The sequence below is a fragment of the Perognathus longimembris genome, chromosome 1, assembly GCF_023159225.1.
Source record: "Perognathus longimembris pacificus isolate PPM17 chromosome 1, ASM2315922v1, whole genome shotgun sequence".
Lineage (NCBI taxonomy): Eukaryota > Metazoa > Chordata > Mammalia > Rodentia > Heteromyidae > Perognathus > Perognathus longimembris.
In genome coordinates this window covers 54,091,725-54,160,365 of record NC_063161.1, presented here as the reverse complement: position 1 = coordinate 54,160,365, position 68,641 = coordinate 54,091,725, and the positions used below count along the sequence as shown (strand labels likewise).

Below are 68,641 nucleotides of genomic sequence, written 5' to 3'. Positions count from 1 at the left end.
TCTTTTGGCAGATGAGTGTACCCAAGACCTTAGCGGATAGATCTCCAGTCCTAAGCTCATACTTGCACTAGAGACCTCCAGATTCCGTCATGGGTTCCATCATAGGTTCCTCATGTGCCCTCACAACTTCCCATCGAACTTCTTTTCCACTGTGCCATCCCCTCCTCCTTACTTGGTTCTTCCTTCCAACTTAAACAAACAAACAAGCAAAAACCCAGCACATGTCCAATAGATTCCTTTCTCACCTTCTTTCCCCAGAGCTGCACCGTCCTGTAAGTGGAACAAATGAGACGCTAGAGATAGAATTCTGGTCCCCGCAACCCCCCCCCCCATCATCTGACACCATCAGACCTCAACAGCCTCATCGCTAAGAGCCCCTAATGAGCATCAGCAAATTAACAACTTCCCCTTGATTGCTCCTTCTCTGTTAATTGGATAGGGAGGGCCCCCCCACAAGGCCACTCAGAAAGGAGAAGGAGGGAGGGAAGGAGAGAGGTGAGAACTACAGGAGCAGCCCCCAGGCTTGAGTTCAACCCCCAGGCTTCTGCTCCATTCCTGAATATTACCACCCCTTTCTGGCCCTTCCTCATCCGGAGCCCCTGTATTTCCTTTTCTCTTTTCTTACTCCTATCCAATCTCCCCTAACGTTCTGGCCTTTCTCCTCCCTTGTCTCCGTTCCTTCTTTAGATATTTGGCAATGAGGAACTTCAAACATGCCCACTACCACCAAGGCAAGCTGCATGATAGAAGGATGAGGGGTCTAGATGTCAAGATGTGTGTTTGTTTATATGTGTGCGTGCGTGTGTGCTTGGTGTGCAGGTGGGGAGGAGGGAGAAGAACAGATGAAGACGTGTCTGGTCGGCTGGCAAGGGCTCGGTATGTGGCGTGGGTCAGGTCTCTGGGCTGGGAGGGCGTTTGTTGGTGTGTCTGTGTATGAATGACATGGTGTGACTCCAGTCTGTATGTGTCTGCATCTCCATACAGGCAAGTGCTTGAAATCAGTCAAGTGTGACTTGGAGCTTGTGTGTGCTCGTGTGTGTGTGTGTGTGTGCAAGTGTGCCACCAGAGGAAGCAGGAGCAAGAGGCAGGAGCATCGATCCGAAGGAGACAGCGCGGGGAGGGGGACGCTGGGGGCAGACACCCTCCTTCCTGCGCGCACCCCCGCGCGCGCGCACACACACCACACACAGTCACACACACACAGAGGCACACACACACACACACACACACACACACACACACACGCCACTGGGCCACGCAGGCAGAGGGGAGACGGCTCCGGAATCCGAGCGAAGCAGCGCTGCCGAGAGCGGCTGGGAAGAGGGGGCGAGCAACGGGGAGGGGAGCCCTGGATTCCGCTCCCAGGGCCGGGGACCCCGCGCGCACACCGGGCCCGGAGACACCCTCGCCGACACTCGTAGGCGCGCACGCGCACCCTCTCCTCCCTCCTCCCCTCCCGCTGCCACCCGGCCGGACGATGGATCCCTGCAGCTCCCGGGGCTGAAGGCACCGCGCACCGCGCTCCGCGCACCGAGCCCCGGGCGGACGAGCCGAGCCGAGCGAGCCGCGAGCGCGCGCGGGCGGGCGGGCGGCGGACCGAGCCGAGCCGAGCGGGGCCGGGCCGGGCCGGCCGCTCCCTGCAGGGCTCTGCGCGGCTTGTGCCGCGGCGGCCGCGGGCTCCGGCTTCGGGCCATGAGCCCCTCCGCGGCTCGGCGCTGAGCCCACGGACGGCCCCGCGCCCCACGACCTGCCGCCGGCTGCCAGCTGCCCGAAGCCCCCCTCAGGTGGGTCGCCCGATCGCATCGCCTTTTGCCCGCGGGGTTCCTCCGCGCCCCCCACCCCGGAGCCGGGGACTCTCCGCTCCTTCGCTCTCCCCAGCTGCTGGGGAGGCTCGGTGGCCAGGAAGGGGGGCGGGGGCCGGGAAGGAACCGGACTGCGACGAGAAGCAAGACCGGAGGGGGTGGGGGGCCTTGGGGCGGGGACAAGTGGCCGTCATAGGGAACCGCGCCCCCCATACATCCACCTCAGGCAACCCTCCACCCCACCCCCAAACGCACACAGCCTGCGCCTATACCCAGGTAAGAACTCAGACACCGCAAGTGGGGACTCAGGTGAGTCCCCTCCCCAGCTGTACCCACCCCCCTGAGGATTTTCTGGCCCAGGTTTAACTCCTGGGGTGACAGTCTAGGCCAGGAGGAAGCAGAAGAAGCGCTTCTGGCCCCAGGCTCAGCCTATCTGGGGGAGTTTGGGCTCCACGAATGGGGCAGACGTTTCTGTCCCAAAGTGACCCCACATCTGGAAGGAACTCCTGTGCCTGCCTGTGGGAACATGGGGAATTCCCTCTCTGCCTCCAGCAACTACAGCCGGGGTCTCCCCTGGCCTAATAGAGCATTCTCTTGGCCTGAGCTGACCTCCCCCCACCCCAGTCTCTATACTAGGAGGAGCCCCATCCAGGATGCACACCTTTGCTCTGCCACCTCTGCGCTTGCACACCAGACAAATCTAACACATGGAGAGCAGAGAGCTCTGGAGACAGGGACTCTAGAAGGATGTAATTGGAGGGGCCCACGTGTACTCTTATCCCAAGATGCTGAAAGACTCTTATCTCCCCCTTCCTCCCCGCCAGGATCCCCTCGGCAAGGATGGAACTGAAGGCCGAGGAGGAGGAGGTGGGTGGCGTCCAGCCCGTGAGCATCCAGGCCTTCGCCAGCAGCTCCACACTGCACGGCCTGGCCCACATCTTCTCCTATGAGAGGCTGTCTCTGAAGCGGGCCCTGTGGGCCCTGTGCTTCCTGGGCTCACTGGCCGTGCTGCTGTGTGTGTGCACCGAGCGTGTGCAATACTACTTCCACTACCATCATGTCACCAAGCTCGACGAGGTGGCTGCCTCCCAGCTCACCTTCCCCGCCGTCACGCTGTGCAACCTCAATGAGTTCCGCTTTAGCCAAGTCTCCAAGAATGACCTGTACCATGCTGGCGAGCTGCTGGCCCTGCTAAACAACAGGTGGGCTCCTCACCTCCCCACTCTGTGTCCAGCTTATTGGGGTGCCAATCAGAATGCTTACTTTCTTTACCCCCACGGAGAGCCAGCTAACTGTGCCCTCTTGCTGGCATCTCCCCACCCCACCCCCCAAACCCTTCCACTTACCATAAAGGAGTTGGGGTACTGCTAAAGCATCCCAACTCTGTTCCAATCTCTGTTCCAATATAGTCCAAAACAGCTCTACCCCCACCCACCCAGCCTGAGCTGTGAGACATCAGCACCCAGTCTTAGTTAACCTTGCCCTCCCTCCTGCCACTGTGCCCTGGTGCCCTTGCATAAAAATGGGAAAGACCACTTTCAACTGGCAGAGACCGTATTATAAATGCTATAGCTCCTGCTTTATCCATGCTGCATCTTACTTTGTTTTGTTTGTTTGTTTTGTGCCTTTGTGCTGGTCCTAGGTCTTGAACTCAGGGTTTGGGAGCTGTCTCTTTGCTCTTTTGCCTGAGGCTAGCTAGCATCCTACCACTTTAGCCACAGCTCACTTCAGCTTATTGCTGGTTAAAAAAATGTCTCATGAACTTTCCTGCACAAGCTGACTTGGAACTGCAATCTTCAGATCTCAGTTTCCCGAATAGCAAGGATTGCAAGCACAAGCCACTGGCATGTGGCAATGCACCTCACTCTTGTGCTAAGAGGCCCAGCTTTTGAGCAGCCGCCATGGGTCCTTCTGATTCCATGCGGCATGTCCTCTGGACATGCCCAGCTCCTCTTCCTTGCCTGTTTATGCCCAGATCTGCCTCACCCCAGGGCTGGATGTGGCCCCTCCTCAAGTATAAGATGGGCTCTGGTGGTCGTGCTCATCCATGTGACATCCCCCACCCCATTCCTGGCTCCAGGTATGAGATACCTGACACACAGATGGCTGATGAAAAGCAGCTGGAGATATTGCAGGACAAGGCCAACTTCCGCAGCTTCAAACCCAAACCCTTCAACATGCGTGAGTTCTATGACCGGGCTGGCCATGACATTCGCGACATGCTGCTCTCCTGCCACTTCCGAGGGGAGGTCTGCAGTGCTGAAGACTTCAAAGTGGTGAGTGATCCCCTGATGGAAGTGGGGGGTGTCGTCTGGCCCTCAGGGGAGGAGACCAGGTTTCTCACAAGGCTTGCTATTCAGGGAGAGGAAATATATGTCGTTAGCTTTGCTTTGGACAGGAGAGGACTGTGCTCAGCACTTGGTACATTTGCTCTGTGTGAGACCTGAGCCTCAGTTTGGTGCTCACCACAACACACACACACACACACAGATACTCCCCTATGCACCAACACACACTCACAGACACTCCCCTATGCAGGTACTCACGTAGCCTGGCCTTGCCTGGCCCCAGTGTTACCATCTGGGTCACAGATGTTACAATAAAGAGTGGTGGTTGTTACTCAAAGTGAATTTGGGGACTGTCACCTGGGAACTTGGAAGGAATGCAGTTTTGCCAGGTGTCAGTGACTCATGCCTGTAATCCTAGTGACTCGGGAGGCTCTGAGGATCAAGGTTCAAAGCCAGACCAAGAAGGAAAGTCCATGATGCTCTTAAGTCCAGTTAACCACCAAAAAGCTGGAAGTGGAGCTGGGGTTAAAGCAGCCGAGTACTAGCCTTAAGCAAAAGAAGTCAGGGATGGTCCCTAGTTCAAGGCCAGAACCAGAAAGAAAATAAAGATGAGAGAGAGAGAGAGAGAGAGAGAGAGAGAGAGAGAGAGAGAGAGAGAGAGAGAGAGAGAGAGAGGCTGTTGCACCTCACCTCACTTCCCAGACCTACTGAATCAGAATTTGCATTCTGACAAGATTCCTGTGTGAGGGCTGGAAGTGGTTCAAGTGGTAGAGTACTTGTCTGTCTAGCAAATACACAGAGTTAAAACCTCATTATTACTGCTCCCCTTTCTCTACCCTCCCCCCTACACACGCACACACACAAAAGATGCTTTAGAAGTTTAAGAAACACCCCAAAGCACAGAAGGTAAGGAAACTTTCTCCTTTTTTTGTTTTTGTTTGTTTGTTTTTTGCCAGTCCTGGGGCTTGAACTCAAGGCCTGAGCACTATCCCTGGCTTCATTTTGCTCAAGGCTAGTAGTCTGCTACTTGAGCCACAGCGCCACTTTTGGCCTTTTCTATATATGTGGTGCTGAGGAATCGAACCCAGGGTTTCATGTATATGAGGCGAGCACTAGGCTCCTCCAGAACTTGATACCAAGGCTGGGAACATAGCCTAGTGGCAAGAGTGCTTGCCTCCTATACATGAAGCCCTGGGTTCGATTCCTCAGCACCACATATATAGAAAATGGCCAGAAGTGGTGCTGTGGCTCAAGTGGCAGAGTGCTAGCTTTGAGCAAAAAGAAGCCAGGGACAGTGCTCAGGCCCTGAGTCAAAAGGCCCAGGAATGGCAAAAAAAAAAAAACCACAAAAACAGAACTTGATACCAGGGAGTTCCTGAGAAAAGTGAAGCTGTGGGTGAAGGTAACAGCAAATGCCAACCCCATGAGCAGAAGCAGCTGACAAGAAGGAAGAGAAAATATTAACTTTAATGGTGTGTGGTACTAGATGAAAGTAGGAAGTGTTTGGCTTAATCTGGAAAGGTACTAAGTATACATCTGGGATGTAATAAGTCCATTGAAAGTGTTCAGTTGAGTCTCCATCATTTCCAGAAAGATTTCAAATGGTGATGTTAAGACATGTTTGGCTGGGTGCCAGTGGCTCATGCCTAATCCTAACTACTCAGGAGGCTGAGATCTGAGGATCATGGTTCAAGGCCAGCCTGGGCAGAAAAGTCCCCATGAGACTCTTATCTCTAATTAACCATTTAAAAACCAGAAGTGATGTCATGGCTCAAAGTAGTAGAGCACTAGTCTTGAGTAAAAGAGCTCAGGGACAGCACCCAGGCCCTGAGTTCAAGCCTCACAACTACCAACAACAACAAAAAAGACATGTTTGAAGTCAGGCTCTGGTGGCTCATGGCTGTAATCCTAGCTACTCAGGAGAGTGAGATCTGAGGATCAAGATTTGAAGTCAATCTCAGTAGGAAAGTCTATGAGATTCTTAACTCCAATTAACTACTAAAAAGCCAGAAGTGGAGCTGTGGCTCAAGTGGTAGAAGGACAATCTAAAGCAAAATTGCTAAGGAAGAGCACAAGGCCCTGAGTTCCAGTCCCAGTCCCAGCACAAAAAAAAAAAAAAAAAACTATGTTTGGTTTAAAATATAATTGACTCATGTCATCCGAGTGGACAATTTCTAAGCTCTTATATGAGGTATGATTGGCTCACAGCATTCTGGAGCATTTTCATTGTTAGAGCAGACACACAGGCTCACACCATCCAGACCCTGCTGTGACATTTCTCAGTTCTGGGTTTCCAGGAAAAGACCAGACTTTTCTGTGCCTCTGTGCATGTCAAAGACCTGATTCGGAATATGGCTGCTGCCAGTGGGTTACCTTCCTGCCAGCCTCTTTCCATGTTAAGAGTTTACCACTTCTGGGGCTGGGAAAATGGCCTAGTGGCAAGAGTGCTTGCCTCGTATATATGAAGCCCTGGGTTCTATTCCCCAGCACCACATATATAGAAAATGGCCAGAAGTGGCGCTGTGGCTCAAGTGGCAGAGTGCTAGCTTTGAGCAAAACGAAGCCAGGGACAGTGCTCAGGCCCTGAGTCCAAGGCCCAGGACTGGCACAAAAACAAACAAACAAACAAGAGTTTACCACTTCTGCCTATGGGGTTGCACCTGCACTGATGGGAGTCAAGGTGGGTGTCCCTATCTGTTATCTTCTTGGTGGAGAATGGCCTGGCAAGCCCCAGAGGACTCATAGACACTTTGCCCAGCCTTCTACCCTCTCGTCTCTTCTTGGTCTCCTAATAAACTTTTATCTCTCCATCTTTCTTATTCGCTGCTAGGCCCAGAGGTATGTTGGGGATGTGAATCACTGAACAAATGTAGCACTGACAGAAAACATCTATCTACACAGTGAAGGCTTAGGCAAGATCAACTTGTCTTCCCTGCCTTCCTTCTTTCTTTTTTCCTTTCTTCCTTCCTTCCTCCCCTTACTTTCTTTCTTCTTTCCTTTCTTTTCTTTTCCTTCTTTCTTTCTTCTTTCCTTCTTCCTCTTGCTTTTTCTCTTCTCACTCTTTTCCCCCCTCCCTGTCTTCCTTCCTTCCTTCCCTCCTTTCTTTCTCTATTTCTTTTGACAGGGCTGTATATTCCAGGGTGGCTTCAAACTCACCCTTCACCAGCCTCAGCCTCCCAAATATTGGGATTACAGGCATGTGTGTGTGTGTCACTATGCCCAACTAGAGAAGGAGGTCTTAACTGATGGCACAAGTTCTTGCTCAAAATGTTACAAAACACAGTGTTTGTGGGCTTATGTGGACTCTTTTGTGTATTTTCTGAGGGCAACCCTCATCTAAACAATAAGAACCCTGTTCCAACAGGATAGTTCCAGGAGGCATAGGAAGGTGGCTACTCTGGTCTCTAAAGCCCTCCAAAGACAAGGGTCTGCTGTAATAGGCATCCTCCAGATGTGCTTCTGAATCCAGCTCAACTGTGGGGATTGGTGGTCAGGGAATGTTGGGCCAGTGTCCTTCCCCCTGGGAGTCAGCTTGTGGAGGGTGAATGTGGGGATCCTGCACTAAATTCAGGAGAAACTAGCTTGGAAGTCCTCTGGATTGAAGGGGCAGAGGGAAGTTGGGTAGGCCTCGGTAGCTGTCTCCTGAACTACCAAAAGAATAATGAATGCCAACCACAAAACTTCTTCTTTCCTAGCTGCCTCTTTTGTTGCCAGGGTAACAGGGTGTGGGGATCCTCTCTCCTGTCCCACCTTAAGACTCATCAGGGCGAGCAGCGCAGGGGTTCTGCGGAGGGGGACTGGGGGCGCAGCTGTCTGCTGGTGTCTGGGCAGGGGCTGGGGAGTGAACATAGTCGCAGCTGGTGCCAGCCTCCAGCTGCACCTTATCTGTCCCTGGCAGTGGGAACAGAGATGTGGCTGGAATGCTGAGCAGCACCGAGGGGAGGGGACCGGCAGATGGTTGCCCAGTCTGCCCTCTGCCGCCCCCTCCAGCTGAGACCCCGAGTCTTTGCCTGGGGGGAGAGAGAAGCAACAATTCATGTCTGCACCCTGGAAGAGAAGAAAGAAGAGGGTAGAAATTAAGTGGATGAGGGTGTGGTAGGGGCAGTAATCCCTCTCAAGAGGAGTAGAATTGGGGTGCATGAATCAGTGGGGGACCCACAGGATTCCCCAAGGAATTTCCAAATAGAGAGGTGGAGTAAAGAGAGAGTAGACATAGAAATGCCCCCCCAACCCCCAACCCCCCATCCCCACTCAAGGTTCTGGAATGATAACATGAGAGATAGTGTGAATAGACGATCCTGCAACCCAAATGTGGGACAAAGAGGTCACTGTAGAGCCCAGTGCCAGTGGTTCATGGCTGTAATCCTAACTACTCAGGAGACTGAGATCTGAGGAGTGCAGTTCAAAGCCAGGATAGGCAGGAAAGGCCCTGAGATTCTTCAGTGAAAAAGCTAAGGGAAAGCAGAAGGCCCTCAGTTCCAGTCTCATTACTGGCACCAGAGAGATGATGATGATAGATAGATCGATAGATCGATAGATAGATAGATAGATAGATAGATAGATAGATAGATAGATAGATAGATAGACAGACAGACAATTAGAGCCCAGGAGTGGCAGGCTCCAGGGTTCTGCCCCCTCCATTGACATCCCTCACCCTTCCCCAGAAGCTCAGAAAGAGAGTCGCACTGGGCCCCACCCCACCCCACCAAAATCCCATTGCTTGGGTCTGTTTCCTCTCACTAGGGAAGGAACCTCAGAGAGGAAAGGAAACAGTCCAGACCATGCAGAGAGAGAGAGAGGAAGGTCCAGATGAAAATTTCCACAGGGTATGTAGGAATGGGAGCATGTACTGTTTGCAGAGGGTTAAAAGAGGCTTGTAGGGGCTGGGAATATGGTCTAGTGGCAAGAGTGGCTTGCCTCATATACATGCAGCCCTGGGTTCGATTCCCCAGCACCACATATATAGAAAAGGCCAGAAGTGGAGCTGTAGCTCAAGTGGCAGAGTGCTAGCCTTGAGCAAAAAGAAGCCAGGGACAGTGCTCAGGCCCTGAGTCCAAGGCCCAGGACTAGCAAAAAAAAAAAAAAATGCTTATAGCAAGGTGCCTTACACCTGTAAACCTAGCTATTCAGTAGGGTAAGATCTGAGTTCGAGATCGGATTCGAAGGCAGTCTGGGCAGGAAAGACTCATCTCTCTAATTGACTACCTAAAAGCTGGAAGTAGAACTGTAGTTCAATTGGTAGAAGCTAGCTTTGAACACAAAAGCTCGGGGACAATGAGTGCATAGGCCCAGAAGTCAAGCCCCCAAACCAGCACACACACACACAGGCTCCAACGGAAGGTGGGCTCCACCTGTCTGAGGGGTTCATGGATATCTTGACCTCACTCTGTCCTTCCCCTCTCTCCCTCCTCCCCAGAAAGTGCTGGAACTGAGTAGGCAAGTCTGAAGAGTAGCTGGGCAGAAGCCAGTTGCAGGAATCCAAGTGGCTTGGGCTGGGGTCTCTTTCTTCTTTGTCTTCTGTCTACACACAAGTATCTTTTGGGTAAACAAACATCTTTGGAGTTATTGAGTTTCTCCCTTCACCCCCTCCCCACCCCTTCCCCAGCCAGTTCTCCCCGAAGGCCATCAGCTAAGAGGCTACTCGAAGCTAATTGATCTCCTGGCTGTTGCCTAAAGTAATAGGGAATTGATAGAAGTAACTAAGTGCCTCTGGGGGCAGAAGTGAAGAGCTTCCTCCATGCCGGCTGGCAGCCCAGTGGACAGCTCAATTGGAGGTGTGCCCACTGCACCCCAGGGCCCAGCCCCAGAAAGGAAGGCCTGCAGAGAGGGCTACAGGGAACCTGCTCTGGGATACAGGTATCCTCATGGGTGGGGGGGGGGGCAGCATGCCAGTAATAGGACTTAAATTCAGGCCTGGTTGCCATCCCTTCGCTTTTCTTTGCTCAAGATTAGAGCTCTTGAGCCACAGCTCCACTTCCAGGGTTTTGGTGGTTAATTGGACTTGAGAGTCTCATGGACTTTCTGGCCTGGGCTGGCTTCAAACTTTAATCCTCAGATCTCTCAATCTCCTGAGGAGCTAGAATTACAGGTGTGAGCCACTGGTGCCAAGCTGGAAGGTAGTTTTTAAGTGTGCCACAACTTCACACAAGCCTTAAACAGAAAAAGCTAAGGGCCAGTGTCCAAGGAATGGCATAAAAATGAAGTGATAGCTAGCTGAACTGGAGGAGAGCTGGCATAAGGACAGAGTTGCACCCAGCTCCATCTCTCAGCTTCTGTGTCTAATTTCCTGTGAGAAGAGAGAATATATGAAGGTTCTTAAAATGTTTTTTGTTAGCTGGGTGCTGGTGGCTCAGGCTTAGCTGTTCAGGAGATCTGAGGATCACAGTTCAAAGCCAGCCTGAGCATGAAAGTCCTTGAGACTCTTATCTCCAATTAACTGCCAAAAGAGTCAGAAGTAGAGTTGTGGCTCAAAAAAAGGTCAGGGATAGCATCTAGGCCCTGAGTTCAAGCCTCAGGACCTGCACACACACACACACACACACACACACACACACACACACACACGTTTTGTCAAGAGGTAGCCTTCCTTCAGCTTTTGGGAGACTAAGCACCTGGGCTACTCTGGCTAAGCCCATGCTAGCCTAAATGCATATGGAGGTACCCAGACACGGGCCTAAGACATCTTTCTCAAGGCATCATTTAAAATGAGCAGGAAGCTGCTGTGTTTCCTTAAGAAACTGTAAGAAGGGAGAGTCTGCCATGCCAGGCTCTCCAAGGCCACCCTAGCAGAAAAAGCAGGGCATGTAGTGGTCTTTCCTGAGCTAACACTAGTTCTCAGAAAGAAAAACCTTTCCCACCCCTCTCATCTCCTGCCTCTCAATGTGTGGCTGCCCATCGTAGGGCCTGGAAGGTTGGGCTTTGATGTTTAGTGTTGTGTGTCTCTAATTGGTACGTCGCATCAGCGTGCCTGGCTAAGAACGTCCCTGGGGAGAGACTGCCGCAGTGGCCTTGACCACAGGCAGCAGCAGCTCAGGCTTCTTGGAGCGTCAACCTGGTCTGTACGCCCCCAGGGGGGCAGCACGCATGCGCCCCTCCCTGCGCATCCCGGGAAGAGGGGGGCTGTGAATGTAGACGAGGGTGTAATGTGGATACATATGAATGTGCCTGAGGGCACACGCAACTCTGTGTGTGGCTGTGGAACACAGCTTTTGTGAGGACAAAACCCCCATTGCATGCAGAGCACATACCAGCCAAATTAATCATCTCTTACTGTCTTGCTTAAAATTTACAAATTCCCTTTACTTTCCATCATGTGGACATCTCAGTGCTGGAAGGCAGGAAGACATTTAATATCTTCATGGGAAAGATGAGGAAACTGAGGCTCAGAGGCAATAGGGGACTTGCCTGAAGAAGTCACAACAAGCCAGTAAATGACAGAAGGGGACCCTAACTTCAGGTCAAAGGCGAGGTTCCCTGTGTGTGATGGATGAGGCTGCGCTGGGGTCTCCAGCTGCTTGCTGTCCTGTGGAAAGAAGAAGGCTCTAGAAATCTTTTCTCCAGGTTAAGTGTGTCAAGCTTCTAGATTCCCCTGGCTATTTATTTTCTTTCTTTCTTTCTTTCTCTCTTTCTTTCTCTCTTTCTTTCTTCTTCTTCTTCTTCTTCTTCTTCTTCTTCTTCTTCTTCTTCTTCTTCTTCTTCTTCTTCTTCTTCTTCTTCTTCTTCTTGTTTTTTGTTTGTTTGTTTGTTTTTGGTTGGTCATGGGGCTTGAACTCTGGGCCTGAACGCTGTCTCTGAGCTCTTCAGCTCAAGGCTAGTGCTCTTCTACTTGAGCCACAGCACCATATCCAGTTTTCTGGTAGTTAATTGAAGCTAAGAGTCTCATGGACTTTTCTGCCCGGGCTGGCTTTGAACCACCATCCTCAGATCTCAGCCTCCTGAATAGCTAGGATTACAGGCATGGGACACCAGCGCCCAGCTTCCTCTGCCTCTTTATTGTGCCATCTGGCCAAGTCCCAACCTTGAATGAACCCACTGTTGGCTTTCCCCAGGGTACCAGGTGCCGCCAGAGGAAGTCATACCCTGAAGTAGCATTGGATCACGTTGAATTTATGATCAACATCCTGTAGTGGGCCTGTGGTGCTGCCTAACAATCCCTCTGTGTCTTCTTGGTCACCTTGCCACCTCCCCCCCCGCCCACCCCCCCACCCCCCCCCCACCCCGTGATTACTGAAAAGTCTTCCACTCACCTCCAGCAGCCGCCCTGACTCTGACTAGCTCCTCTCCACAGATGACCTTGCCTCCCACTTCACCGAGAACACAGAAGCCTCAGACAAGATCTCCTCTTCCTCTGGTACCAACACCCAGAAGGGAGCAGCTAGCTTATCGACGATCAAATCTCATCCTACTCTCCAGATCTGATTCCGTGCTGCCAGTGTAGAGATTTTATCCCACTCACTCTGCCTCCCCTTCATCTACAGGCAGCCTCTCCTGAGAGGCCCCGCTGACATTGAAACTACCTTAAGACACTCCCACTTAAAACATACGTACTTCTGTCTGTGTGTGCACGCGCACGCGTGCACGTATATAATCCCAGCTACTTGGGAGACTGAGGCAGGACAATCATTTGAGCACATGAGTTCCAAAATAGCCTGGACAACACAGTGGGATCCCTTTCCGGATGAATGAATGAATGAATGAAAAAATGATTAAATAAACAGGCTCTAACAACAGCTACCATTTTTTTTTAAATCAAGCAGGTTTAAAGTCCCCATTCTCTGTCTCCCACTCACTCTTTGATCCACTTCAGGCTGCCTTTCCTCCCATCCCAGCACTCTGCCTGAGTGGCTCTGCCTAAGCCCATTAGTGACCTTCGCCTGGCCAACTCCAGCTGCATGGTGCATCCTTGGGCTTCAGCAGCTTCCCAAACTGCTAATACTCACCTCCTTCTTGAACTGTTCTTTTCCTTCACCACTAATGCTCTGATTGCCCCCAGAGTCTAGCCACTCCTATGTCTGCCAGCTCGTTCTTTTCTGCTTGGCCCTTAAGTATTATATTGACTCAAGGCTCAGTCCCAAGCTTTGTTCTTTTAAATCAGATGGATGCAATCTAAGGGCACAGCATGAAGAAGTATTACATTGAGATATCTTACCATGTAATGTCTGTAAATTGCATTTGGTATATATTTAGTTGATATGAAATATTCCCAAAACCCAAGAAAATTCCTTCAGGCCTTTTCCTCATCAATACATCCCATACAAGCCTGCCACTGTTGTATTGATATACTTAAGTTTCAATATAGTTAAGTCTCTGGAACTATCTAAATATATGTATCTTCCTTCCAATACCTGTCCTTTTTTTTTTGGCCAGTCCTAGGTATTGATCTCAGGGCCTGAGAACTGCCCCTGGCTTGTTATTGCTCAAGGCTAAAATGCTACCACTTGAGCCACAGCACCACTTCTGGCTTTTTTTTAAATTTATTTGTTTATTAATTGAACACAAATTTTTTGACAAGGTGTTGTGCAAAAAGGGTACAGTTACATAGTAGGGCAGTGTGTACATTTCTTGTGATATCTTATGTCCTGTTTTTTCTATCTCTTCTCTAGGTCAGGTAGACATATATATAACATACAATGTATCAAGAACATATACAGTAGCCATGTGGCCACGCCCAAGAAAGTTCGCCTAGGGCTTTAAATGTAATGTCGGTATTAGACCATATGTCGACAGTAGTCTTATATGAATGTACATACATAGCTTTTGAGCTATTGTATTCCCCTGAGAGGTCAATTTTTGACCTTTATATGTTGAGTAATTGTTTGGTTTTAGTTACATACTGTTGGGTTGCTGCCCCAATCCTGTGGGGACTACTATTTGACAAGCAGTTTTTGATTTCACACACTTGGTCTCTACTGTCTCTCCGTCTCCCTTTGTTAACAGTCATATATCAGGGAGATCATGCCCCTTTGTTTTCTGTGTTCTAGGCTTGTCTTGCTCAACATTATTTGTTCGAGTTCTGACCATTTCCCTGCGAATAACAATATTTCACCATTCCTAATCGCTATGTAGTATTCCATTGTGTATAAGTACCATATTTTTTGGATCCATTCATCTGTGGAGGGGCATCTGGGTTGTTTCCATATTTTGGCTATTGTGCCACGATAAACATGGAAGTGCAAATGTCTTTTTGATATCTTGGGGTTTGCTGTTTAGGATAGATGCCTAGGAGTGGTATGGCTGGGTCATAGGGTAGGTCTATATTGAGCTTTTTGAGAAACCTCCATACTGTTCTCCAAAGTGGTTGTACTAATTGGCACTCCCACCAACAATGGAGAAGGGTTCCTCTTTCCCCGCACCCCCTCCAGCATTTGTTGTTGCCTGAGTTCAGAGTATAGGCCATTCTAACTGGAGTGAGGTGGTATCTCAGGGTTGTTTTTATTTGCATTTCCTTTACTACCAGGGATGTTGAGCATTTCCTCATGTGTTTCTTTGTCTGGCTTTTTCTATATATGTGATGCTGAGGAATCGAACCCAGGGCTTCATGTATACTCCGCGAGCACTCTACCAGTAGGCCATATTCCCAGCCCCCAATACCTGCTCTTTTTGTGTCTGTTTTCATTCATGATTATAACAGTGAGATTTAGTCTCATTATGTGTAGCAGTAGTTGGTTCTTTTTCAGTGCTATATAATATCTCATTATACAAATATACAATGCATTCATTCATTCTTCAGATGCCCAACATTTGAATTGTTCCCAGCATTTGGCTGTTATAAATAAAGCTACTATGACCATTCTTGCTCATGTTTGTAGATTGACATATACAGTCATTTCTTTAGGAATACAGCTAGGAGCTATGGCTAAGTACTGAAGTCGAATTCTGTTTAGCTTTAGTAGATATTGCCAAATCAAGCCTCTTTTGTATCTTTTCTTCATTATTTTATAGTCTGTTCTTGGGCATTCTCATCTTCACTCATCACTTCAATTACTATTTACATACTGACAACTGCCAAACTGCTGTCTCAGGCCAGCTCTTTCTGCCTAACATCGGCCAGATAGCCAATTGCCCACTTAACATCTCTACTAGGATGTCCTCAAGGCTTCCTCTAACTAGCAGGGGCAAAGCCAAGCTCAGCCTCTCACCTCTCAAACAAACCCTTCTCGGCTCTGCCTTGATCTAGTAAGCCAGCTACCGCTCACCCAGACAGGCAAGCCAGAAATCCTCCCTAACACTCCACCACCCGCACATGCCAGGTTCACACAGGATCTGTCAGCTGTGCCTCCCACACTTCTCCCCTCTCCCCCCCAACCCCACGCCTCACCTCTACCTGGACACTGGCTTCCTGACAAGCTTTTGCCAATCACTGTGGCTCCTCTATTTTGCATCCAGAGCTGGGTTGTGTGTGTGTGTGTGTGTGTGTGTGCGCGCGCGCGTGCCAGTACTGGGATTTGAACCCTGGGCCTGAACATTGTCCCTTAGATTTTTCTTTTTTTTTTTTTTGGCCAGTCCTGGGCCTTGGACTCAGGGCCTGAGCACTGTCCCTGGCTTCTCTTTGCTCAAGGCTAGCACTCTGCCACTTGAGCCACAGCGCCCCTTCTGGCCATTTTCTGTATAAGTGGTGCTGGGAATGTGGCTTAGTGGTAGAATGCTTGTCGTGCCTCAGTTTCCTCATTTGTCCAATGGTGGTGAAGTTCCTCACACCTGCCTCTTTGGTTGTATAAAGATCCTACAAGGAGCCAGGTGAAACCACCAAACAACTACACAGACAGAAAGGGTGTGAAATCCAGACAGAGACACAGACATCAGGAAGCCCTGGGTTGGCCCACCGCTGAAGAAAAACACTGGTGGGAGGGATGAGGAAAGGCTTGGGTGGAAGATTCAGAAATGGGTATGGCTTAATTTGGGAGGTTTGGTATACTTGGTCACCTCCTGGAGCCCTATGTGCGACCCAGTGGCCTGTAAATGCGCTCTGCTACCGTCCTCACCTCCCCAGCATGGGGGAACTTTGGATCCGTCTACCTGAGTGAGATGAAAGTAAGTGGAGAGTGTTAGAGGAACCAGAATGCAGGGAAGGAGAGGCAATGAAAGTGTGTGTGTGTGTGTGTGTGTGTGTGTGTGTGTGTGTGTGTGTGTGTGTGTGGTGAGGTGGTCTTGGGGGGCGGGGAGAGAAGAGCTATGGCTCTTCCGAATGCCTGTCCTTTGAAACTGCTCTGGTCTGCACGCATTCCCTCTGCTGAGGCCCCTAAACTGAAAGCCACCCCTGGGACTCAGTTGCCCTTCTCTAGGAGTCCAATCCACAGCCACTCCAGGACGGCTGTTAGAGGGGGATAATGCCCTCTAGTGGGCACAGAGCGCAAGAGCCACCTTCCCTGCCTCAGCCTTGGCCAGCTGGCCCTTCCTCCTCCAACCCAAATTTGGATCTCACCCTGAAAGACTTCCTGAAGAGGTGCAATGCTCGAGACCCTGCCCTCAGACAGATGAAGTCTGGCAGGAGGGAACAAGATGCCCATGGGACAGGAAACCCAAGAGCCACCCCGGAATTCATCTGAGAAAGGGCCAAGACAAGAGCTTAAGGTGGCAGATCTCTCTCTCTCAACCTCTGCAGTGATGTCTTGCCTTTCCTGGATGCTTGTTCCCTGTGGACTCCAGGTCCTGGTCCGTTACTCCAAGAGTCTCTTCCCTCAGGGAGCTGCTGGTCACTGCTCATACCAGATGGCCCTTGAGCAGAGCTGGGCACTTTATTCCGTTCCTTGGGTGGGCACTGTGTCCTGTGGGGTCAGAGATGGCTTCTTGGAGGACGAAATGTGTGACTAGAATGCCAAGTATGATGGCTTCTGCTTGTAGTCCAGCTGTTTGAGAGGCTGAGAATTATTTGAAACTAGGAGTTCAGGGTCAGGCAAGGCAACATAGCAAGGCCCTGTGTCTTAGAAAAGAAACAAAAAATGAACAGAGCCTCTCTAGCTAGAGCCTGAGGAAGTCAGGAACTGTGGACAAGCCCAGTGTTTCTGGGGAGGGGGAGGGAGCAAATGGTGGGGGAAGGCAGAAGGGCACTTTAGGTGGGTGGGGGGGAGGCCTGGGGTGTTAGGGACAGTCTATAAACAGCAGAATGGGCAGTGGACTGAAAGTAGGAAGAACCTTCAGGGAGGTCATTGTTTACATCAAAGAATTTGAAACCAGTGGCTCACCCCTGTAATCCTTAGCTACTCAGGAGGCAGAGATCTGAGGATCATGGTTTGAAGCCAACCCAGGCAGGAAAGTCCATGAGAGTCAACTCCAATTAACCACCAAAAAGCCAGAAGTGGAGCTGTGGCTCAAGAGCTTGCCTTGAGAAAAAAAAAGCATCTCAGGGACAGCAACCAGAATTAGAAGCCTATATGAGGAGAATGGTGTAAGGCTAGAAAGGGCTCAGACCTCAAAGGTTTCTCTTCTGTGTCAAAGCTGCGGCCAAAGTCGATTCTTCTAGAACCTGGCACCTGACTCCCATTCCATCACACTCTGGGGTCTGTCCTGCCAATGGAGATGGGGCAAGTGACCCAGGACTATGGAATGGCTAAGGAATAGAAAAGCCAAGGTAGACTGGTCCAGCCCCGACTGCTCTTCCTCTGCCTCTGCAGGGGAGGGGTTCACATGTTATCATCCCTTCCTTGCTTCCCCCCTTTCTCTCCCACCCCATAGGTCACCTTCTTGGCCCTGGAGTCCTGGCTGGTAGCTCAAGTTCCTCAACCATTGGCCCTGGGTAATGAGAGCATGCTGAAGGAGCAGAGGCCTGTGGGCAGAGAATAATATAGTGCAGGCAGAGGGTACCTCAAAGACTGAGGGACTGGGGTGTCTGAGAGTTTAGGGGGCCCAAGTTGTTTCCCAATAACTGATCCAGGACCCTCGGCATTGATCACCATTTTTCCGACTCACTGGGGGAGAATTCCTTGAACTTGTCTTGGAAACTTTGGAGGAGGGGCATGCTGGGCGGGATGAGGAGGGAGGGGAGCTAGCTGTACTCTGCCAGCAAGCTTTTCAGCTGCAAGAGACAAAGTCCCTCCTCCAATGCCAGGAACTGGCCAGAAATGAGTCTGTGGTCAATGAGAGACCTCTGCTAATGGAACCTGGGCCGCCCCACAAGCCACAAAGCAGGGGGAGGGGAGGGAAGGGATCTAAGTGCAGTCAGCATGGGGGAAGGGGTGCTGACATGATATAAAACTGGAGGTCAGGAGAGAAAGGGGAAAGGGGGGTCAGGCCAAGGAGGCATGGCAGGTCACACTTGCTATCCTAGATACTCAGCAGGTTGAGTTCTGAGGATAGCAGTTCGAAGCCAGCCCAGGGAAAGAAAGTCCAGGAGACTCATCTCCAATTAATCCAGAAAACTGGAAATGGAGCTGTGGTTAGGAGTGGTAGAGCACTAGCCTTGAGTGAATAAACAGGGACAGTGCCTACCCAGGCCCTGAGTTTAAACCCCACACCTGACAAGAAAGAGAAGGAACAAAGGAAGGAAGGAAGGAAGGAAGGGAAGGAGGGAGGGAGGGAGGGAGGAAGGAAGGAAAGGAGAGTCAGAGGCTAGCTGGAGTGAACTTGGTGGTGGATAAGGAGGGATTTCAGGGAAATTGGAGGCTCAGGCAGTGACTGAAAGTAAATTGGGGTTAGGACTGTGATTGGAAAGGAACTGAGGAGCAAAGGAATAAGGAGAGAAAGCAGGGAGTTTAAGGGTGGATTGGAAAAATGGGGAGGGGGGGCTTATGGGCCACAGAGAATTCAAAAGGTCTGGAGAATGCCTGCAGAGTGTATGAGACTAGGCTATCCCACAGGAACAAATAGACCAAGTCGAGAATAACAGAGAGGGCCAGAATTGAGATGGGGAAACTGGGGGACACAATGAGGAACAAACTGGCAAGTGACAGGGCAGGCATGTGTGTCCTGGAGGACAGAAGGGACTGTGGCCAGCTGAGGTCATCCTGGTACTGAGAGCCAAGGTCGCTACTAGGTCTCACCTTACCTGAGGAAGGGGCACGAGTCCCGGGCTTAGGCTTTTCTAGGGTTTCAACTCTGTCTTAAGTTCTGTGTGTCCTGCTGGAATAGGTGACAGGAAGGGGCTCCAGCTCCCCCCCCCCCCCATCAGCCTCTTTCCTAGCGCTATCAATTATTCATCAGCACAGATGCCCGCCCTCCTGGCAGAGTAGGCTGGTCTCTCCCTCCATGCCCCGCCCCAACTCAGCCACACTGCCATACAGGCTCTGTGTGGAAGGACAGCCAGCCAGGCAGTCTTCACTCACAGCCTGGCTCAAGGGCTACGAGGCTGTCTCTGCTGGACCCTACCTGAGATCACATCGCCCTGCCCTCCGCATCTGCCTCCTACCAACCTCCCAGTGCCAGGAAGCCCCTGGAGAAGATGCCCATCCAGGTCTTCTGCTCTGTGTCATTCTCCTCGGGAGATGAGGCCCCCGGGGCCTTGGGGGATGTGTGGGGGCCCCAGCAGCAACAACAGAGACAGAAGCAGCGGGACAACTCAGAATCTGAAGAGGAGGAAGAAGAGAAGGAAAAGGAGGTGTCGAGGAAAGGGACCGATGAGGGTGCTTTACCTGTGGACTTGGTAGCCTTTGCCAACAGCTGCACCCTCCACGGTGCCAACCACATCTTTGTGGAAGGGGGTCTAGGGCCCAGGCAGGCTCTGTGGGCAGTGGCCTTTGTCATAGCACTGGGTGCCTTCCTATGCCAGGTAGGGGACCGCGTTGCTTATTACCTCAGCTACCCGCACGTGACGCTGCTGGATGAAGTGGCCTCCTCCGAGCTGGCCTTCCCCGCTGTCACCTTCTGCAACACCAATGCTGTGCGCCTGTCCCAGCTCAGCTACCCCGACTTGCTCTACCTGGCCCCTATGTTGGGGCTAGATGAAAGTGATGATCCCGGGGTACCCCTTGCTCCGCCTGGGCCAGAGGCTTTTTCTGGGGAGCCTTTTAACCTGCACCGTTTCTACAATCGCTCCTGCCACCGGCTGGAGGACATGCTTCTCTATTGTTCCTACTGCGGAGGGCCCTGTGGCCCCCACAACTTCTCTGTGGTGAGTGGGTCCCATACCTAGCACAGTAACCCCAAGACTGTGTCTGTCATGGCTGTCCCTGACCACCACCTCCCAGAACTAGCACTTACCCACAAAGCCCATGTGGAACAGGGCTGATATTCCCAGGTCCACACCAATATTGAGCTTCTGTCCAAATTCTGAAATGCATCTATGCGAATCAGTGATTAGCAGCTTCCCAGAAGCCCCTGGTGTCTCCCTGAGTATCCCCAGCACCACCTTCCCTTTCCCAGACTTCCTCATGGTTCAGCAGGGCCCAAGACCTTGGTCTGTCTGTGAAGTCAGCCTTTGGTCTATTGGTGGATGCCTGTGCCTGGCCAATTATTAACTATTTTGACTATCACCCCTTGGATGATGGTAAGACAAGGGCCATTTGGTCTTTGGGGGTGGCAGGGAAGTAGGGGGTTTGGTCCCATCATTACTCTACCACATCCCTGGTCAACTTCCACAGAAGGTGTGTGTGTGTGTGTGTGTGTGTGTGTGTGTGTGTGTGTGTGTGTGTGGTGTTGCTCTGTCCTCTCTGTGTTTGCTTATCTCAGTGAATACAAGTTTCCTCTAAATCAAATGGCCTCTAGCTCTAAGTAGTAGGGGACCTTTCTCTCAGAGAGTCACCCTTCCCCCTTGACCTTTCCACCCAGAGGTCTAGGGTTCTCTCTGTTAAGGGACCAACTGGCATCCCCTCATCTCCCCAGTTCAGCTTCTAGTTCTATCCGGTGCAAGTACCTGACTTTTCCTCCCTACACTCCCATCACCTGATGCCATCTCCTTCCCCAAGGTAGGAACTGGTATGTATCATTTCAGTCCACCTCAGTGCCTAGATGGCTGTAGACATACAGGAAAGCAGGAGTTGGAGCCACTGGGCCTCAAAGAGGCCGGGAGATACAAGGAAAGGGTTAACCTGTCTTCCTTGCAGCCAGAGGGTAGAGCAGACAATTCTAACCTACTGCCACCAGGTGGCAGTAGCAATCCACTGCCCAATGGCCCCACCCACAGTGCCTGGGAGCCTCAACAACCTTGCCTCTTATCACCCCAAATGGAGAGTAGGCCTAGGTGTGTCTTTAGCCTGTGATGTATGCTCCAAACCTGACAATGGGTCTGGGAGGTTATAGGGTGCCATTAGAGTTTTGTCTGTGTTTGATTGCTCTGGATTAACCCTGAAAATATGGGAATGCTCTTTGATTTTGAGTTCCCTACTGGAGGGGAGCAGAGAAAGCTGTAGGTAGGGAAAAGAGTCAAATGCTACATCATAGTGATCCCCACTGGCTCTGCTGCTCCATTGTCACCATCCAGAAGTTGTTCCTTTGTGGGAAGTTCATAGGAAAAAAATTAGTTTAATCTTCCTTATGCATCTTTGAAATCAGGGCTGCGATAAGAGCTACTGTGGGGCGCAGAAGGGAGAGAAGACTGAGAAACTCCACCCCATGGCTGAGATTTCTTCCAATACCCTCAAACTCTGCAAGGGCATTGCCAACATCCCATGTCTGTGGCTTACTCCTGTGCCGGCAGAAGAGGTGCCAGGCATGGATGAGCGTGGTCCTTGGCATGGCAACTAGGAGGGTTTCAGGTTCCATTGATAATGGGACAATGATAGACAAAAAGTGCTGGTGGCTGGTGGGAAACCAGAAAGCTTAGATTTTCTTCTTTTGGTGTGTGTGTGTGTGTGTGTGTGTGTGTGTGTGTGTGTGTGTGTTACTTGGTCGTGAGCACAGGGTCTTGAGCTCTCGCCTGGGCTTTTTCACTCAAGGCTGGCACTCTACCACTTGGCCACATCTCCACTTTTAGCTTTTTGGTGGTTACTTGAAGATAAGAGTCTCACGGACTTTTCTGTCCAGATTGGCTTCGAATTGCAATCCTCAGAAATCAGCCTCCTGAGTAGTTAGGATTATAAGCTTGAGACACTAGCATTTTGCCCAAAAAGATTAGCTTTGAGGGGCTTAGGTCTGGAAGCAAGGTCTTGGGGGGAACAGGAGTTCTAGTGGCTGGGGTGAAATGCAGAAGAGAAGCACCATTTCACAGGTCAGGCATAGAATCTTGGTAGTAGAGGTGCTCATGTTAGAATCTTTTTTCTGTTTTGGGGTTTGTTTGTTTTTTGCCTGTCCTGGGACTTGAACTCAGGGCATGCTCAAGGCTAGCACTCTACCTCTTGAGCCATAGCACCACTTCCAGCTTTTTTCTATATATATGGTGCTAAGGAATTGAACCCAGGGCTTCATGTATATGAGGCGAGCACTTTACCACTAGGCCATATTCCCAGACCACTTATCTACAATTAATCACCAAAACGCTAGAAATGGAGCTGTGGCTCAACTGGTAGGGTGCTAGGCTTGAACAAAAAAAACTTCAAGGACAGTATGTGCGTGTGCGCACGCACACACACACACACACAGAGATTGCCACTTGATAGTCCAATCGAAAAGACTTCAATAAGCTGTTCATAGAGATGTAGGCAGGAGTAAAGAAGCCAACTGGGGGTGGGAGCAGCTAGCAATCGTGGGAAATTGCTATCACTTCTACCATTCTGCCCATATTTATAGCCATAGAAGTTCCAAGCCACAGCCAGCATGACAAACAGGCATGGGACTGGGATTGATAGCCCAATCTTTTTCTCCTCCTGCCTTTGGATCCCGTACTTGAGGTTCCCATTGGCCAAACCCAACCAGAAGCCCTCTGGAGGCCAAGGAGCTCAGGCCATGTACCCCACGAAGGTTGGCTTTCCAGGGCACAAAAGGATGGAGAATAGGTGGGAGAGGGGAACAAATGGAGAATGGGCTGCCCGAGAGGAATCATTCCTGAAGAGTAGTGCAATTCCAGCATTGGAGCGATCTGAGGAGAAGCTCTGGGGCTCAGGGGGTGCCGGGAAAACTCCCAGGCTCTCTACTCTGTTCTTCCCCAGGTCTTCACGCGGTATGGAAAGTGCTACACATTCAACTCAGGCCGAGATGGGCGGCCTCGGCTGAAGACCATGAAGGGTGGGACAGGCAATGGGCTGGAGATCATGCTGGACATCCAGCAGGATGAGTACCTGCCTGTGTGGGGGGAGACTGGTATGTCACCCTTCTCAGCCCCCCTCCTTTCTTCCTGGCCCCCACCTCTACTAGGGCTCCAGTCTGGGATGTGATATAGGGATCGTCTCCTCTCCCTTCCTCTCAGGATTTCACCATCTCTATCTCTGAGTCTACCTGACGTCCACACTCACATTTCCCTGACTTCCCCTCCCCCTCCTGTCTCAGTTACTCTCCAAGGTAACCAGCCATCCTCTTCCATCAGCAGCCGCCACTCACTCTATAAATAACTCCCTCTCTTCTTGGGCTGCCTGCCTGTCCTGGTCTCAGGGGGCCTTGGGGGGCAGAGAGAGAGAGAGAGAGAAGGGGGAGAAAGGAGAAAGGGAGGAAGGAGAAAGGAGAAATGGAGCAAGTATGTGAGACTGTGATTCTCTGGGAGAATTTGGAATCTTAAGACATAGCAGACACCAGGTAAGAAAAGAAGTGTGTTGGATGCAGAGATCGTGGATGCAGCATGGAGCTGGTAACCCCAAGAGGCTAGGGAGTAGGCTAGGACCCCCATGGATAACCTCCCACTAAATGCTAGTGCTGACTCCCAGGAAAGGTCATATGCCCCCGCCTTGTCCCCAGCTCTGAAGGAAATTAGGGACTTAGGAGCCCTCCTAACCCGTACGCCTTTCATTCCCATAGATGAGACGTCCTTCGAAGCAGGCATCAAAGTGCAGATCCACAGTCAAGATGAACCTCCTTTTATCGACCAGCTGGGCTTCGGCGTGGCCCCAGGCTTTCAAACCTTTGTGTCCTGCCAGGAGCAGCGGGTGAGAGGGTGGAAGGCTGTTCCTGGGGTGGGGTGTTGAGGGGTTCAAAAGAAAGTGGTAGAAGCCAAGCATTGGTGGCTCACACCTGGAATCCTAGCTACTCAGAAGGCAGAGATCTGAAGACCATGGTTTAAAGCCAGCCCAGGCAGGAAAGTCTGTGAGACTTTCTTCTCTAATTAAACATCAGATAAACCCGGAAGTGAAACTGTGACACAAGTGGTGGAGGGCTAGCTTTGAGCAACCAAGTTCAGGGACAGCACCCAAGCCCAGAGTTTAACCTAGAGGTCTTACACAAAAAAAGAAAGAAAGAAAGAAAGAATGAGAGAAAAGAAAAAAGAAAGGTAGTACAGTAGGTGGTTGATAACGGGAGGAACTGATGAGCTAGAGCAAGGATGATCAGCAGCGTGGATGACCAACAAACTCTGAGACTTTCAGAGGCCATGGGGGGTGAGGGGTAGGGCTCCCGAATTCTGCATCTTGTCAGAGAAGTCCATCAAGGTGACTTGGGGGGAAGAGGTCTCCACACTTCCCCAGCTCCCCGGCTCTCCCAGCAGCTCATCTACCTGCCCCCGCCCTGGGGCACCTGCAAAGCTGTTACCATGGACTCGGATTTCTTCGACTCCTACAGCATCACCGCCTGCCGCATCGACTGTGAGACTCGGTACCTGGTGGAGAACTGCAACTGCCGGATGGTGCACATGCCAGGTCAGGTCTGCAGTCTTGGAGCCCTTCTCCTGCCCCTCCCAACCAGCTCCCCAGCCGTAGGCCTCCCCACGCCCACTCCATACCTCTCTCACCATCGTCTGACCTTGGTCCCTGCCTGTGCCCACAGGGATGGGTGGAAGGAAGGGTGGACTCTGCCATCACACCCCCTTTAAACTCCCTCCTGTAACCACTGTCTTCTCCTCCAGGGGATGCCCCATACTGCACTCCAGAGCAGTACAAAGAGTGTGCAGATCCTGCCCTGGGTGAGTCCTCCCCCCCACACACACACCTTGTCCTGGAGCAGTCAGAATGCAGCCACACGCGTAGGGCTCTCAGAGCAAGCTCCTGGAGGCTCCACTGCATCCATGCACGTGTCTGACTTGAATGCTGAGAAGAGGTCCCTATGGAAAAGGAACAGGGGCCACCTGGGAAGGGCCTTCAGTCTCTTTCCTAAGCGACTCAGATGGCTGGCCCTGAAGGGTCCTCAGGAACGGCACATAGGCGTAATACTTATGAAAGGTGGATGGGCACAAGGCCAAGGGGAAGGGCAGGGCAGGAAGCTAGAAGGGGGCTCAGGGGCCCTTGGCGGGCAGGGCCAGAGTGTTTCTGTTGAGAGTTGGTGGCAGAAGGATATCACTCAACTAGCGCCTGTCACCTGGCTGGGCACAGACTTCCTGGTGGAGAAGGACCAAGAATACTGTGTGTGTGAAATGCCTTGCAACCTGACCCGCTATAGCAAGGAGCTGTCCATGGTCAAGATCCCCAGCAAAGCCTCCGCCAAGTACCTGGCCAAGAAGTTCAACAAGTCTGAGCAGTACATAGGGTAAGGGCTCCGCGGTTCCCAGCAAGGTCCTCACACAGGGACGGTGGAAGGTATGAGTGGGCTTTGATGGGGGCTCAGCAAGCAAGAGAAAGTTGAGGTAAACCCAGGGAAGATCCAAGAGGCAAACCAAGTGTGTGGGGTGGGGTGTGTACAGAGAGAAAAATCAGGCCGGAACAAGCCATGGGAGGACTCTCTGTCCTCTCTCCTCACTTTATTACTGTCTCCACCCTCATGCTTATTTAGGATCTCCTCCCTCTGCCAGTATGCAAAGCATCTTTTCCTTTATGCCATTTCATCCAATCCTCACAACTCTGGAAGGCACTTGTCCATCTGCATACCATTTTGTGTGTGTGCCGGTCCTGGAGCTTGAACTCTGGGCCTGGGTACTGTTCCTGGGCTTTTGTGCTCGAGGCTAGTACTCTACCACTTGAGGCACAGCTCCGCTCTGGCTTTTTAATTGGAGATACTCTCATAGGCTTTCCTGCCCAGACTGGCTTCGAACACCCATCTTCAGATCTCAGTCTCCTGAGAAGCTAGGATTACCAGCATGAGCCACCAGTGCCTGGCTGGTATCTCATTTTGTGGTATGGAAACAGGTTCAGAGAGGCTAACTTGCTATGGTCACCTGGCTAGTAAGGGGCAGAGATAGGACTTGAACCTAGGTCTCCTCCTCCCTACCCCTATACAGGGAGAACATTCTGGTGCTGGATATTTTCTTCGAAGTCCTCAACTATGAGACCATCGAGCAGAAGAAAGCCTATGAAATTGCAGGGCTCCTGGGTGAGCGTCTGATGTCACTTGCCTTGGGCATGGTGTGGATCCCCACCACCCAAACCAGAATGCTCATTCTGCCCCATCCCTAGGGGCCTTTCCCCAACCCTGTGGTGTGGCATGTGGCGGGGTGGGGGGGCCGCACTGGGCAAATAGGAAAGCTTAGCTGCCCCTTGGACAGGAGGAAAGGGTGCCAGTGGAGACTAAGAGTTTGGGGAGTATTTCGTAAACCATCTTTTCCCCTAAATAACATCTTTTTCATTTTGAAAAAGTAGAAAAATGTCAAAAAGCATAGAGAAGCAAAGAGATGCTGTTGGGATCTGGTTTTGCAATCCTTCCTAAGAAGGCTGTCAATCCCTTTGCAAATCTGGCTGGCCTGCTGTAGTCCCATTGAGCCCTACTGTCCCCGTGGGGTCCTGAGGCCCCTCACCTGCCTGCCACCCCCCCACTTCCACAGGTGATATTGGGGGCCAGATGGGGCTCTTCATCGGAGCCAGTATCCTCACTGTGCTGGAGCTCTTTGACTATGCCTATGAGGTAAAGAGGGGCGTGGGGGTGGGGAGGGCTCCAGAGGAGCAGGGTTCCAGTCCACTCATCCCGCCCCGCCCCCTCCTAGGTAATTAAGCACAAGCTGTGCAGAAGAGGCAAGTGCCAGAAAGAGGCCAAGAGGAGCAGCGCAGACAAAGGCGTGGCCCTCAGCCTGGATGACGTCAAAAGACATGTGAGGGACCAGGGCAAGGGGGCACCCTGCAGCCAGCCCCATCTTCCACCACCCTAACCCCCCCCTCCCAGAGCCACCTTCTCTCCTTTGGCTCCCTAGGTCCACCTCATAACCAGTGCCCGTTCTGTGCCCTTCCCCTAGAACCCCTGTGAGAGCCTCCGGGGCCATCCGGCCGGGATGACGTATGCTGCCAACATCCTACCTCACCATCCGGCCCGAGGCACATTTGAGGACTTTACCTGCTGAGTCCCGCAGGCCACTGTACCAAAGGCCTAGGTGGGGAGGGCGAAGAGAGTACAGGGCCCCCCACATCTGCCCTGCGGATTCACCCACACTCCTGGGCAGCCCTTTTCCTCTTGGCTGGGTGAGGAAGGAGTCTTGCCCTTAGAAGACCTCTCCCTGCCTCTAGCTCATTCTTTTTATTTTAACAAAATGAAACTAATCTGAAAAAGAGGGGGGGGGGGCAAAGGACCTCAGCTGCCCCTCCCTGCTCCATGCTGCCGCCCCTAGCTTCCAGCCTGAGTTCTGTCCGTCATCTGAGTGTCCGCCTACATTCTGCTGCCACCAGTCACCAAAGTCCCCTCCCAGTGAGGGGTAGAGGGGATCCCTGGGGTCTGGAATTTGGGCCCCAAACCAGAGAATGTACCTTGGGGGGGAGGGCTAGTGAGGGGGCTTCCCCAGCCTTAAGAGACCCTCTCAGCCCAGTGACTTCCCCCCACCACCCCTCAAGCCCCTCTCCAGGCAGAAAAATAAATCTCCAGTCCCACTCCCTCACACTATGTGAAGTTTCTGGGGTTGGGAGGGGTCAGGGGTCCCCTGAAGAAATGGAGAAGAGAACAAGATGTGGCTCGGTGCTGTAGGCCACATCCTAAATCACTACAAGCTCTCCCCCACCCCAAAGCTGCTGGAGAGACTTCCCAAGAGGCAGCCTTCCTCGACATCCCATTAAAGACCTGGCTGGTTAGCTCCCAGCTCAGGGAGAGGGGCACTGGTGCCTGACCTCACTGGCCCCCCTCCCAGAGGCCCTCACAGAGGGCCACTCCATAAATTTTCTTATGGAACACTCCCAAGTCTTCTTCTCCAACTTCATTTGCTTCTTTCGACAACCTCATCTGCATTTTCTATTTCTATATGATACAGACTCTATATTGCTATATCTCTGTATATACTTTCCTCTAACCCTGTCTGTCTCCATCCTTTCGTCTCAGAGAGCCATCTACCCCACACTCCCTCCCCCCAAAAAAAAACAAGTTCCCCCTTCTGTGTCTCTCCCCTGTCCCTGGTCTCTGAATGCCTTCGCCTGTATAAACAGTTGGACTCTCCCCTGGTGTCTGTACTGTGTACACACATCCCTCTGAGAAGCACAAGGAGATGACACACGCATTGTAACCTTCCCACTGTCTCGGTGGTGACATAAAGGAAGCTGTGAATCACAAGCTCTGCCTCTTTCTGGCCTCACCCTCTCCCCTCAATCCCAGGCACCCTCTGCCCTCCCTGCAGCCTTAACATCCCCTTCCCCTGCTCCACCTATCCCAATGTCCTTTGTCTGTGGTCTCCCCAAGAAAGGGGTGCTACAGAAGTAGCCCCACCTAGGGGATAGAGAGCTGTGCTGGACGCTACGTCAAGAGACAGAAGGGAGCTGGGGATTGGTGACTCCCACAGCTAGGGCAGTGGGTGCTCACAGGCAGAAGATGAAGTCTTCAGTCAGTGGCCTTTCCCTCCTTCTGGGTTTCCAGCCTCCCTTCCTCACCTGATGTCCAACCAAGCCCACCACACACTTTCTGGTGAGGTGGGGTTTGGTCATGGGAGGAAAGAGGCAAAACCTAGACAAGGAGTTGAAAGATTTGCTGTTCTGTTCCTCCCTAAGAGTGAGGGGTTGGGCCTCCCCCACCCCCTCCACCAGGCACTCCTCAAAAGCCAGAGCCCCAATCCTTTTCCAGGCCTTCTCTGTCCAGCTGTCCTGTGGTCTACACTCCCAGAACAGTGCCTGTGGGCATTTCATCTGCACTGGCCTGGAGCTGGAGGGTGAGACTATAGGATCTTTGGGAACTTCTTGATTTCCAAAAGTTCCTTAGAAAACAGCCTTGGGGGGGGGGGCGGGAGGGAGAAAGAGCAAGGCCAAAAGTGTGCACTAGATGGGGGTCAGTAGGCAGGGCCCTGGGTGACGCATGCCTCTGGTCTAATAAACTGGGTTTCAACCATCTCCTCTTCAGTGTGGTTTTTTATTTGATGAGTTTTTAGGTATTCCTACTAAAGGTGAGCTTGGCTTGAGACCACACTAACAGAGGAGGAGTAAAGAAAAGATTTGAGCAGAGAGACACTGGAATCCTGAGATGGGACAAGCTGAGCATCACACCAAGAATGGTTTGAAACACTAAGCAGGGAAAGAGAGAAGGGATCAAATGCAACACATTTCCCAAAGATAAGCCTCAGCCCGAAAGGATTCTCAGGAGAGGTGGCAAGGTCAAAATTCCAGATAAACTGGAACCTCAACTCTAGAAGAAGAATAGGTTACAAAGGCTAGAAAGGAAACTGGTTGGGCTGGGGATATGGCCTAGTGGCAAGAGTGCTTGCCTTGTATACATGAGGCCCTGGGTTTGATTCCCCAGCACCACATATACAGAAAATGGCCAGAAGTGGCGCAGTGGCTCAAGTGGCTGAGTGCTAGCCTTGAGCAAAATGAAGCCAGGGACAGTGCTCAGGCCCTGAGTTCAAGGCCCAGGACTGGCCAAAAAAAAAAAGAAGAAAAGAAAGGAAACTGGTTGAAATTCCCACAAGAGGAAGTCACTGAAGCCACTATTCTTGGAATGGAACAGGGCTGCCATCCAGAAGACTGGAATTGAGGACGACTCTACCACTTGCTAACTTGACGGTTCATCATTTACCTCCTTTGAAACCAGCTTTTTCATTTGTAAAATACAATAAACAACCTTGTGCAGGTGGTTCAGGCCTGAAATCCTAACTACTAAGGCGGCTGAGATCTAAGGATAGAGATTCCAAGCCAGCCCAGGCCATAAAGTCCATGAGACTTTGATTTCCAATTAGCCACCAAAAAGCTGAAAGTGGAGTTGTGGCACAAGTGGTAGAAAGCTAAAAAGCTAAGGGACAGAGCTGGGAATATGGCCTAATGGTAGAGTGCTTGCCTCGCATACATGAAGCTCTGGGTTCGATTCCTCCGCACCACATAAACAGAAAAGGCCAGAAGTCACGCTCATGTGATTCACGTGGTAGAGTGCTAACCTTGAGCACAAAGAGGCCCTGAGTTCAAGCCCCGGGACTGGCAAAAAAAAAGCTGAGACAGCGCCTAGGCCCTGAGTTCAAGGCTCAGACTCTCCCTGTCTCTCTGTCTCTCTCTCTCTCTCCCCCTAGCTCCCTCCCTCCCTCCCTCTCTCTCTCCCCAGTACTTTTCCCTTTTAGGCCACCCTCAGTGAACGCAGCAAGGCAATGGAACGAAAAGCAATCAGAGCGCTTTGGAAAGGTCAATGCACTGCGGCCAGGTAAGGATGTCCCTCTCGGCCGCCCACTTCATCAAACGACTAGCGTTAGGGGCTTGGGGGGCTGTGTTCCTCCGGACCGCCTGGGGGCGCCCGTCCGCGCGGCCTCTCTATCTCCGAGCTCATCTCTATGGTGCTCCCTCGCGGACCATGACGGCGGGGGAGGGCGGGGTCATCGCCTTTTCCGCTAAGCGTCTCCTCTAGCCCATCGTCTCGTTGCTCCGGAGCCTCCCGTGTCGGCCCGCCCGCCGAGCCCACAAACAGGCAGGCGCTCGGGGGGCGCGCGAGGGGCGCGCGGGGGGGAGTTCCGGTTCCGGTTCTTTGTGCAGCTGCCTCGGCGGCTCCGGGAAGATGGCGGCCCGGGCGGGTTTCCAGTCTGTGGCACCGAGCGGCGGGGCCGGAGCCTCAGGAGGGGCGGGCGCGGCAGCTGCTCTGGGCCCGGGCGGAACTCCCGGGCCTCCCGTGAGAATGGGTCCGGCGCCGGGTCAAGGGCTGTACCGTTCCCCGATGCCCGGGGCGGCCTATCCGGTGAGTGGGGCAGAAGGAGGGGCGCGTGGGCCGGGGGCGGGGCCGAGCCAGGGCCTGGGAGTGACAGGGATGGGGGAGGAGCAGGAGGGACTCCCCTGGAAGGGGTTCTGGTCCTGGGTTGGGGGTGAGGAAGACAGTGAGCATCCTCCCCCGCACCCCCCGCTCCCACAAGCATTGTTTCAGTGGGGAGTCGGGAAGGTGAAGTGGAGCTTGGGATGGCCATGAAGAGCAAAAGGGACATGGGCTCAGAGGAGCACCCAAGGTGTAGCTGCAAATTGAGGTCAGCTTCAAAAGAGAAGCCAGCAGAGTAGATGGAGGGCCAGAGGGGATGTCTGATGAGTCAGATTGAGGAGAGAATTTGAGTATAACCTGGCTGTCTAATAGCTTTTGGGTCCTATTTTCTCTAGATTGGAACTGGGGCAGAGGATGGTCCAGTTACCTACATTTCAAAAAAGCAGAGGGGTCAGACTCTCTTGTCATTATCCTCTGCCCTACCCAACAGCTTTGTTCCATTCAAAGAATTCAGGTTCCTGCCCCCCACCCCCCACGTTTCCATTCTTGGGGTTGGTTAACTAGCAGGGGAAGCTATGATATCTCTGGGTCCTCTCCTCTCTGTAGAGACCAGGTATGCTACCAGGCAGCCGAATGACACCTCAGGGACCTTCCATGGGACCTCCTGGCTATGGGGGGAACCCTTCAGTCCGACCTGGCCTGGCTCAGTCAGGGATGGACCAGTCCCGCAAGAGACCTGCACCTCAGCAGATCCAGCAGGTCCAGCAGCAGGCGGTCCAAAATCGAAACCACAAGTAAGATGACCTGAGTGGAGGAAGGGAGGGATAGGGAGGCCTGTGAAGATACAGGTGGTGGGAGAAGTGGTGATACAGTATCAGCAGGTGATGCTGCTGGGATTCACCATTGAGAATGCCTGGTAGCGGTGCTGGTGTTGGTGGAGTTGATGATGGAGAAAGGTTTTTTCTTTGATTTGAGAAAAGCTTTACAGGCTCTCACTTTACAATAAATAGAGGTGCTGATGGCTAATTTTAATGTTCAGACTTGTTCTATCCCAACCTGATAACAGTATTTATTCTGAACAGTGCAAAGAAAAAGAAGATGGCTGACAAAATTCTACCTCAAAGGGTGAGTCCAATTTCTAGGTTTTCTTGAAGGTGTGGTGAGTTTGAGACTAGAGATGGTGAGCACTACATCCCAGTTATATCTTTTCTATTCTGAAGATTCGTGAACTGGTACCAGAATCCCAGGCCTATATGGACCTCTTGGCTTTTGAAAGGAAACTGGACCAGACTATCATGAGGAAACGGCTAGATATCCAGGAGGCCTTGAAACGTCCTATTAAGGTAACATAGGAAAGCACTAGGCAGATAGCCAAAGGAGAAAACCTTCACCAGGCTTAAGATGAAAAATCTTGTCATTTAAATTGCAGTGTTTTGGCTGGGCACTGGTGGCTCATCTTTGTAATCCTAGTTACTAAGAAGGCTAAGATATGAGAATTGCAGTTAAAAGCCAGCCCAGGCAGGAAAGTCTGTGACACTTTTTCTTTCTTTCTTTTTTTTTTTTTTGCCAGTCCTGGGGCTTGAAGTCAAGGCCTGAGCACTGTCCCTGACTTTTTGCTCAAAGCTAGCACTCTACCACTTGAGCCACAGCACCACTTCTGGCTTTTTCTGTTTATGCAGTGCTGAGGAATTGAACCCAGGGCTTCATTTATGCTAGGCCAGCACTCTACCACTAGGCCACATTCCCAGCCCTCCATGAGACTCTTATCTCCAATTATCCACATAAAGTAGAGCTGTGGCTCAAAGTGGCAGAGTACTGGACTTGAGCAAAAAAGCTCAGGGTCAATGTCCAGGTCCTGAGTTCAAGTCCTATGACTAACAGAAAACAAACAAAAAACAGAACGGTAAGATGGCACTGGTGGCTCATGCCTGTAATCCTAGCTACTCAGAAGGCTGAGATCTGAGAATCACGATTGGAAACCTGCCCCGGCAGGAAAGTGGGTGAGACTCTTACCTCCAATTAATCACCGGAAAACCAGAAGTGGACCTGTGGCTCAAAGTGGTAGAGCTACTAGCCTTGAGCACCAAAGCTCAAGGCCAGCACTCAGGCCCTGAGTTCAAGCTCCATGACAGACATCAAAAAAAAAAAGAACAGCCCAGCAAGGTAGGGGGTAAAGGTTGATGTTTCTTTCTTTTTTTTCTTTTTTGCCAGTCCTGGGGCTTGAACTCAGGGCCTGAGTACTGTCCCTGGCTTCTTTTTGCTCAAGGCTAGCATTCTACCACTTAACCACAGTGCCACTTCCTGCTTTTTCTGTTTATGTGGTGCTTAGGAATCGAACCCAGGGCTTCATGCATGCTAGGCAAGCACTCAACCACTAAGCTACAGTCTCAGCCCTGGATTGATGTTTCTTGAACCAGAAATATACCCTATCCATGTTTTTACTATGATGGCTCTGCTACCTTGGGAACCTGGCACTGTGCATGACTTTGTCCACCTGGGATCCCAGTACTGTTCTGAATGAAATTTTCATTCACCCAAGGGACAGCAATCGAGTCTGTTAGGAGTAATTCTGGGGTTTGGGAAGATTCTTATTCAGCATCAAACCACTGAAGCCCCACTATCAATCCTGTTTCTGCTTTCTTCAGCAAAAACGGAAGCTTCGTATTTTCATTTCTAACACTTTCAATCCGGCCAAGTCAGATGCCGAGGACGGGGAAGGGACCGTGGCTTCCTGGGAACTTCGGGTAGAAGGACGGCTCCTGGAGGATGTGAGTTCAAGATCTACAGAGATCATGGTTGATGTGTAGGATGGGAGCTGCTGGGTCTGAGCAGTGTTGTCCAATCTTCAGAAAGCCTTACTGGTTTTTAAGCTCCTGCTGGGAGCACCAGAGAGGGAGACACTCTGTGCTCAGAAAGACAATGGACCTTTTATATCTATTACCATAGTTTGGCCCTCGCTGGTATCAAAAACCTTATTGTCTTGGGATCTGATTTGTTATTTACCTTACTCCTGGTGCTGTTGGCCATTCAGTTTAGCAGCATTTGTAGATTAGTTAGTTAGGTTGTGTTGTTTGTTTTGTGCATTTTCGTTTTTATTTTAAGTCTTTAAATCCTTGATTCCCACTGTGGTATTTCCAGCTTTTGTGGAGATGCCCCACAGTTTAAGTCGGGTAAATTTCTCTGACAAAGTCTTTGTTATTTCATGGGGAACGTTAACAGGCAGGTTGATAGTCTCCAAACTTCCCATCCCAGCAGCCCCTTAGGGAAGCTCACCTTTCTTTCCTTCCTTTGCACTCTGGCTCCATTTTTAGCTGCTTGCAGGCAAGCTGATTTGAATGCATTTTTGCAGGAGAACTAGGACTCAATGTTAGAGCCTCCATCTTCTCTATATAGGTCTAGTCCATCTGCTGATTATATCATTCTGTCCAAATAAAGCTGTTTTTGTTCTGGCTGGTTACTGCCTGTGATTCATTTCCCCCCTACAGTCAGACTTTCTCTTTCAGATATGCTTTATGTACAAGGGTTTGGCTTAACTTGCCTCATTTCCCCTAGGGAAATGAGATGGATAAGTGACTTTGTCCTTATAGGCTGCTTCTTTGGGGTTTTACTGATACCATAACTAGGTTTTGTTGTTGTTTTTTCTGGTTCCCAGGTTTTAACTTAAGGCCTTGAGCTCCTGCTTGGCTTTTTCACTCACAGCTGGTGCTCTACCACTTGAGCCATACCACCAGTCCAGCATTTTGTGACAGTTGTTTTTTTTGCCAGTCCTGGGCCTTGAACTCAGGGTCTGAGCACTGTCCCTGGCTTTTTGCTCAAGGCTAGCACTCTGCCACTTGAGCCACAGCGCCCCCTCTGGCCATTTTCTGTATATGTGGTACTGGGGAATTGAACCCAGGGCATCATGTATATGAGGCAAGCACTCTTGCCACTAGGCCATATTCCCAGCCACCAGTCCAGCATTTTGATGGTTAATTGGATATAGAGTATCTCAGACTTGTTTGCCCGGGCTGGCTTTGAATCTCAGTCCTCAGATTTCAGCTTCCTGGGTAGCTAGGATATACAAGTGGAAGCCACGAGTGCTAGGTAGATGCTCACCTTGCCATCTCTTAGATAGAAGACATTCTTGATTTTTCCTCTCATTGCTGTTGTGGGTGTTTTTTTTGTTGTTGTTGTTTTGTTTTGACCAGTCCTGGGGCTTGGACTCAGGGCCTGAGCACTGTCCCTGGCTTCCTTTTGCTCAAGGCTAGCACTCTGCCACTTGAGCCACAGCGCCCCTTCTTGCCATTTCCTGTATATGTGGTGCTGGGGAATTGAACCCAGGGCCTCATGCATACGAGGCAAGCACTCTTGCCACTAGGCCATATCCCCAGCCCCTGTTGTGGGTGTTTTTAATAGGGGTTTGTCCTGGGAAACGTTTTTTTTGGCCTCTTCTAACATGGTCTTTCCTATCTCTCTTCTAGTCAGCCTTGTCCAAATATGATGCCACCAAACAAAAGAGGAAATTTTCTTCCTTTTTTAAGTCCTTGGTGATCGAATTAGACAAAGACCTGTATGGACCAGACAACCATCTGGTAGAAGTGAGTAGTTATGCCTTGTATGCTCTGACTCTGGTTGGAGGATGGTGGACTTGGGAGCCAAACTAACACCTAAGGAGAGAGGGAGATAAAAAAAATAATAATGTTCAGGTCGACCATTGAAGTTTGTACATCCACCTCCAGATGGCACTAGTTGTGTTTACTTTGGACCTGAGAACTCTTGGAATCTGACTTGTCCTACCTTTTTAATTTATTGTCCTAATCATTGCCTCTACTTTCAAGTCTTATAATGAAGGCCTCTTGTGAATATCAGGCCATCTCTGAATCTTGCTTATTAATAATTATGAGTTGTTACCCATGTATCATTCATATTGTTTTCTGATAGCAATTCTTTTAATTAAAAGGATTGGTTAAGGGTGCTAGTACTTGCCTAGGTTACTTTTATAAACTTGGGTCTTAGATTCATTTCCAAATCATCAGTAATCCTTTATTGTAATGCCTGATTGTGTAATGTGTTTTAAAGACCACGTTAGCACCAGTTTTATTTGGGATACAGGCCCAGAATAACCAGTGGTCCATGTATACTTAACTTGCTACTTTCTTTGCCAATGTAGCCGCAACCCCTTAACCTCAACCACTAAGAGACATGGGAAGGTCTTTACCATCTAATAAGGGAAGTAAGCCATAGACTCAATAGAAACTTGTAAATATATTTAACTTAATTTTATACTAATAGAGTAGCAATGAATGTGGACTGAAAAGTCAGACAGACACATCAAAACTCAAATTGCATTTCCACCACTTATTGGTATTTGACCTAGGCAAGTTACTTCATTCTTCTAAGCACTAGTATTTTCATCCGTAAAATAGATTTTTTTTCATTTTTGCTTTTTTTTTTTGGCCAGTCCTGGGCCTTGGACTCAGGGCCTGAGCACTGTCCCTGGCTTCTTCCGGCTCAAGGCTAGCACTCTGCCACGTGAGCCACAGAACCACTTCTGGCCGTTTTCTATATATGTGATGCTGGGGAATCGAACCCAGGGCTTCGTGTATATGAGGCAAGCACTCTTGCCACTCACTAGGCCATATTCCCAGCCCTAAAATAGGTATAATCGGGCCTATCTCGAATGGATGTTTGGGAATTAAATGATGACCAGGTAAATGTCTTAGCATACTCTTGTTCATAATAAGTATGCAGTAAATGGTAACTACATTGTGTTTCTTTTCTCATATCTATTATCCATTTTGTGGGCAAAAGTTTCACTGGAAATGCAGGCTAATTTAAATGTGATTTCCCAACACTCAGAATTAAAAGAGTAATCTTCTTATACACAGACAATAATCCCCAAACCATAGGCAGACTTTAGGTGTGTCTTATGCTATTGCTCTTCTCCAGTAACCTCAGTAATGAAAGTTGATTGTTCAGTCATTACAGAAGCTCTTCCCTCCCACCCCAGCTCTTCCTCTGGGAGAGCCCCGCTGACATCTTCCTCTCTGTAGTGGCACAGGACCGCCACTACCCAGGAGACTGATGGCTTCCAGGTGAAGCGGCCAGGAGATGTGAATGTACGGTGTACTGTCCTGCTGATGCTGGATTACCAGGTATTCTGTCGAGATGTTAGAGGGTCGAGCATTCAGAGCCACATCTCAGTAACAGTCCAGCCTGTAACAGTTTAGGTCTAGTTGTGAATAACTTGCCACTTTAGTACATGGATAATTCTTACCTTATTATTTTCTTGTCCCTAAGGATGCACAGTATTAATGTTTGCTGGCTAGATAGAATGTGTCATCACAGTAATAAGCACCTCAAGATACATACTAATCTAACTCAATGGCTTCATTTCCTATATTCTTTGATTCTGTGCAGCCTCCCCAGTTTAAATTAGACCCTCGCCTGGCTCGGCTCCTGGGCATCCATACCCAGACTCGTCCAGTGATCATCCAAGCACTCTGGCAGTATATCAAGACACATAAGCTCCAGGACCCTCACGAACGAGAATTTGTCATCTGTGACAAGTACCTCCAACAGGTATATTAAAGACTCTTCCTTTTGCTAGGATCTGTATGAGCACTAGTCATACTCAAAATGCCTATTTGTAGCCTCTTCTCTTTCTCATAGATCTTCGAATCTCAACGTATGAAGTTTTCAGAGATCCCTCAACGGCTCCATGCCTTGCTTATGCCACCAGAACCCATCATCATTAACCATGTCATCAGGTAAGCTTGAGTATGGGAGGTCTAGGTATACTGGAGCTGGCTCGGAATAGCCCACACAGTTGGTTGTTAACAGGGATTTTGTAAGCAGTTTGTGTAACATGGCTATTACTAAAACTAAATTACACTAAAAAAATAAGAGTAATAAAGCCGGGAGCTGGTGGTTCACATCTGTAATCCTAGCTACTCAGGGGGCTGAGATGTAAGGATAGCAATTTGAAGCCAGCCTGGGCACAAAAGTCTGTGAGAGCCGGAAGTGGTGCTGTGGCTCAAGTGGTAGAGTGCTAGCCTTGAGTTCAAAGAGGCTGGGATGGTGCCCAGGCCTCAAGTTCAAGCCCCAGGATTAGCAAAAAAAATACATACACTCTCAAAACTTCCTAGTTTGTTTGTTGTTTTTTTTAATCACACTCATATCTGCACTCTCAGGATTACTCATGTCTGCATGGTAGAAGTACTTCTGTTTGTGAGGTACTATTGAACAACTCTTTCCAACTCTGTGCCTACTGACAATGTTGGTGGCTGGAACACTGAACATTAGGGCTCCACTGTCCCCTTAGAGAATCAGCTCTACCAGCTTATCAGTGTGGGAGGAGTTATCAGCTGTCTTTTCCCCTGGCAGTACTGGGGTTTGAACTCAAGGCCTTGGACTTTCTAGGTAGACACTGTTTTACCACTGATTTACACCTCTAGTCCTTCTTTGCTTTGGTTATTTTTGAGATAGGTTCTTGGCATTTTGCTCAGCCTAGCCTAGACCACAATCTTTCTTAACTAGGATGGCAGACATAGGCTACTGTACCTAGCTTCTTCTGTTGAGATGGAGTCTTAGGAACTTTTTTGCCCTGTTGGCCTGGAACTATACTTCTCCCACCTCAACCTCCCACATAGTTAGGATGGACAGGCAATCACCAGTGTGTCCTGCTATTGGTTAAGAATCTCATAAACTTTTTGCCAAGACTGACCTCAAACCATAACCCTCCCAATCTCAGCTTCCTGCATAGCTAAAATTACAGGTATAAGCTGCTGCATTCAGCTCTTGTGGCATATGTCATGTGTATGTGCATGCATGACAACTGGGGCTTGAACTAGTTTCAAATGAGAATTCTCAGACATCAGTCCTTTTGTTTATCTCGTGTGTGTGTGTGCGTGCGTGCGTGTGTGTGTGTGTGTGTGTGTGTGTGTGTGTGTTGCCAGTCCTAGAGCATCAGGTTAAGCCGTGGGTACTGTTTCTGAGCTTTTTTTGCTCAAGGCTAGTGCTCTACTACCACAGCTTCATTTCTGTCGTTTTTGGTTTTTTTTTTGTTTTTGTTTTCGGTTGGTCATGGGGCTTGAATTTAGGGTCTGGGCACTGTCCCTGAGCTTTTGTGCTCAAGGCTAGTGCTCTATCACTTAAAGCCACAGTACCACTTCTGGTTTTGTGGTAGTTGAAGATAAAAAGTCTCACAGACTTTTCTTCCCAGGCTGGCTTCAAATTGTGATCCTCAGATCTTAGCCTCCAGAGTAGCTAGGATTACAGGCATGAGCTAACAACACCTGGCTTCCATTGCTTTTTAGTTGGAAGGCAGAGTGAGACATCCCCTGGAGACAGATAGGGAGTAAAGAAAAGTATTTCCTCAAAGCAGCATGTCACAGTAATTGGCTATCATCTATTTGTCTTTCTTCTATTGCTCCATGTTACTTAGGCCCTGAGACATCACACAGCCTGTAGTCACTTACACCATGTGGGTGTGTCTGTGTACTTAGTTTAGTTTGATTTGATTGTGAGGTAGATCAAGTTTAAAAGTTATGGGCTGGGGATATGGCCTAGTGGCAAGAGTGCTTGCCTCGTATACACGAGGCCCTGGGTTCGATTCCTCAGCACCACATATACAGAAAATGGCCAGAAGTGGGGCTGTGGCTCAAGTGGCAGAGTGCTAGCCTTGAGCAAAAAGAAGCCAGGGACAGTGCTCAGGCCCTGAGTTCACGTCCTAGGACTGGCAAAAAAAAAAAAAAAAAGTTCTGTGGTAGCAGTTTCCTCCTGGGATCAAAAGATCTTTCCACTGGGCATGTTCTTACCCTATTTGAATTTTTACTACTTAATGTTTTTTAAAAAAAATATTTGTATATGATAAATTGCACCCATACTGAGCACATTGAAGTGTTGTTTGAAGATTTCAAATGACTGTATATAGCACATAGCTTCTATTGCAGTTAAGGTACAGAGTATTTGTGTTGCATCCAAGAGTGGCTTAAACCCTTTATTTTCAGTCAGCTCCTTTCTCCTTTGTTACTAGGTCTTTTTTTTTTTTTTTTTTTTTTTGGTTCTGAGGCTTGAACTCAAGGCCTAGGTGCTGTCCCTGAGCTGCTTTTGCTTAAGACTAGCACTCTACCACTTTGAGCCATAGCTTCACTTCTCGCTTCGTTGTTGTTGTTGTTGCTGTTTGGTAGTTAATTGGAGATAAGAATCTCACAGACTTTCCTGCCTGGGCTGTCTTTGAACTGAGATCCTCAGATCTCAGCCTTCTGTGTAGCTAGGATTACAGATGTGAACTACTAGCACTTGGATGGGGCATCTTTTGACTATGCCAACCATATCTGATTTCTTTGCTCTCTACCCCAGTGTTGACCCAAATGACCAGAAAAAGACAGCTTGCTATGATATTGATGTGGAAGTAGATGATACCTTGAAGACCCAGATGAATTCTTTTCTGCTGTCCACTGCCAGCCAACAGGAGATCGCTACTCTAGACAACAAGGTAGGGTTCTCTGAGTTTGAGTTTTGTCAATCTCCACCTCCTCATCACAACTGGGCTTACCTTTTAATATCTGGTTTTAATTCAAAGTATATTGTCACTGTATATATCAGGAAGGATATTGGAGATTGATGGAAACCAGACTCATGTGAGTTCTTCTTCTGACTATACCTTTTTAATAGCATTGAACCTCAGTTTCTCATCTGTAAAATAGAGTTATAATATCTATATTTATAAGATTGGTCTGAGGATGATGTGAAACAATATGTTTAAGGAAACAAGACTGTATCTAACACTTAACAGCCAGTAGTTAGTTGTTCCTGCTACTGTTATCACTTTGATCATCATTAACATTGTTAGGCACAGTTCCTTTAGACAGATCTAGAAGTACTCTTCAAACACAAAGGACAGGGAGAATAGATAACTAAATCTTGATTGACAAATGAGAGCTAATAAAAAGGGAGAAGGAGTAACAAATATTAGGGATGTGGAGGCAAAGGACATTACAGAAAGATGGAACAGGGTATGTAAAAGTCCAGAATCAGAGAACCTGCTGTGTTCGAGAAGTACAAGCCATTGGTGTGCTAGATACACTGCAAGGATGCAATGTTTTGGGAAAGGAAGCTGTCTGAGGAAGAAGAAGCCTAATTATACAGGTTTTGTTTTGTTTTTGTATCCTTATTTATTTTGGTCAATCATGAAGCTTGAACTCAGGGCCTGGGTGCTGTCCCTGAGCTCTTTCACTCATGGTTAGCACTCTATCACTTTCAGCCACTTCCTAGTCATACAGTTTTGATGCCAGAACTAGTTCCCACTTCATCCTGCAGATTAGATCAGGACCCCTGACCACCAGTGAAGGCACTGATGCTATTTGTATCTAGAATAATGGTTAGTGGGAAGGCGAACAGTGCGTTGTAAATGGGACTGGTTGAGAGACAAGCCCAGTTACGAGGCTGCACAGTAATTCATGTGAGAGTTGTTGAAGACACAGAGAAGGTGAAAATGAGCAGATTTGAGAGGTATCAAAGTAGAAGAGATCTGTCTACCACTTGAATGGGGCTGAGAGAAAAAGAGGTATTATGGTGATCCCCAGGATTTTAGCTTGGGTGGCTATTTGCATCCACTAAGATAGGAAGAGGAAGATGAGGAAGAAACAGCATTAGGTGTCAGTGGTTTACACCTGTAAACCTAGCTACTCAGGAGGCTGAGATTGGGGGATCGTGGTTTGAAGCCAGCTAGACAGGGAAGTCTATGAATCTCTCATCTCCAATTAATCACAGAAAAAGCCAGAAGTGATGCAAGTGGTAGAGTGCTAGTCTGGAGCAAAAGGAGTTCAGGGAGAGTGCCCAGGACAAGCAAAAGAAAAAGAAAAAAAAAAGAGCATTAGGGAAAAGGCATTGAATTTAGTTTCAGAGATGTAGAGTTTAAATGTTTAGAGATATTAATAAACCATTTGTATTGGTTGGAGTTTAGAAAATGGACAATGAATGAGGGACTCGCAACCCATCAGTAGTTATGGATTAAATATTTACTTGTAGTGATATTGAAGAGACTAAAGGACAACTATTTTCACATGGACTGGACTGGGAGACAGAAGTAAATACCCATTAGCTGCTGAAAGAATGCTGAGGGCAGAACAGTAGGAGCCCTGTACAGCTTGCCAGTTTTGGGCAGCAGCAGCCCATACCATGGTTAGAAGAAGTACACAGTGTATGTCATCAGCACCTTGTGCCTTTTTATTTTCCATGCCAGTCCTGGGCCTTGAACTCAGAGCCTGAGTGCTGCCCCTGAGCTTTTATGCTTAAGACTAATGCTCTACCACTTTAGCCACTGCTCCACTTCCAGCTTTTTTGGAGGTTTATTGAAGATAAGAGTCTCATGGACTGGCTTTAAACTCTGGTCTCCAGATCTCAACCTCCTGAGTAGCTAGGATTAGAGGCGTGAGCCATCAGCACTAGGCTTGTCTGCCATTTTTAGCTTCATGTTTAACTTAATGGTGTGAGGTTCCCTGTTCCTTTTAGATCCATGAGACAATAGAAACTATCAACCAGCTGAAGACCCAGCGGGAGTTCATGCTGAGCTTTGCCAGAGACCCTCAGGGTTTCATCAATGACTGGCTTCAGTCCCAGTGCCGGGACCTCAAGGTAAAAAACTACCTGGTAGAAGAGCTGGGGGAGGAGACTTTTTTTTTTTTTTATAGCAGCACATGTCAGGGGCCATCTTGCAGTTAAGTATGGAAATAGAGGCAGAACCATCAAGTATGGAGTTCATGCTTGTCCAGGGCTGTTGCTGTGTTCCATGTTGTCTCAGAATACAGAGAGGAAGCCTTGATTGCTGCTCTCAAAGCAAAAAAGCATTCTGTTTGGAAGCAAGTAGTAACGTACATAAGACCTTATCAGAACTGACTGGAACCACCAACAAGGTAATTCAGAGAAGAAGGGAGATCAGTGAGGGTAAAATCACTGGGGAAGGCTTAAGTTTGGGATTTGAAGATATTTCTCAGAGAGAGGAATCCCGTAAGTTCAGGCAAGGGCGTGGAGACTTGAAATGTGGCTTCAGTTCCTGCCTAGCCTGTGGTTGCTGTGACTACAATTACAGGGGCTGAGCAGAAGAGTAAAGGTAGAGGGGTGTCAGAGGACCTTGGATAGGCAGTGACCTGTGGCTAGCTAGCTAGGGGTGGCTTTGAGTATGGTGTTAGTTTGTTGTAGGAAACTAACACAAACTGGGTGGCTTAAGCAACAGAAATAATTGTTTCATAGTTGTGGAGGCTGGAAGCCCAAAGTCAGGGTGCCAGGAGGGTTGGTTCCTTGTGAGAGTTTTGAGGGAGAATCAGTTCTATGCCATTCTGCTGGTAGCCATAGGCATTCCTTGGCTCATATTGGCCTATTCCATGTGTCTTCACATCATGTGGCTTCTGTATGTGTCTGTCTCTGTGTCCAAATTTCCCCTCTATAAAGATACTTGTCATATTGGATTAGGGTCTACCCCAATGACTTCATCTTAACTTGATCATCTTCAGAGACTCTTTCCAAATAAGGTCACATTACAGGTACTGGGAGGTTAGGATTTCAGCATCTTTTGGGGGGTATACAATTCAACCAATAACATGTCTGAAGGCAAGAAACAAGTGTGTTCTCCTCACACTCCCCAACCCCTTTCCAACCCCTTTCCCCTTAGACCATGACTGATGTGGTGGGTAACCCAGAGGAGGAGCGCCGCGCTGAATTCTACTTCCAGCCTTGGGCTCAGGAAGCTGTATGCCGATACTTCTACTCCAAGGTAGGTGCAGTGCCTGGGGACATAGACAGAAGGCAAAGGGTCAGTATGCCTGACTGGAGGTCAGTGATATTAGATGCCAGCTTCTTTTCTTCTCATCTCCCACTCCCTCGTCTATTTTCTCCTCAGGTGCAGCAGAGACGACAAGAATTAGAGCAAGCCTTGGGAATCCGGAATACCTAGGGCTTCTCCTACAACCCTGATTTGGCTGCACCATTTATTTAGGCTCTGTGCTGTGTGCCTCATAGCACCTGCCTTGGTTTTGCTCGGGGCTTCCCGGGGATGCTGTTGGTTCAAGGAAACACCAGAATGAAGAGGGTCTCACACTTCTGTCTCTCAAGACACCTATTATCCTCTTCTCCTACCCCATCCCTTCCCATTCCCCCAGCTTCCTTTTGCCCCACAAAGTTTCCATGTGCCTCTACCCTCCCTGGTCTACATAGGACCTCTAGGTAGTGATAGAGACCCTGTAGTAGTAATCAGTGCTCTGGAATGGGGCTAAGGCCAGATGGTCTTCAAGAAGACCAGCTGCATGGATCCTGCCCTTCAGAGACCCAGGAGTTGGGAGCTGTAGCCCCTCCTCTGAGACTCAGGCCTGAGGGCTCTCTATAAGCTAGTTGATCTTGGCCCTCCTAACAATTCAGTTTCCTTCCCTCCACAGGTTTGGAGCAAACTCTCCCTTCACTTATTGCTATCTAGCACTAAGGGCATCCTGGCTCTTGGGCTCCTCTGAGCCCCAGCTTATTCCTCACCCACTGGGCTGGCCTGTTGTCAGTGCTTTCAGCTCCTTTAGCAGGAGTTCATATCAGTATTGGAGTTTGTTCTTGAACTGTTGCTCCCTCCTCCACACTTCTGTAGCTGCCCTTTGTAAGATTTCCTCACATCTACCCTTACCCACAGCATTTGGGTGGGGACCTTGCCTTTCCCTGTCCAAGCCCCAGGACTCTAACCTGGGCAACTGTCATTGCCAGCAGAGACTGTTCCTTCCTGCTGTTGTTCTGGGGAGTGACTCCTCCATTCACTCAACCCTGCCCACTCCCTAATGGAGACACAGGCCTCGAATCAAACGGGTAAAGCCCTGGGCCATCCCTGTCTTCCTGTCCCTGTCTGCCCAGTTGATGCCCACTGGTGACTTGTAGGGCATTGAGGAGTGAAAGCGCCTAGGGCTAGAGAATAGCTGAGATGGGTTTGTGACTCTCCCCTTCCCTGCCTCACAGGCTTGTGACTCCCCTGTCCCTGCCCTCAAAGCTTCAGACCCCTCAGGTAGCAGCAGGACCTTGTGATCCTGGCCTCTTGGGACAAAGATGGCTTTGCATCTTTCCAGGAGAGCCTCAGAACCTTCCAGGTTGTATCACACACACCCTGAACCCCCACCCCCCCACCCCAGTTAGCGTATCCCGGGCTCGCAGACAACATAGCAGGGTGGGAGACAGCTGGGCACAGAGGGGGATTCCGTTCAGCATGGGCTCTGAACCCACAGAACTGACAAAGCCCCTGCTTCCCCACCCCTCCTCAGGCTCCTGCGAGCACACCCCTTGCCCCTCGTTCCTGCGTGGTCTACACTGCAAACAGCAGTTTTCCCCCTTTCTTCCCCTTCCTGCCATATACTTGCTCTTCCCTCAAAAGATTCTCCCCACAGTGACACTGGATGGCCCTGGGGCCCAGTCTGGCTCCTAGCTGGAACTGCAAGGAGGAAGCTCAGCACTCCTACAGTGTCGCTGTTGATAACTGTTTTTATTAACTGAATTATTGTGTTTTTTTTCATGGACCAAAATTTTTTTTGTACTGTCCCCTTACTGATGTCACCCAGTTTTAATAAAAGGATCTTCTGAAGGGCGAGTCCCCTGCTCCTGTGGGAGGCCGCCTCCCGGGCTCCTCCAGCACTGTCGGCTCTGCTCTGCTCACAGCGGCAGCTCATTTGACCACACCTACTGAGCATTTACTGTATGTCAGCCATGGGACCAGGTGCTGGGGACTCCAAGGAAATGAGCTTTTTCCCCTGGGATGCTGGTCTCACTCCAGCAGTTGATAACCCGAGGGTCCAGACCGTCTGAGAGCTGCTTGGGATGGTTGGGCCCCTCCACTGGGTCTTACATTCTCAGCTCCCATCCATCAGGTATGGACACATCAGTGCCACTGCGATCTTCTTGCTGGCTGGAGTGAGCCATCCTTGTGGTCCCTTGGCTTGATGAACCAGATTCTTCTCTAGAGCGCCACTTCTCTCCCAGGTGCCCGTCTAGCTGGGACCAAAGCCTGGCAGCAGCCGGCACTGATATTTCAAAGAATTTTATGATCATCGAGGTTCCACTCAAATTCTGAGTAAGATGTCACAGCAGTGTTTTGTTTTTTAAAAACTTACTAGATCATTCACTTTGCTTTTAGCCTATGCTAGCCTTGAACTGGAGATCCACCTCTGCCTTTCGAGTGCTTGACCACTCTTGGTAAGCTCTTAGGTCCGATGTGGAAAGACAGTGTTATTATCATGCATGCATGCATACATATATACATACATACATACGTTCCAGAATGCTCACACCTATAACCTAGCTACTCAGGCTGAGATCCGGAGGATTGAGAGTCAGTGCCAACTAGGACAGAAAAGTCCTTGAGACTCCATCTCTCCCCAAAAAAGAGGAAAAGCCAGGCTAAAGCTAGGCTAGGAGGCCTAATGATGGAGCCCCAGCACAGCAAGAGCAGGGCCATGAGTTCAAACCTTGATTACAACAAAAGGACTCCCCCTGGCAGTTTGAAAGTCTGCCCAAGAGTGGTTCTTAGCAAAAGCCTGACCTGCTGCATTTCTCCCTGTTGCCACCTGGTGGCTCAGTGCTTTCCTCTGCGTCCTTATCCAGTGAGGGCATGAAGCAGAATGAGAGGGCACAGAGTAAGTACAGCCACCTTCCAAAGTCAGAGTTAAAAATTAACCCTTTTCCTCCAGGCTTGGAGCTCTCCAACATTGCCTGCCACTTCTGCCTGGCCAGAACTTCAGGGTTTCTCAAGCTTGAATAGGGAAAGCAGGGCATGTGTGATACCTAGGAATAAAATGCATTTCAAGGACACCAAAATGTCATCTGTTTTTCACCTGGGCTAGTTACATGTGTCATTCATGGATGATGAATCATTTAATTTTTTCAGGCAGTCTGTAGCTCGCTTTTGGGAAAAGAGCTCAAGTGCCACTGAGAAGACACCCTATTTTTTGTATAATGAGCAAATGCATACAGTCTCCAGCTCCACTACCTAAAAGGAATGGAGGGATAAAAAGAGAGAAGCAGCAGCTAAGCAAAAACAAGGGATCATTTCATGAAGAAATGTGCATTCTTTGGGGTTCCTATTGTACATGCCAGGGACAGGAACATCCTTTCTCTTCGGTCTTCCATCCCCCATAATCAGTTCCTAGCTGGCACCCTGGCACTGGTGCTTTCGTCTCAGTGCCAGTGTACTAAGGGAGTGAGTGAGCAGTCTGTGGGAGGGTGCTATGGGCTTGGCTTAACTGTTGTAAGGAATACAACTACTGATTTCGTAGTTTTGTTTCCCTCGCCATGGAAAAGCATGGTGGGCTTTTCCTGTTCTATCCCTGGGACTTAGGACAAAGCATCCTTCTGTAACCTTCTGCCCACTTGCTCTTACCCACTGCTTGCATCCGGCCTCACCTCTAGCCCAGTACTGATTACGGTTTCTGGCCACTCGCAGCCCTAAGGGAGATGGCAACACTCAGCAGTGCGCCAGGCCAGGAGGTCAGCACATGAACACTGGTGTCTGCCTTCTAGGCCAGGGTGCAGGCAAGCTGAGGGTGGTGAGCCTGCTTCACTGCAGAGCAGCCTGGAAACCAGAGCTCCCCCTCCCACAGTAGAACAGATGGCTGTGGGTTATGGAGAGCCTGGAATCTCTCCTTCCTTCAAAATCAGACACCTGCCTACTCTCAATTACGGTTTCTAAGACAGAGCTGGAGATACAGCTCCAGACTCTTGGAAATAACCATTTCAGGTCCTACCTCTCTCCCCCTTCCGAGCCTCTGCAGAACAACCAGTCATTGGGGAGCTCCTAGTGAGAGAAATTGAAGGCAGCTATGTGCTTCTCAAGACCAGTGTTTTTGCACTGGCTACTTTTGCCTCATCTGTCCTTCATCAGACCTAGCAGAACTGTGGGTCACATGGTATCAAAGTCCTCTACCTTTGACCTTTCCATCTTCCTTCTCTAGAAGACATCCAGGTCAGGGGGCTGGGAATATGGCCTAGTGGCAAAGTGCTTGCCTTGTATGCATGAAGCCCTGGGTTCGATTCCTCAGCACCACATATATAGAAAAAGCTGGAAGTGGTGCCGTGGCTCAAGTGGTAGAGTGCTAGCCTTGAGCAAAAAGAAGCCAGGGACAGTGTTCAGGCCCTGAGTTCAAGCCCCAGGACTGGCAAAAACTGAAGACATCCAGGTCCTTACTATTGGAAGTGAAGAGGGCTATCAAGTCCCTGAGCTGACTACTATGGGTGACCAAGCTCACCTTGTGCTTCCAGGGTCTTGGGAGGGGTCTCAACCTCGATCTGGGCTGGCCCCTCAGCAGCCTCTTAGTTCATGTGTGGTCTTATTCTTAAGTAGCCATGTCCACAGACTTCCCTCACCTATAGCCTGTGGCAGAGCTTGTGTGGGCAGCTGGAGGACAAAACTAGGGCAATATTGGGGGTCTTGGAAGGGTGTGAGGGACAGAATTCCTACCATTGAAAAGAAAGCATGACTTGCTTCTAGGGAAGACAATTTATTTCAGTTCAGAGTACACATAAGTTGGGGGGGGAGTCACTTGTTCCTTATCTGGACTATTTCTTGGCAGACCCCAAAATGATACCGTTGCAAGGAGGTGGAAAACTGGGCTGGGGCCAAGCAAAGAAGCCAGCACTGTCAGCTGCAAACCCAAGGGAGAAAAGCTGACCTGGCCTTTGACCCATTCCTGCCCCCCACCTATCTCCCCACTTTTCTTCCCTTTCCCTGGCTCTACTGGACTCTGTATCTCGCTGGGCACCAGCCTCTGGGCCACCAGGCCACCCCCGGAGGCGGGGCTTGGCAGCACCCACGTGTGTCGGAGTTAAATGCTCAGAGCCGACACCAGCGCTTGAGCAGAGAGAAGCAGCACTATGGCCGGCAAGAAAGTCTGCATTGTCGGCTCGGGTAACTGGTAAGGAGCCCTGTCGAGGTCCATGGGGGATAAGGGTGGCTCCCCCTAAGTGCAGAGGGGCTCGGGAGGGACAGAGACCAAGTAAACAGGAGGCAGAGTGGGTAGGAAATGTCCTTAGGTTCCTGCTGGGCCCCTACTGCTGTCTTCAGTAACTACGCCGCGGGCGCAGGACAGTTGGTACCCAGACCTTCCTGTCTGGTGGCTGCTTGCCTGGACAGCTGCACCTGTTTGCCACGGGAAAGCAAACAGACCACTCGTTCCCCTGCCTTGAGAAGCTGCTTGGGTTTGGGAGTGCGATCTGAAAGCTGGCCCTCTTCTCCAGCGGCAGAGTGTGAGGGAGACTGAGTCTCTCCACTGCCAGATCACTGAGGGGGAGGTGGGATGTACTTGTCACAGGAGTAGGAGTGACAAGAAAGATGGGAAGTAAAATAATCTGCTGGGCTATATGCGGTCCTACAGCAGGGCACTGCTCAACCCCTGTGTACCACGGCGTTCTCCCTCACCCCCAGCCCCCGACTTTCTCGTGCTCCCCTTCCCTCCAGGGGCTCAGCCATTGCCAAGATCGTGGGTGGCAACGCAGCCCAGCAGGCACGCTTTGACCCGCGGGTGACTATGTGGGTGTTTGAGGAAGACATCGGCGGCAGAAAGCTGACAGAGATCATCAATACACAGCATGAGAATGTTAAATACCTGCCTGGACACAAGCTGCCCCCCAATGTGGTAAGCCCCAACTCCCTGCAAGAAAGCGTGAGAGTGAGGCTGGACCCGGATGAAAGTCAACTGTACAACTCGTGGGTGGAGACGGGAGGGAGGGACTGGGAGAGAACGAGGGAACAGAAGACACTGTACAAAAGGAAATGTACTCATTACCTGACTCATGTAATTGTAATTTCTCTGTTTATCATCTCTATAATAACAACAAAGTAAATTATTAATGCTAATAATAATAAAAGAAAGGGTGAGAGGAAAGCAAGGGAGGGGAGTACAGGAGACTCAGTGCCCAGATCTCACTTAGAGGTGTCACCTGCAGTCAAAGCACCACTCCAGGTGCCAGCTGCACTTGGGAATCATCTCAAGGGAGCTGCTCCTGGCACAGAACCACCACCCCATCCCCCAACACACACACAGCCTCCCTTTCTAGGACTGAGGAAGACCTAAATGTACCTACCCTGCTTGTTTCCAGGTGGGGAAGGCAGGAGGGAGGCCTACGTTTATCTCCGTGGCAACCAAAGTCTGTTCTGCAAGCTCCCAGTCTTGGGGTCTAGTAGTACCCACTCCAGGCTCTAATCTTGTTATTCATTCACTGGGTTATTAGCAGATTTGGAGGCTGCTCCTTGGACTTTCGTTCTTTGGTCAAATCCATGTGGCTCTCTCTCCACCTGGAAATGGAGAGAGCTGGGTAGATAAGAGAAAAACTGGGGCCCTCTCTCTTCCTAGTTGGCACCCCTAAGACCCACCCAGGGTGATGAAATCGTGTTTGGCCTCTTTATCCTGTCAAGCTTAGGCCACCTTTGCCCTCCCGTCTTGTCCTACAGCCAGCAGAGTGCTGAGGAGAATTCCAGGAGTCAAAGACCCAGGACATCCGGGAGGGGGGGGGGGCGGCAACATGATGGCTGGGAGCAGGGAGTAAGATGTCTTGATCCTCTAATTCCCATTGGACTCCCAAACTACCTTTCTACTCACCAAGCCTAGACTAGAAGAGGTCAGCCAGGTCAATGAACACCTATCACTCCACAGGTGGCTGTCCCAGATGTGGTCCAGGCTGCAGCTGATGCTGACATCCTGATCTTTGTGGTGCCCCATCAGTTCATCGGCAAGATCTGTGACCAGCTCAAGGGCCACCTAAAGGCCAGCACCATTGGCATGTCTCTAATTAAGGTGCCAGGAACAGCTTCATGTGCATGGGGGTGGGATGCAGCTAGCCACTGGGGGGTTCAGGATGGGTTTAGCAAGCAGGGCAGAAAATGAAAGGGCTAGGTGAAAAGTTCTAGAGAGAGAGGGCTTGGCTTTGGAGAGGATGGAGAAAGCTGTCAGAGGCTCAGTGGTAGAGTGCTTGCCTAGCACACATCAGACCCTGGTTCAATCCCTAGCACCATAAAGCAAAGCAATCCGTCATGTGATACCAGGGGCACGTGTGCGGGGGAGCAGAGGGGAGGATAAGTCAGAGACTGCTTTAGAGGCAAATGTCTTAGGAGATTTTAGGAGGCATGAGACGTGGTCTGGCTTGGAAGTTTGCAAGAGGAGTTGGTCTGATGTAGTATCCAGCTAGGAATTGGTGAGGGTGTCAGAAAGCTTTGGAGGAACACGAGGAGATATGCTGCTTTGGAGAGGTAGGTTGCTTGCAAGTGCACGGAAGGAGAAATGACCAATGATGAACTAGTCTGTCAGTATTGTCTACCTTCCTCACAGCGAGCTTAGGCTGGGTTGGAGTCAGGCAATGTTGAGCAGCAGATCAGAAAGGGGTAGGATTTCTGGGGGGAAGCCCTCAGCTGGGCATAAAGAGCAGCTGGCTGAGCTCCATCCTGTGCCCAGGGGGTAGACGAGGGCCCCAATGGGCTGAAGCTCATCTCTGAAGTGATTGGGGAGCGCCTTGGTATCCCCATGAGTGTGCTGATGGGGGCCAACATTGCCAGCGAGGTGGCTGACGAGAAGTTCTGTGAGACCACTATTGGTGAGAGCCCCCTCCATGCGCCATGCTGCTCTGGCCTCCCCTCCCCCAAACTCCCCCTTGATCCTCTTAGCCACCTCCTTCCAAAGGGCAGGGAAAGGAAGTGCCAGAAGTGAGGGAGGGTTGGGACACCCCCAGGGAAGGGGCTGCAGACCCCATTTAGGTCGAATGTGAGAACTGACAAATCCTCCCTCACTGGGCATAGGGCATGACTCCTGTAGTCCCAGATATGCTACAGGCTGAGACCAGAGGATAACTCAAGCCCAGGAATTCCAGACAAACCTGGACAACTTAGTAAGGCCCTGACTCAAGGAAAAAAAGAAAAGGAAAAGCAAGAGAGAGTCCATCCTCAAAGCTTCACCTCTTCCCTACTTTAGGCTGCAAGGACCTGGCCCAAGGACAACTTTTGAAAGAGCTGATGCAGACCCCCAATTTTCGTATCACAGTGGTGCAAGAGGTGGACACGGTAGAAATCTGTGGGGCCTTAAAGGTAAGAGGGGCACAGAGACAGGTAGGGGATGTAGAGAAGGTCTCAAAGGAGAGCCTGGCTCACTCTTCAGTGGTGGTTCCCTTTCCTTACCCAGTCCCCCCCCCACCACACATAGGAAGAACTGCAGAAGCAAGGCCAGGCCACTGAAGCCTGCAGATCCCACACTATCAGGTGGTGGACCTTGCTACCTCTATTCGAGGGCCCCTTGTAGGACATCCTAGCTCTGGCTCTAGAGAAGACATCCATGACAACTCCCAGAAAGGTTGATGGCTAGACACCTGTGGACGTGAAGACATGACTGATCATGGATGGGGAGACCAGCGGGCTCTCAGAGAATGTCCTCGAGAAGCTGGGTGCTAGTGGCTCACATCTGTAATCCTAGCTACTCAGGAGGCTGGGATCTGAGGACTGTGGTTCAAAGCCAGCCTGGACAGGAAAGTCTGTGAGACTCCAATTAATCACCAAAAGCCACAAGTAGAGATGTGGCTTAAGTGGTAGAGTTTAGCCTTGAACAAAAAAGTTCAAGGACAGTGCCCAGGCCCTGAGTTCAAGCTCCCTACCCCCGCTCCCCCCCAAAAAAGGAAATATCCTCAATGATTGAGTATAGGGTGGAAGGGAAGGCACAAAATAGGAAAACTAGGAGGTGGATATTAAGTTCGGAGCCCATACACTGTGCTTCACTTCGTGTGTGTCATGGCTGCTAGGAGGAGCATAAGGCAGGTGCCTAGCTAGGCCTTCTAGTGGGGTCCCTGGAGGAGGAACGCTCCCACCCATGTCTCTACCCTCCCACAGAATATAGTGGCTGTAGGAGCCGGTTTCTGCGATGGGCTAGGTTTTGGCGACAACACCAAGGCGGCGGTGATCCGGCTGGGCCTCATGGAGATGATTGCCTTCTCTAAGCTCTTCTGCAGTGGCCCTGTGTCCTCTGCCACCTTCTTGGAGAGCTGTGGCGTGGCCGACCTCATTACTACCTGCTATGGAGGGCGGAACCGCAAGGTGGCTGAGGCCTTTGTTCGGACTGGGAAGGTGAGTCCTGTGGGGAGAACAGAAAGTAGGCCCTGCGGATATCCAGGTGGAAGTGCTTAGTGAGAGTTTGTTCTTTTCTGTTCTTTGAAAGTAAATATTTACTCTGCCCAGGGGAGGGGCTTGGTCCTTCTCTGTGGCAGCTCCTTTGTTTATGCCAGCACTGTGTGTTGCTCAGCTCTTTGTGCTTCCTCTTGGCAGGGCGGTGTGTCCTCACCCTTTTTCTTTATTTGTTTCTGTTTTTCTGTCTGTACCAGGGCTTGAACTCAGGGCCTGATTGCCATCCTGTGGCTTTTTCCCTCAAAGCTGTTACTCTACCACTTGAGCCACTGCTCTACTCTCGGCTTTGTGGTGGTTTATTGGAGATAAGAGTCTCAAGAACTTTTCTGCCCAGGTTGGCTTTGAACCTCAATCCTCAGATCTCATTTTCTAGGGTTACAGGTGTGAGCCACCAGCAACACGCTTGTCCTTGAAGACCATGAACTTAGCATGCTTGGTGAGATGCCCCCTCTTGCTAAGGCCCACAGCCATAGGGTAGCATAAGCTATGTCTTATAGCAGGAGATGGCTGTAGAGGACACGCATTAAGATTGTTGTGAGCCAGCCTACAATTCTAGCATTTGGAAGGCTGAGGCAGGAGGATCATAAATTTGAGGCCAACCTCAGATATATAGTCAGACTGTGTCTCAAAAACAAAACAACCATGCCCGTAGCTCATGCCTGTAATCCTAGCAGGAGGCTGAGGTCTACGGATTGCAGATTGAAGCCAGCCTTGGCAAGAAACTGTGTGTCTCTTACCTGCAGTTACTGGAGCTTGAACCTTGAATTCAAGTCAAGCTCAGTACCAGCAAAAGGCAAGAAAAGAACACCAGCAGCAAACAAAAAATTGTTGTGTGCTGGTGGCTCACACCTGTAATCCTAGCTACTCAGGAGGCTGAGATCTGAGGATCATAGTTCAAAGCCAGCATAGGCAGGAAAATCTGTGAGACTCATCTCCAATTAACCACCAGAAAACCGAAAGTGGTGCTGTGGCTTTAGTGGTAGAGCACTAACTTTTGAGCTGAAGAGCTCAGGGACAGCACCCAGGCACAGAGTTCAAGCCCCACAGCTGACAAAAAATAAATATACATAAGTAAACATTGTTGTGAACCAGGGATTAAGGGTGTAGCGCAGTGGTAGAGCACTTGCCTAACATGGTTCTTAGCACTGGTGGCAGTTGTCACCAACATTTCCATCCCTTCCTTTCTCCTGAGCTCCAACTTTCCAGTTCAGATGGGCCCCTGCCACTCCCTGCCACCCACATGTTCTGTTTCCTTCACAGTCCATTGAGCAACTGGAGAAAGAGATGCTGAATGGGCAGAAGCTGCAGGGGCCCCAGACAGCCCGTGAACTGCACAACATCCTCCAGCACAAGGGCCTGGTGGACAAGTGAGTGTCTGCAACGGCCAGGCGCCATCCCACTCACCGTCTTCCTGACCCCTGCATGTGTTGTGAAATAGGCAGGGGGAGCCGTGACCTTTCGTGCAGAGCACAGAGAGTCTGGAGGGCCCACTGTCCCCGGCCAGCTCATTCTAGCCTAGTGTCCTTTCCACCTTCTGTGTACCCTCCCCCTTCCTGTACTCCTCTGCTGTTCTCCACTCTAGAAGTTAGAGCACTGGGTAAGGAATACGCTCGTGGATTATTCTGCCTTTTTGTTCATCCTTCCAAGCCCAAGCCCAAGCCCAATCCTTCTGTCCCCTAAACCCTAATCTGGTTGTTGAGGAAGATGGGCTCTACTTCAAGGCATTCCTTTCCAGGGAGCACAGACAATGGAGTAACAGTCCAGAGCTCTGGTGGAGAGTATGGAACAGGTTCAGAAGAGCAGCTCATGCAGGGCTCTGGGTGCAAGGAGCAGCTAGGCAGAAATGGCAAGAAGGAAACTCCTATTCATTGACAGCTTCACGTAATGCATAATCATTGCATTTTATACAATCACATCTTTACTACTCTGTCATATTGGATCTTTTTTGTTGTTTTGTTTTGTTTTGGTGCTGGTCTTGGGTCTTGAATTCAGGCCCTGGGCACCATCCCTGGGCATCCCTGGTAGCTCAAAGCTACCACTCTACCATTGAAGTCAGAGCTTCACTTCTGGATTTTTTTTTTTTTTTTTTGGAGGGGGTGCTTAATTGGAGATAAGCATCTCATGGACTTTTCCTGCTCAGGCTGGCTTCAAACCAGGTTCCTCAGATCTCAGCCTCCTGAGTAGCTAGAATTACAGGTATGAGCTGGGCCTGGCTATATTGGACCCATTTTAACAGCTTAGGACATGGCGGCTCAAAGAGATGAATAAATTACTCACTAGGAAAAATATAAACAAAACCCCTTGGAGCCAGGCAATCATGCCTGCACATTCAGTATGATAGGGAGCAGGGGCACTTAACTGAACCCTAAATTCCAAGGCTAGGCAAACTCAGATTCCAGCAGGTGAAAATCCAAAGCAACAGTCTGCCTGAGTTTCAAGATGGTAGGGAAGGGGAGTGGAGAGTGAGGTGGTAAATGGTGGGAAGGGTATTGGTTGGAAGCTAAGCCGAGTTTCCCTTCCCACTCTAGGTTCCCCCTGTTCACGGCTGTGTACAAGGTGTGCTATGAGGGCCAGCCAGTGGGTGAATTCATTCGCTGCCTGCAGAATCATCCAGAACACATGTGAGCGGAGCCAGGACCCAGGGAGGCAGCGCCTCTCTCCCAGCAGAGCTGAGCAGGAAGTTTGTGACCTGGTCACCAAGACTCTCCAGGACGCCCTGTGGAGCAGTCTTTTCATTGAAGGCTACCATGGGCACATGGCTGGGAGGCTGCACACCTGGGCAATGAGCTGTGGGGAAGCCTGCAGCCCCTTCTAGAAATGGAGCTTCCCTCTCCAGATGTGAAACTCTTACTGTCCTCTGTGAAGCATAGAATTAAGCCTCAGTGCTGCCTACTTATCTAGGGGTGGGTGGAAAGAAGGGAGAGTGCCAGAGCCGGGGGACTCATTGCTGCCTCACAGAAACAAGGAATCTGTCCCCAGGCCCAACTAAGTGACAGAAGAAGTACCTTAGCTGTAGGAAGGGTAAAGCAAGAGCTGCCAGGAAAGGCTCTGGGCATTGTGGCAGACAATGGCCCCAGAGACCCCTTGGTTGACCTGTGCCAGGCCCCACACAGCATCAATGGTCTGAGTGTTTGTTAACAAAATACAGAGATCTCAAACAACTCTCTTCTGACTTCTCCTAGCAACAATTGCGTCCTCAGAAACCTCTGGTCATCCTCTTTCCTCCTCCCCACCAGGCTGCCCTGGCACAAGGGTTGCTTCATATTGGCATCTCTGGCCCTAGGGCTTGCCATTCTCCTTAGAGACTTCCTGGTTCCCAGATCTTTGCCAGCTCCTCCCCACCCTTTGTGACCTTTCCAAGCTTTTCCTCTGCCAGCCAGCACCCTCTTTGGGGACAGGAACTGCTGACCTGGCTCTGCCTTTTCATAGCAGGCTCAGATCACTAGGTTAGCTTGTGACCTTTGCATGTGCCCCGCCTCCCTAGTTGGAGGAGGTGTCAGCAGGGGGGGACGAGGGGGGGGGGCCTTCCTGCTGTTTATCTCTCCAGAGGACATCCCTTAACTCTACACTCGCCAGCAGGTACATCTTTCTCAGCTGCCCTTGAGCAGCTAAGAGAGCAAACCAGCATCTGACATCAGCACGGCCGGAGTTAGAGAGTGGCCTAAAGGCTGAGCAGGGTCCCATGCTGGAAGGTCCTGATATTCTAAGGCAGTTCTCCTTCATGGAATGGGCACCTCCACCTGAGAGGCTGACTATATCAGCGCTTCAGGAGCCGGGAAACTGGAGAAAGAGGAAGAAGATAAAGGCTGCCGCGCCCCAGAGCTGAGGAAAGAAGAGGAGAGATAGGAGTGTGCTTTGCACAGGCTTTGCTCCAGGATTGGGTGGCAGTAGGGGAATGTCCCAGGTCAGCAGCCTGGGTTCCTAGCTATAAATAGCCACTGAGGGCTGAGAGGCTCCTGCATCCAGCAGGAGTCTCCTTTTCCTATGTGGCAGCACCTGGCACATTATGGCTCTGGCCAGCATTATGTTAACCCTCCCTTACTCCCCTAACAAGCCAGGGTCAGGCTCCTCTTAGCTTCTAGTCCCTGAGATTTCAGTCTTCCTAGTGAAGCTCGTAGGTGCCTGATTAGGCAGAGAGGGAGGAGCACTGTCATCCAGGCCTCAAAGGCCCCTGTTTGGGGTCATCCCAGGAAGATGGGATGGGGTACGCAGAGACAAGCTTCCAATACCTTTGTCCACTTCTGTTCTATCGACAGTCACCTGTGAATCTGAGGCCTTGAGTAGGGCCAGTTGTCATCCAATAAAGCATGTTTCTTTCCAAACATGGGAAGATCTGGGGGGGAGTTGAGTGCATGTGTGCACTGCCCCATATCAGTCATGTGTCATGTATCACTCTTAACCTAAGATCAGAGAATCAGTTCCTCCTGGATAATTGCAGCCAAGTTTCCCAGCGGTGGCCCACTCAGTCCTCTCTCCTGCTACCCCTGATGGGATATGCAATCCCAAGAAGTGAAAGTCCACTCCCCCACCTCCAGGTAACAGGCGCCTGAATTCTCCAAAGCAGGCCACTCCTGACTGAACCCGGATCTCCTCAGTGCGTTTGCACAACAGCTCCGGGAACCAGGCCTGCGTAAATTCCTTCAGGCTGAAACCACAAACTTGCAAAGCCCAACCTGACACTTTTTGTACCTTCCAGCCACCTTTACCCAGGGCCCTAATTAAGAGTCCCCACTCTGTCCCGTTACGCTTCATGTCTCCTGACTCAGGTCACCAACTTTCCGTTAAAGTTGACCTGGTCTGTTGTCTTCAGCTCTTTATTCCGATACCCTCATGACTCAGTTTCTTAACCCCCAGTGGTGCCACCAGCGCCTTCCTTCCCGCAGGCTGCCATCCACTCTTCCAGCACCTGGAGGCTTTATCCTGCCACCTGCAAAGTGGGAATCACGAATAAGTCAGAAACCTTAGTCACCCCTCGTGTGCATTCCGTGGTCACGGCCTTGCAGGTAAGAAGGGGGCTCCAGTCATAAGGGGGCGCGCCATCCACCCCCGGAAGGCCGGTCCTAAGAGAATTTGCCTAGCTACTAAAGACGTCACCACCACGTAGGCTGTGGATTGGTCAACTGTGGCCAAGCTCTTAAAAGTTCCTGTTCCGAACCTGGAAGGGGTAACATCGATCAAAATAAATTGTAATTATAAACTGATTTCTTGAATTGAGATTCCCTTCATACAACTACTTAAGAATAATAACGTCGGTGGCTCACGCCTGTAATCCTAACTACTCTGGAGGCTGAGATCTGAGGATCGTGGTTCAAAGCCAGTCTGGGCAGGGAAGTCTGTGACTCATCTCCAATAAACCACTTGGCGCTGTGGCTCAGCTGGCAGAGAGCTAGCATTGAGCTGAAGAGCTCAGGGTCAGCGCCCAGGCCCAGAGTTCAAGCCCCACGGAAAAAAAAAAAACCCGCTCACATTTGGGTCACTAAAGCCGCTCACTCGATGGAGCAGGACTACACCCCCCAGAATCCAATGGGCTTCTCGGAGAGGAACGTACCTCTGAGAAAGGGAAGCCTGAATGATTGACCCGGAAGTCGGAAGTTCAAAACCAGCCACCAACCCGAGTAGTCGCCAGGGCGAATTCCCGCCTCTCGTGGGCGGGGCTTGGTGGGGTTTGGTGCGGACTTGCGCAGGTTCGCTAGGAGCACGAATCCTAGAGCTCGCTCCAGCTGGGTGGGCGGGAAGGTGGGCGGCTTTCTGCCCCGGTGGCTGACGCTCTGGTCTATCCCGGGACCGCTACTTGCACGTATTGGTGTGGCGAGTGACGTTAGGCCGCGCTAGGAAGCCTGGGGCGGCCGCTGCAGGCCTTTGGTAGACGCCAAGGAGCTGCAACATCCAGGTACGCTGTTGGCCTTGGCGGGGCCGGGGCGGCGGGGCGGCGGGGCAGCGGGGCGCGTGCTCCCCCTGGGCCGGCCCGGTGCACCGCCCCACCCACCCGGTCCGCGGCCCTGCTGTCCTTGAGGACGCGCGCTGCGCTGCTTCGCCCGACCTCGGGGCAGGGGTGGGGGACGCTTTGCTGAGTCTTGCCGCTCACCTGGCACGACGAGGCCCCTGCCTGGCTCGTGGCCGTTCCCCGCGCTGTCCATCCTTAGAGTTCGCTGTGCTTAATCCCCCCCCCCCCCCCGTCCCCTTCCCGCGGGTGTAAGTCCTTCCCACCCACACCTTCCGGCCAGTCTTTTGGAGCCTGTCTCCAAACTCCCGCAAAGCCTCTTCTGCTCGCGCAGGGACTTCTGACCTTTCATAGCTAACGTACATGTAGCACGTAGCTTAGCTCCTTGAGCTCTTTTAGGCAAAAGCCTTTTTTTTTTTCTTTTTGGCCAGTCCTGGGCCTTGAACTCAGGGCCTGAGCACTGTCCCTTGCTTCTTTTTGCTCAAGGTTAGCACTCTATCACTTGAGCCACAGCGCCACTTCCGGCTTTTTCTGTTTATGTGGTGCTGAACAATGGAACCCAGGGCTTCATGCCTGCTGGGCTGTTGTGCCAAGTCGCAAGACCACCACCAAGAAGACCACTGAGACTCAGACATTCCGAAATGCAATAGCAAGGCTTTATTCAAACGAGCTGCAACTCGGGCCACGTCCTACCCACCGACACAGCGGAGGTTAGGAGGGAGCCCCGAGCTGTGATTACACAGTGCTTATAAAGGCAAAGAACAAAGTTACAACAATCAGGTGTTCAAGCAAGCAAGATTAGGACACAGGTACAAATCTGATTGGCTCAGGGTTTGATTCTAGGGGTGGTCAGAGTTAAGCATTCCCAGCGGTTAGAGTTCTAGACTAACTGGGCCCTAATGGGCTTGTCCTGGGTCTGCTCACAGGGCCTGCTTATCTCAGGTTCACGTGGTAAAGTGGGGTTCGTGTGGTAAAATGGGGCCTGACTTCAAAGTCTGGCACTTCAGGCAAGCACTCTACCATTAAACCGCATTCCAAGCCTGTGACTCTTCTTTTTTCCCCATGATTTTCCTCATATTTTTCTGAAACTTGCAGTCCAATCCCCAGCTTGCACCGGATCAAATGAGAAGGTTCTTTTAATCTCAAAAGGTTTTTTTTTTTTTTGCTTATTGCCAGTCCTGGGGCTTGAACTCAGGGTCTGAGCACTATACATGGCTTCTTTTAGCTCAAGGCTAGCACTCTACCTCTTGAGCCACAGCGCCACTTCCGGCTTATGTGGTGCTTAGGAATCCAACCCAGAGCTTCATGCATACAAGGTGAGCACTTTACCAGTAGGCCATATTCCCAGCCCCATCAAAAATATTATTTTTTTGTCTGTCCTGGGGCTTGAACTCAGAGCCTGGTTACTGTCCCTGAGCTTCTTTTGTTCAAGGTTAGCACTCTACTACTTTGAGCCACTCCCAGTTTTCTGGTGGTTCATTGGAGATGAAGAGTCTTACAGACTTTCCTACCTAGGCTGGCTTCAAACCACAATCCTCATATCTCAGCTTTGTGAGTCGCTAGGATTACAGGTGTGAGGCACTGTTACCTGGTTCAAAAACTTTTTCATATCCAATTAGAACAATGAAATACGTTGAAATTCTTTGAAGAAGGGAGGGGTGTGGTAAAAAGATTGATAGGGTAAGTTTAATTGAGATACATTTCATACATGTATGGAAATGTCACTCTCCCTCGTACATCTATGCTTTTCAAAAGTTTATTTCATTTCTAAGATTAATTCCACATAGGCTTCAGATTTCATCTTTTCTATTAATTTTCTCTCACTCTTTTTTTTATCAATTTAGCTACCACCTTCTTCCCCTTTAAGACATATTCACGTCTTCCTTATCAATAAGGGGAACAAAACTAGCATTCTCAGCCAGTGTGGTGGTACAACACCTGTAATTCCAGAATGAGTTTCTAGATACTAGGATCACATCTCTAGTAGAGTTGGCCCTGTGTCACTCTTGTAGTACCACCACATCTACCCTAAATTTTCTGATTTAAAGAAACCAATCCTTGGGCTGGGAATATGGCTTAGTGGCAAGAGTGCTTGCCATGCATGAAGCCCTAGGTTCAATTCCTCAGCACCACATATATAGAAAAGGCCAGAAGTGGCGCTGTGGCTCACGTGGTAGAGTGAGTGCTAGCCTTGAGCAAAAGAAGCTCAGGGACAGTGCCTAGGCACTGAGTTCAAGCCCCAGGACTGGCAGGAAAAAAAAAAGAAAGAAAGAAAAGAAACCAATCCTAAGTAGGGTCCTGGTGTTTCAAGTCTGTAATCCTAGCTACTTGGGAAGCTGAGATAGAGAGGATCATGGGTTGAGGCCAGCCCAGGTATATACACAGATCCTTTCCCAACCAGTATCTGGGCATGGCAACAGGAGTCTGTTATTCCAGCATGTGGGAGGTTAAGATCAGAAAGATGGTGGTTCTAGTCAGCCAGGACAGAAAAGTTGGCAAGACTCCATCACAGTAGAAAGAATTTGATTGTTATGGTGCTCACCTTCATCCCGGCCATGATGGGAAGCCTAAAATAGGCAGACTGCTATCTAGGAACATACTTGGCAGGTAAGCAAGAAGACCCTGTGTCACATAACCAGTGATAAAAAGGGCTGGAATTGTGGTTTAGTGGTAGATTGCTTGCCTTCCTGAGTTAAACCCCAGTGTGGCTATTTTTTTTATTTTATTTTTGCCAGTCCTTGGGTTCCTTGGGACTCAGGGCCTGAGCACTGTTCCTGGCTTCTTTTGCTCAAGGTTAGCACTCTACCACTTGAGCCACAGCACCACTTCTGGCTTTTTCTGTTTATGTACTGAGGAATCGAATCCAGGGCTTCATGCATGCTAGGCAAGCACTCTACTGCTGAGCCACATTCCCAGCCCCTGACTAATTTTTTTTTGAAGAAATTAATTTCAGTTTCTTCAACAGAGAGCAATATAAGAATACATTCATAGTCCCAAATTAAGAAATATTTTGTTCTTGATATTTCTATGTGAAACTTTCTTTAGTTTCCTAGCTCAGAATAGTAGGAAACAGTTTAATTAGAAATAATCCTAGCAGGGGCTGGGAATATGGCCAAGTGGCAAGAGTGCTTGCCTTGTATACATAAAGCCCTAGGTTCGATTCCTCAGTACCACATATATAGAAAGGGCCAGAAGTGGCACTGTGGCTCAAGTTGGCAGAGTGCTAGCCTTGAGCTCAGGCCCTGGACTGGCAAAAATAAATAAATAAATAAAAAATAAAAAAAAATCCTAGCACATGGGAGACTGAGGCAGAAAGATAAGAAGTTTGAGACCACCTTAGACTACATAGTGAATTCCAGGCTAGCCTGGGCTTCTTATTCTTAGCAAAAACGTGTCTCAAACAATAAAAAATAATTTATGTAAGTATGATGATGGCTTAAACTTGCCTTTGAAACTAATTTAGGAGTCAGGGGTGGTTATGCACATCTGTAATCCTAGTACTTGGGCGATCTGGGCTACCTACCTAGTAAGACCATTCTTTTTTTTTTTTTTTGCCAGTCCTGGGGCTTGGACTCAGGGCCTGAGCACTGTCCCTGGCTTCTTTTTGCTCAAGGCTAGCACTCTGCCACTTGAACCACAGCGCCACTTCTGGCCATTTTCTATATATGTGGTGCTGGGGAATCAAACCCAGGGCTTCGTGTATACAAGGCAAGCGCTCTTGCCACTAGGCCATATTCCCAGCCCGTGAGACCATTCTTTAAGAAAAAAAAAAAGTCAGGTGCTGATGGCTCATGCCTGTAATCAATTTCATTCACAGTGATTAGGTTCCCAAGCTAGACCTTTTGTTTCTTGTTTAAAAAAAAAAAAGTTGCCAGGTGCCAGTGGCTCATGCCTGTATTCCTAGCTACTCAGGAGGCTGAGATCTAAGGATTGAGGTTCAAAGCCAGCCCAGGAAGGAAAGCTTGTGAGACTAACCACCAAAAATCTGGAAGTAGAGCTGTGGCACAATTGGTAGAGTAGTAGCTTTCAGGAACAACTCCCAGGCCCTTAAATTCACACACACACACACACACACACACACACACACACTGCCAATAGAGAAAGTGAATGAGGGTGAGTATGGTTGAAGTCTTTTATGTGCATGGATGAAACTAGAACAACGATCCAGCTGCTGGTGGCTCACACCTATGATCCTAGCTACTCAAGAGGCCGAGATTTGAGGAATGATGTTTGCAGTCAGCCTCTGCAGAAAAATGTCCAAAAGACTTTGTTTCCACAATGCCAGAATGGAGGTGTGGCTCAAAGGGTACAGTGCCACCAAGAGTTCTAGGCCCTGAGTTCAAGCCCTGGTACTAGCTCAAAAGAAAAGAAAGAGTAATAAAACAATGTTGAAGTTGTTTTAAGGAGTGGGAGGGGGCTTAAGAAAGAGAGGTGGAGAAAATGAATTTGAGTGAGCTACATTGTATGTATGGATGTAAATGTTGCAATAAAATTCCTCTTACACAATTTTTTTTGAGGGGGAGGTGCTGGTGTCAGTGCTGGGGCTTGAACTCGGCCTGGGCACTGTCCCTGAAATTTGTTTCGTTCAAGACTAAGCACTCTACCACTTGAGCCACTGCTCCAGTTCTGACTTTTCCTTCCTGGGCTGGCTTTGAACTGTGAGTCTCAGATCTCAGACTCCTGAGTAGCTAGGAATACAGGCATGAGCCACTGGCACCTGGCAACTTTTTTTTTTTTAAACAAGAAACAAAAGGTCTAGCTTGGGAACCTAATCACTGTGAATAAAATTGTTTATCACATCCTCCTAGAATAATTCACTGCCTGTGTTTAAATCTGGCTACTCTGTTAGGTTCCTGACTAGCCAGGAAAACTTGTTCATGCATCAAATGATGTACCAGTTAGGAAAGATGGACGGTGGGCCATTCACTCTCCACAAGTGCGGAAGACCAAGTGTTACCTGCACTGGCATTCAGATGCCTCTGGTTCTATCAACCTGTCTATATCTCACATGCAGACTTTATTTGCATTTGGGATCAAAGGTCCCAAATGACGTTATCCAGTATTGAGACTCTGTCTACATGGGGAAGTAGAAGTTATAGAATGGCCCTAAAGCAGGGAGATGGACAGGGGAGTTGAGGCCTTGTGCTGTGGTTCAAATACAGTCTGTCTTCGTAGGGGACAACATGCCATCTGCCAAGCAGCTAGCTGATATTGGCTACAAATCCTTCTCCACCTCCATGCTGCTTCTCACTGTGTACGGGGGCTACCTGTGCAGCGTCCGAGCCTACCGCTACCTCCAGCTGCGCAGTGCCCGGCGCCAGGCTGCAGAAGAGCAGAAGACCTCGGGAGCCCTGTAGATGTCGGTCATTTTTCTTGAACAGTGAGGTCTGAGGCATGCTGTGGGAAAACTTCTACCTGCAGTTCTTGCCAGGCTAAAAGGATTTCTGGCCTTGGTGATTTTCAAGCTCTTCCTGAAGAAAGTACTACAGTTTTCCCGGTACTTCTTGTTGGTGCCTGTTTGTGGAGGCTGTTTAATAAATCGGAATGTGAGGATGAGGTATCCCTTACAGACATTAAATATTTTTCCATGTCTGTGTTTGGTGTTTTTGTTTAGCTAAATTATAGGGACCACCCTTCTTAACTTTTACTGTTCTAGTTATAGACCTAGATTATTATATCTTGAACTTTTAGCCCCATAAGTTGGGATTATAGTTTTAGCAGGAGTTGTTTCAGGCCTCATGATCTTGGAGAAAGAAACTGTCTTGGCATCTGTTTTTTGTTTTTTGTTTTTGCCAGTCCTGGGCCTTGAACTCAGGGCCTGAGCACTGTCTCTGGCTTCTTTTTTGCTCAAGAATAGCACTCTGCCACTTGAGCCACAGCGCCACTTCTGGCCATTTTCTGTATATGTGGTGCTGGGGAATCAAACCCTGGGCTTCATGTATACAAGGCAAGCACTCTTGCCACTAGGCCATATTCCCAGCCCTTGGCATCTATTTTTAAATTAATTTAGTTAGTATTGTGCCAGTCAAACACTCTACCACTAAGCTACATTCCCAGCCCAACCAGGGGGAATTTCACTGTGACATTTCCATACACACATAGTGTTTCTTGATACACCTCACCACCTCTCCCTCCTAAATAAAACAATTTCAACAGGATTTTTATTGTTTTCAAATAAACTACTTCAACCATATTCATCCACTGTCGGGGTTTTTAGCCTCCTGCACTCCCCCGACCTGCGGGAGAGATGGGAAAGGCATGCCCTGACCGGATGAGCCAAGAAAAGAGAAGGGTCGACAGGCTGCCCGCACCCAGCCCTCCCACACCGGAGGACAATCAGACGGCCCGGGATTCAAGTTTATTGGGGAAGTACATGCCACTAATGTAAGGCACAGGAGCCAATCAGGTCTAAGATCGGCAAAGGGGAGGTATGAGCTGTTCATCAAGGGCGGAAGAGCTGGGGCATCACAGCCCACTGAACTGCCTCCAGGTTATAACTAAAGACACTTGTAGAAGCTGCGTGTTGTTGTTAGGTGCCGCCATCTTAGCCACACGTGGCCCCAAGATTGAGAAACAGGCAGGGCCAGCTAGTTGACTTCCAGGTGTGCCCCACATCTCCCCATTTTGTTTTACTGGGCAGGGGGAGAGATTGACACTCAAGAGGGAATCCTGTTACCGAGTGGGGCAGCTGTCCTCGATGGAGCTCCTCAGCGCCCAGCAGCAGGTCACGTCCTCGGTGTTCCCCACAGCTGGTTGACGAGCAGCTGCGCTTTGTCCCCCCATCAGCGCCCGCAGCGCCGTTCCACGCCACGCTCTCCCTTGTGGGCATGCCGGTCCCCAGTGGCACCACCACTTGCCACTCGCCTGCTGCCAGCGCATGGGAGGCCCTGTCCCACACCAGGCCGGTCTTGTTCCAGGGGCGGATGCCCTTGAGGCGCACGAACTCCCTTGCACTTGCTCCCGGTCCCTGCCGGCCCCCTTTCTTCTTGCCCTTCTGGCTGCTGCTTCTCCTCTTGGAGGCCTCCTGGTCCTCCTCCTGCATCTGCTTGTTCCTCTGGCCGGCTCCGGTGGGCTCTGCACCACTCCTCCAGGCAGCCGGGTTCAGCTTTCCACTCTGCTCCTCCAGTCAGTCTGGTTCCACTCCACTCTGCTTCATACCCCTCCTCTCTCCTCCTCCTGCTCTTCTCTTCTTCCTTAAACAGTCTTCTTTGTTAATTTTCCTGTCGTCTAGCTTAGTGTGAGATTGCCCCATCTTTTCGGGGATACACTTACCTCGGAACTCGCTTGGCTTGGCTCGACGAATTTCACTTTTAGTGTGAGATTGCCCCATCTTTTCGGGGATACCCTTACCTCGGGTCGTCTAAAGCTTAAACCTTCGCTTCCTTGTGCCCCAAGTGGGGCGCCATTGTCAGCCTTGAGTATGGCACTGTCTTGCTTAAGATCCTCTCTGAATTTCATCAATGATGGATTACAAACCCTTGGCTGTTTTCTGTATACGTGGTGCTGGGGAATCGAACCCAGGGCTTCATGTATACGAAGCAAGCACTCTTGCCACTAGGCCATATCCCCAGCCCCTTTTTACGTTTTAGTTTGTTCTTCAAGTAAGGTCTCACACTTTTGCCTTGTACTGTCTCCACATTCCAAATAGGTTTATAGGTCTGTACCAAAGTTAAACATATCTTCCTGGCCCTACATGTTACTTTGGTTCAGCTCCAACAGATCACAGTTCCCCCAAATGCCATAGCTTATGCAGTTGAAATCGCTAAATAACCGCACTGAAGAATTAAATTCTAGCTGGTGGTTGGTTCATGGCACCTCTTCAAAAGTTAAAAGCAAAGATGAGTTTTCTAGGTGCTCCCAGGAAGAGGGTGTTCCTAGGACTTGTGACTAGACTTTATAAGCAAGCTTGTGTTGTTCCTGCAGGGGTATGAGAATGAAGATGTAAGGTAGTCATATGCTTCTCTTTTGCTTCAGGAAGGTCTCCTATGGCGTGTCACCAAGAGTTTAACTAAGAAACCCTTATTAATAAAAGATGTAGGATCTGCTTTTACTCAGATGACTTTTATGAAAGCCATTCCTAAACCATTTCCGTATGAAGGTAATAATCTGAACTCGACATAGCCTAGTTTTCCCTAAGGGTTCCATGGACAAGCTACAACCTGTTACCACGGCCAGAAGTGAAGACCCAGGATAGGAAAGCCCTGGTGTTCCCACCCTTGTCCTTCAGTGCTTCTTCCCTGAGTCTTTGGCCTTGGATTAGCAGATAAAACCAAAGGAGAATCCATCCAGTATGTATGCCCCTGTGCATATGGAAACACACTGACAGTAGAAAATACCCTAAACTAGTTAATGTAGGAGAATGGAGTTGGAAGATCAGAAAGGGGGAGTGATAACTACTGTTACCTATATTTTAAAACACTTTACACTGAAAATATATTCATGTATTGAGCTCTTACCAAATCTACAGCCAGCCAGACATGGTGGCTCACACTTGCAGTTCCAGGACTGAGGAAGCTGAGTTTGAGGCCAACCTGGGCTACTTGCAGTGCTGGGGATTAAATCCAAGCCCTTACTCTAGAGCTTGCCAGGCACGCTTTCTACCACTGAGCTACAGCCCCACCTGGAATACATGAGACCGGTTCCAGAGACAAAGAAAAATTATTTGGGGCTGGGTGCTGGTGGCTCATGCCTAGAATCCTAGCTACTCAGAAGGCTGAGATCTGACCACAGTTCAAAGCCAGCCCAGGCAGTAAAGTCCGTGAGACTCTTCAATTAACAACCAGAAAACCAGAAGTGGAGCTGTGGCTCAAAGCAGTAGAGTGCTTGACTTGAGCAGAAGAGCACAGAACAGCCCCTAGGCCCACAATTCAAGCCCGTGTGACTTTTTGGTAGCTAACTGAAAATAAGTCTTAAGGTCTTTCCTGCCTAGGCTGGCTTTGAACGTGATCCTAAGATCTCAGCCTCCCGAGTAGTTAGGATTAAAGGAGCCTCTAGCACCTGTAAATTTGCCAGCTGCCTCCCCTCATACTCCTAGCAGTTGCAGCAGCTCAGGGGGCACAGCTCTGGCCCTCAGCACCCCCGTGCCCCACCTGTGAGCTCCTTCACTCCATCCCCCCTGCGCCGATGCCACCACACCAGAGAAGCAGCTGAGATGTGTGAGATTATCACCTCAGCCTGCTTCTGCAAAACTGGAGATGAAGCTGAAGGCAGCAGGAAAGGATAAATATTTTGACAAAAAAAAGTGCAAACAAAAGGAAAAGAAAGCAAAGGGGAAAACAGGGAGACATGTCTAAGACACTGAAGATGGGGGAAAAAAAATGGAGCCACTGAGTTTAGCCCCTGATGAAGCAGAAGGGAAGCCAACTCTGACTAAGCATACATATCTTATCAATGGCCCTTGTCTCCTTGTAAAATTTAGAGGAATACTTTAATCAAGTATTTTGAAGTTTTTCTGGTTTGGGTAAGGGGTTTTAAACTCAGGACCTTGCAGCTTTCTTGGCTGGGATCCTATCACTTGAGTCATACCTCT

The 68,641-nt window shown here is 49.9% G+C and overlaps 4 protein-coding genes across 6 annotated transcripts; all 4 read left to right on the top strand.

Annotated features, from left to right (window-relative positions):
- The first annotated feature begins 2,626 nt into the window (after window positions 1-2,626).
- Window positions 2,627-27,798, top strand: Asic1 (acid sensing ion channel subunit 1). Of its 2 annotated transcripts, XM_048350636.1 has the most exons (11): window positions 2,627-3,004; window positions 3,883-4,078; window positions 23,044-23,194; window positions 23,843-23,970; window positions 24,525-24,675; window positions 24,882-24,938; window positions 25,345-25,498; window positions 26,187-26,278; window positions 26,727-26,806; window positions 26,886-26,990; window positions 27,132-27,798. In XM_048350636.1, the coding sequence occupies exons 1-11, from the start codon at window positions 2,643-2,645 to the stop codon at window positions 27,234-27,236; spliced, it is 1,581 nt and encodes a 526-aa protein (XP_048206593.1). In that variant the 5' UTR covers window positions 2,627-2,642; the 3' UTR covers window positions 27,237-27,798. The 2 variants fall into 2 exon arrangements, with proteins under 2 accessions (XP_048206593.1, XP_048206585.1); XM_048350628.1 differs by lacking the exons at window positions 2,627-3,004; window positions 3,883-4,078 and adding an exon at window positions 19,464-20,132.
- A 2,920-nt stretch (window positions 27,799-30,718) lies between these two features.
- Smarcd1 (SWI/SNF related, matrix associated, actin dependent regulator of chromatin, subfamily d, member 1) lies at window positions 30,719-45,608 on the top strand. 2 transcript variants are annotated; one of them, XM_048364685.1, is made up of 13 exons: window positions 30,721-31,012; window positions 31,631-31,818; window positions 32,107-32,149; window positions 32,245-32,367; window positions 33,670-33,792; window positions 35,485-35,601; window positions 37,057-37,158; window positions 37,424-37,585; window positions 37,676-37,773; window positions 40,367-40,502; window positions 42,521-42,643; window positions 43,677-43,778; window positions 43,905-45,608. In XM_048364685.1, exons 1-13 carry the CDS (start codon window positions 30,836-30,838, stop codon window positions 43,956-43,958), a joined length of 1,548 nt encoding a protein of 515 aa, XP_048220642.1. In that variant the 5' UTR covers window positions 30,721-30,835; the 3' UTR covers window positions 43,959-45,608. The 2 variants fall into 2 exon arrangements, with proteins under 2 accessions (XP_048220648.1, XP_048220642.1); XM_048364691.1 differs by lacking the exon at window positions 33,670-33,792 and having other exon boundaries at window positions 30,719-31,012.
- Window positions 45,609-48,777: 3,169 nt separating this feature from the next.
- On the top strand, window positions 48,778-57,493 carry Gpd1 (glycerol-3-phosphate dehydrogenase 1). The gene is made up of 8 exons (XM_048364713.1): window positions 48,778-48,930; window positions 49,473-49,650; window positions 50,668-50,808; window positions 51,463-51,601; window positions 51,976-52,088; window positions 52,881-53,114; window positions 54,432-54,538; window positions 55,700-57,493. The coding sequence occupies exons 1-8, from the start codon at window positions 48,890-48,892 to the stop codon at window positions 55,794-55,796; spliced, it is 1,050 nt and encodes a 349-aa protein (XP_048220670.1). The 5' UTR covers window positions 48,778-48,889; the 3' UTR covers window positions 55,797-57,493.
- A 1,420-nt stretch (window positions 57,494-58,913) lies between these two features.
- Window positions 58,914-64,704, top strand: LOC125364931 (cytochrome c oxidase assembly protein COX14). The gene is made up of 2 exons (XM_048364725.1): window positions 58,914-59,061; window positions 64,288-64,704. The coding sequence occupies exon 2, from the start codon at window positions 64,296-64,298 to the stop codon at window positions 64,467-64,469; it is 174 nt and encodes a 57-aa protein (XP_048220682.1). The 5' UTR covers window positions 58,914-59,061; window positions 64,288-64,295; the 3' UTR covers window positions 64,470-64,704.
- Window positions 64,705-68,641: the final 3,937 nt, after the last annotated feature.

Coding starts and splice junctions, on each gene's coding strand:
- Asic1 (XM_048350628.1), top strand. CDS start 19,464: ATGCCCATCCAGGTCTTCTGCTCTGTGTCATTCTCCTCGGGAGATGAG. Junction 23,971..24,524: donor TGTCCTGCCAGGAGCAGCGG/GTGAGAGGGTGG, acceptor CTCTCCCAGCAG/CTCATCTACCTGCCCCCGCC. Junction 25,499..26,186: donor AAGTCTGAGCAGTACATAGG/GTAAGGGCTCCG, acceptor ACCCCTATACAG/GGAGAACATTCTGGTGCTGG.
- Smarcd1 (XM_048364685.1), top strand. CDS start 30,836: ATGGCGGCCCGGGCGGGTTTCCAGTCTGTGGCACCGAGCGGCGGGGCC. Junction 31,819..32,106: donor GTCCAAAATCGAAACCACAA/GTAAGATGACCT, acceptor TATTCTGAACAG/TGCAAAGAAAAAGAAGATGG. Junction 32,368..33,669: donor CCTTGAAACGTCCTATTAAG/GTAACATAGGAA, acceptor TGCTTTCTTCAG/CAAAAACGGAAGCTTCGTAT.
- Gpd1 (XM_048364713.1), top strand. CDS start 48,890: ATGGCCGGCAAGAAAGTCTGCATTGTCGGCTCGGGTAACTG. Junction 49,651..50,667: donor ACAAGCTGCCCCCCAATGTG/GTAAGCCCCAAC, acceptor ATCACTCCACAG/GTGGCTGTCCCAGATGTGGT. Junction 52,089..52,880: donor AAATCTGTGGGGCCTTAAAG/GTAAGAGGGGCA, acceptor ACCCTCCCACAG/AATATAGTGGCTGTAGGAGC.
- LOC125364931 (XM_048364725.1), top strand. CDS start 64,296: ATGCCATCTGCCAAGCAGCTAGCTGATATTGGCTACAAATCCTTCTCC.